This window comes from Copadichromis virginalis, linkage group LG20 (assembly GCF_057382275.1).
Source record: "Copadichromis virginalis isolate Kocher_CV1m ecotype Utaka linkage group LG20, C_Virginalis_male_GT1.1, whole genome shotgun sequence".
NCBI lineage: Eukaryota > Metazoa > Chordata > Actinopteri > Cichliformes > Cichlidae > Copadichromis > Copadichromis virginalis.
Genome location: NC_140637.1, coordinates 28308510 through 28380598, shown reverse-complemented (window position 1 = coordinate 28380598; position 72089 = coordinate 28308510). Strand labels below are relative to the sequence as shown.

Sequence of the window (72089 nt, the reverse complement as noted above, 5' to 3'; positions counted from 1 at the left end):
ACATACAATAGGGGACTTTTATGTTTTGGCAAAAGGACAAAAAGCAAGGCAATGGTAGAGAAAGTCTTTGTTCTGTGCTAAACCAAACTGTTTACCTGTGTGTGTTTACTTCATTTAGAGACACTTGGGGGTAATCTGAAAATGTCACTCAGTCTGTTCACCACTTTGTTCAGACATGGTCCTGAGAGGATGATTTTTGTCCAGCACCACAATGAGGTTGACATTTTTGTTTTGAGTGAAATATCTTGACATCTATTGGATACACTGACATTAAATTTGCTCCATATATTTCAGTTCTATCCATCCATTTTCTTCCATCTATAAAATTCAGGGTTGCAGGAAGGGGTTGGAGCCTATCCCAGTCGTCATAGGACCAGAGGCAGGATACACAACGACAGGTTGCCAGTCTGTCGCACATTGAGACAGACAAGCATTCACGCTCATACCTAAAGTCAATTTAAATATCACCAAATAATCCAAGGTGGGTTCTTTAAAATAGGTGGGTTCCCTATCAGAGAATCTGCAAAGAACCATGCACACTCCACACAGAAAGGCCCCAGGCTAGATCAGTACAGTGTTGCCAACTCCTCAGTAAGGAAAATCACTATTGGTTGTCCTAAAAGTCGCTAAATGACATCATCGTCTAATTTCCATAATTCGTCATGCTAATGTAATTGTAACCTACCTTGTTGGAGAGAGAAATAACATCGTGGAAGAGCCATAAATTGAGTAAAAAATGTCCTAAATGCATTTAGAGTTTATTTAGAACTACAAATTAAATTTCTTTTAGCAATTATTGTTTTTTTTTTAATGTCACAATTCCAACCCTGCTCCTTTACCCGGGCTTGGACCGGCAAAAGTGACCCAAAATAGGCACTCTGGTGGAGTTACTTTGTGTGTGTGTGTGTGTTTATAAGTAGTTTTAAACCTTGTGATCCACAAAACAGCATAAGAGTAAAAGAAGAACTGACTGCGTTACAGTCAGTGCGGGAGCAGCGGCTTCACTCATGCGCGATTCATTTGCAGTTTGGATGCTTAATCATCTTCTGCCCTGATAGCAGCTGGGGGAGGACTATCCTCCGCCCGTGAGCGCTTTGGAACGGGCGAGGTTCCCACAGCAGCACCCGCTGTTTGTTGAGAGTAAAAGCAATAGGCGCTTTCACGTCAAAAAGCCGTCATAAATAAGTCTCCAATAACACCAGAAAAAGTCGCCAGATTTGTCGCTAGTGGCTTTTTAGAAAAAAAAGTCTCTAAGGGGGTCTGAAAACTCGCTAAATATAGTGACAAAGTCGCTAAGTTGGCAACACTGGATCAGTAGCTGGGTGCTAACAGCATACCATTGTGTTACCCCAAATATCTGGTACCAAGTATATTTATTCTAGTTACCCCAATTATTGGCTGAAATATTGGCTAGCATATTTGATGAGTCAAACTTGTCCACTTCTTTGTTTCCTGGCAAAAATCTCAGCAAAAATAATGACATTCTCTAATAAGCTAATGCTAATATGCTAATAGGGTTAGCTTACACTATTAGCTATCTTGCACATTGTCACCTTGTATGCTTCCTATTTTAGAAGCCCCAGGGAGCTCTCGGCATAGCTTTAAGAGAGTTTAGTGTTTATCAAAAATGTGGACCAGGAAACCAAAATAATGACCTCAGAGACATCTTTATAACACAAAGGAGAGCGCTTCAGAATCAGGTGACAGTTCTCACGTTTGTCACAACTTCTTCAAAAGATATTTAAAAAATCTGATCGATTATTGATGAGGAGACACTCATTATAGCAGCTTTAGGTCTACAGACTCCTAAAACCTTTATTAAAAATGTAAATAATTATAATAAAGATAGGCTAATAACAATTAATATTGGAACAAAAAGTTTATTGTTACGCGTCTCATGTGGCGTAGATATCTACCACTGCAGATTCTACAGATGGAGTAGCTTTTCTAATTAACAAAAAACACCGCCTCGCTTACACATCAAAAACTAGTGGTGGGAGTGATATAACAAGCTGTTAGAATCCAGATACTCTCATTTCGTGAGCACATGTTTGACTGTTCAGCAAGTATACTGTTCCATTTTAAAAAAGAGGCTTCCCCCGTTGTTGACAGAGATAATCATTTTTTTATCGTGGTGCTTTGACGTCGGTGAAGTGAGGCTGACAGTCCAGTAACAGGGGCCGTTTGCTAATGATTTTTGAGCAGCCCCCAACTGAGTCCTAAATGTCTGCAATATCCATAAACAACTCTATACTGTCCAATTAGGCAGACAGAGATGTACTGGGCTGTCAGACAGATTTGCATGGCTAAGCACCTGAGATCCAGAGGATGATGAGGGGGATGGTTCACCGGCCAGGGAAAGAATGTGCACAATGGATGACTTTCATTACAGCATTACCGCTTTACATACACACTCATCCAATTACTGCTTGGATTAATTGATCATCGTACTTTTCTTTCCCCAGCACCCTAGTCGGAGCTGGTGTGTTTTTCTCCCTTCTGTACCGACTACACAACCTGCTGCTTTTCTTCCTTTTGCTCTATAGCCCCTGTCCCAGGTTTATAGCCAGGGCTCTTCATAAAAAGTCTGAGGGGACATTTTGAGCAGGGTGGGAGGGTTGAGAGGGGGGGATTGTTAGAGGAAACCGTCACTGGCCACCACTGTGAGGATGGCCATTTGCAGGATCGCATACATTGGGAATAATTAAAATTTATGTGTGCTCGTCAATCCCGCCTCATCCTCTTCCCTGCTGTAGACCCATCAGTGGTCAGAAGGGTTCACCGGAGCATGACTCATCCCTGAGTGCGTTTGATCAGAATGAATTATGCCTTTTAGATTCATTATGGCACTTTATTTCTCCTCTCTGTCCTCCTCCCTTGTCCGTTCAGCACAGGGAATGAAATGTACAAGACAGGGTACATATTTTATTGTATGCATGCTGTCATGCACGCACGGTTAAGGATAAGAAGTAGACAGTGGTGGTTTAAGCTAGCTACCCAGTGCTGCACATTTTACAGAACACTTTTTCCAAAGAGGCAGTGCAGAAAAAGAAAAGCACCAGTATGGACATACTGGAATGTTTATAATATCAGCTCCCAAGCTTGGAACCTTAATGCATGAGAAACATTTGTCAGAGCAAAAAGATTTTCAAAGTGGCATCGCAAAACCACTTTAATATGACAAAAAATCTAATTGAACTCACGCTGTTTAGTGTACAGGACTATGACAAGTGCTAATGGGATCATTTAAGATCATTTAAAATACAAACGAGTCTTTTCTTTCTCTTCATTAATTACTGCTAATTATACGAACAGCTAGCCTTGTCGGGGCAGTGCATTTGGCTGTCTCCGAGTTGTGAACATCAGGTCTGAACAAGAGGATGTCCCATTTCCCTCCTGGATGGCTGGCTGATAATGTGTGGTGATAGTAAGATGAATAAACAACAGCGTGCTAGGATCAGGCTGCATTCATAAGCGAGTCTCGTGTTGTTTTACTGGCCTAACTGTGTTTATCTGAATGATGTTTTTGCTCTTCTTTTGCCTTTTTCTTTTCTTTTTTGTAAAGAATTGTCTAACCTTATTTATCAAAATATGGAGCATGAAGTGCTCCCTTTTTCTTGACTGTGTTCTAGGGAATATTGATAGCACTAAGGGAGAGCACCTGGCTGGTATTCAGTGCAGGAGAAAAGCACTTGTTTCCTAATATGAACATTTTTAGTCCTTGTTTTGAAATGCGCTGCGTGAGATAAGGGTTTGTTTTTAAACACACGTTCTGTGAATTACAGCAAAGAAGTGAGAATTATTGGAGATATTTGAGTGAACTAAATATTTTAAGCTGCTTACGGTAATTTATTTTGAAAATCCTTTCTTTCAGTTATGTGCAAATCACAACTGTCCGTTCTCTGAATACGGTTGATGCAGCGATGCGTTGGAGATTTCAGCAGAATAAGTCTGCAATGTCGTTTAGAGTGAGCAGATTGCATCAACTCATTTTTGCATTTTTAATTGTTTTTTTTCTTCTTTTTTCCCCTGCCATGGTCCCATTCCCCTGCAGGGAAAGAGTCCTGTCGAGCAGAAAGGTTAGTAATCTTTGTTGCAAGCAAGCTGCTGGATTTCAGATCTGTTAGTGGGTTTTTTTTATTTTATCCCTGTTAATAATGTAGTTTTCTATCCTAATTTATGTATGCACATAAGCTTTACATAACCAGATGTTGTTGTTGTTGTTTTTTAAAATTGAAACAGTGATATCTGAAATAATTATTGCTACTGAGTGGTCAATCTTTTTTAAATGTTGTTTTCAGCCTCTGTTCAGAGCTTCATCAGTAATCAAGGGTTAATTTCACACCTCAGTGGATTGCCTGCCTTAATCTCTATTCAGTGTAATTAAATCTGTCCAATAAAGTGAGCTCTTTTCCTCTTTGTTCTCTCACATCTCCGCTCTCTTTTTTTTTTTATTGTTTTACACCCATCACATCTCATCATCTGAACTACAGGCCATCCAGCCTCGCTTGACAGGCAGAATCTATCCCTAAAATTAAAACATTCCTGACCGAGATTGTAAGGGGGAAAGCGAGGGAGGCAGGAAAAATGAGCGAAAGGGAGGGAGAGAACAGGGGAGTTTGCTGAGCTTGGGAGAGGAAAAGAAAAGGAAGGGAAAGGGAAGGGAAGCTGACACATCCAGTGTCTATTTTACTTTCTTTTTTCTCATTTCAGCAGAATGGAATGTGAAGATTTGACCCTGTCAATCAGGCCTCTTGACAAGTTTAATCACGATGTGCCCTCTGCAAAATCACGGCTAAATAGGAATGCAAATAATAGAGCGCTGGGGCCTCTTATAAATGGTAATCAAGAGGACTAATCAACTGACAGGTCCACAGATCTGGCTTGCTCAAAGAGTCACTCAGATTTCTTTTCCTTTTTTTCAATTTTAAGTGCTTGCACACTTTTAAACGACATTAATAAAGGGAGGAGGGAAAGGGAGAATTAACACCTCCATCTGTCCTATTCTTGTTTTCTTTGTACGCGTATGTACGTAACACCTTATTTATGATTGCTTTATATGCCGCCAACTACTTTTTTTCGTTCAAACTTTTTCCCCCGGTGGAGTAAAAGACAAAAGGTTACATTTAAGCCATGTAAAGGGTATATTTCTTTTCAAGACAGACCAGCCACACATTTCTGAACAATGTAAATGAGCCTTGCCAATCCACTCCTCTGTGATCTGCCACAAAAGTCAAGGGCTCCATGAAGACTTTGAAATGTTGATTCAGTTGAGTATGGTGACTTCCCTTAGCACCTTTAAAAATACAACTGATCTAAGTTTTATGTGCGCTTGAAAGTTGTGAAGGTTGACTCTCTCTCCCCAATTGTCAAAGATGTCAAAGCTAAATATGAAATTCCGTCTTGCCCTGACTGCATCAAAAGTCAGGACTTTTTCTTTTTTTTAAGTCCATATATATGAAAGAGATGGTACAAATCTCACTGCTTTGCTATTTCTACTGGACAAAATAGATCACATGTGAAATCCTCCAAACAAATCACTTATACTGTAGTCTCTTATTTGCATGGCACACGTTAAGATAAAATCCAGTGATATTGTATGTGAAATCCTGCAGATTCTTTATGTTTCTGTATCTGTAAATCATTTATTTAGAGGGAAAAAAACATTCCAAAGGGGGTAAATTGGATTTGCAGCAGTGTAATTATACATGATTTTAGATGGTTTGGTTTGTCACTGGGATTAAAAAGGGTTATATGGCACGTCAGCTGGATCTAACATTTTAAAGACTTACACTCCTCTACTCGCTAATGATGGTTTACAGGCCAATTCTCTGGGGGCAGTCTGAGTGCTTCCAAGATATCACATCTTCACAGGCAATCCACATAACTTAGTCTGGCAATGCCAAAGGGAGGTTTAAAGACGAGCCAAAAGAATGAGTAAGAGACATGTCAGAAAACAACATCATGTATAAATCTCTGAAAACAAAACATTACAATATTAAATCCTCTTTTACCTTCCTTCTCTTCCACTGGCTCATTTCTCTAAATTATGAAATTTAAGCGTTAATGAGAATTTTTCAGGCTGTAAATCCCATGTGTTTGATTTCCCATGTTGCATTCATCCACCGAGGCGCGGCCATATGTGCACCAGAAAGTCGTTTTTAAATGCTTATATTTGCTTCGTGTTGGATTAAGCCCAGGTAAATTCAGTCACCTTCCTCACCTACAGAAGAAGATCAGCATCCAAACAATGGAACAGGCAAGACCAGACATCATTAGGCTTCTTAACACCTCACAAGACACAGACAGATTGACATCCAGCCAATTTGGCCATGAGCTGCGATAGCTACTAGTAGTCTGCAACCTCACCATGGACTAATGATGGTCCAAGCCTGTCTTGGCCCTTCACAGGCCCTTTTGATCAGGTAGTAGAAATCCAGTGTTATGTGAAGTTCACTATACATTCAGCAGTATTTACCTGCTTGAATCCTGCCGTGAGTCTGGCAGTTGATCAACATAAGAGTTATTTCCACTGATGTACATCATCTTTACGGTACAGCGCTGGTCACCTGTCATCATCCAATCATTGGAGAATGTGCTAAAATTAACAGAGTGAGAAACAGAGTGATAAACATCCAAACAAGGTGATGGCACATTGCTGATGTGCAATATGCAAACCTTTCCTGCAAAAAATAAATAAATAAATAATGATGTGATGATGCTATCATTAGCAGCCAACTTATCTATACGACCCGTTTTGATTAAAAACAAATGGCACGGATCAATTTGCACAGAACAGACCATCAACTCAGGACTGCAGGCAGCTGCATGGATGGTATGAAGGCAAATATAAGCAGGAATGATGCACAGTATTTATAGCATCCAGATAACACTAGGTTGGAAATTGACAGGCCCACCTAATGATGCTCCTCAAAGTGGCATGGATGCAGACGAGTGGACCTCTTCAAATGGGAGGCCAATCCCTGCTGACACAGGGGATAATAGCCCAGCATTGAGCCCATTGTCTGGGCACCACACACCATGGCATTTGGAACTGAGCAGCCCCTGTTCCTGCGGACAAATGATCCGCACTCTGCCAGGGGATGTCAGCCATCACATCTCTCAGTCAGTCTGTTCGCATGAGAGATGATGGCAGAGGGCACTTTTTCTTAACCCTATTAATTTATGAATAATTAGCATCATTACAGCAGCAAATGGGGAATCTATCTATCTATCTATCTATCTATCTATCTATCTATCTATCTATCTATCTATCTATCTATCTATCTATCTATCTATCTATATTTCTCTTTGGACATTGGCTGCTTTTACACTACTTTTCAGTTTTTGTTTGTTAAGCCACTTTACACTGACCTATGAATTATTCAAGAAAAAAAAAGGCTGATCAACCAGTGTTGTGTCTACATACCAGACAACTTAGCAAAGAACTCCATTTAAATTGTATTCTTAGGCACTTTGTTAGAAGCAGCCTGTCACAAAAACATGTAATTTGTTCCCATTTATTTAGCCGAATCTATGAAAAATGTCAAAGAAAAGACAGTTGACATAAAATAGCATTTTTTGGACCAACAAGGTGATTGCCAAAGAGCTGTTAGTTGAGAACTTGCCATATCTTGGCACAGTGTGCTTGTGTCCTTAAAAAAAATTGAGGAAACAGGACAAGTGGAGGACAAAAGAAGAAATGACAGTCCTAAAAACGAACTACACCCGAGGAACAGTATCTGAAAGTCACGTCTTTCAGAAATCGGGAAAAAAAAGATCCAAAGACCTGGCACAGGACCTGAGAGATGCATCTGGTCCTTCATTTGATCTACTGTTCTCTAAAGCCTCATCAGAAATTGCCTCACTGGAAGTGTGGCTGTCAAGAAGCCAATCATAGGGAAACAGGAAGAAAAGGTATGTCTAGTCACACAAGTACTGGACTGAAATTCCAGCAGTAGGTCAAACGGAGTGATGGATTTAAATTTTTCATTCAAATTGTCATCAACGTGTATGGATGAGACATACAGCGACTGTAAAAAACAGTGGAGATTCCAACACCACTACCTAAATTTCAATATGACGAAGATCCCAATTACAGTGCCATAAAAGCACACATGGATGGAAAAACACACAGTCATAGATTCTATCAGTCATAGATTGGACTCCCCAGAGTTCGGACCTCAACTTTATTGATGCAGTGAGGGATCATCTTGACAGAGAACGGAAGAAAAGGCAGCCAACATCCAAAGAATAGCTTTAAAATGTCCTTCAACAAGTCTGGAGAACTATTCCTGAAGAAATGACAAGAAAAGCTCGCCTAAGAGAGTTCAGGCTGTGTTGAAGCACATTTTGTAAATTGTAAAATCCACATTAGAGCTGAAAAAGGTGATAAAAGCAGGGTATGCTTTAGGGTGGGCCTACCTTGTGATTCTTAAGTCACAACCAAATGGCTTTTCAGTCAGATTCACTTTGTTCCAGTTTCAAAGAACCAAGATGCCACCAGCAAAAACACCCAGTTTAAGATTTTACAATGAGGCCTCACTAATAGGTGACATCCTTTTTTCTATACAGTCTATGCTACCAACCAATCTGGGAACAGATCCCCTTATATTTCATGTGTAGCAAGCAGATATCTGCTCCACAACCTGGTCATTGCTCACCAATGACGTCTAAAATTACAAAAAACAGGTGACTGCAATCCTCTCGAGGTCATGTTTTTTCTGTTTTTCCAGAAAATACATTAAAAATACAATTTCATTTTTGATTTATAGGGGATTTTGTTTGTTGTAAAATACCATGCTGTGAGTATTAGGTGTGTTACAGCACCACGACTCACCTTACGGCATTCGCCATTTTGATTTCACACATCAAACAAGAAGCAGCAGGGAGTGACGAACAGCAGCCACAACAGTCACCCAGCTGCTTCTTGTACACACATGCAAGTTTCTCGTTTTATTTAACTAACATCTGCTGCAGTTATAGCTGGGAACAGGTGCCACTGACGCAGTAGGTCATGTTGAACAAAAAGGGTTTCCCTATAACAAAAACAACGGTATGAGTATGATATTGTTTCATGCTAAATTTGCAAAAAGTATGATAAAAACTTGGGCTTTTTGTGTAGAAGCAGGTGTAGCCAAAATCATTTTTTATTTTTATTAGCCATTATTAGACTATTAGTAGCCAATAGCCATTTATCTCCATTCACTAGTATTCATTGAGGACAAATTTGACGACTCCTGTTCACTTCCAGCCAATTTCAGTACAATGGTGCTAATAAAAAGTACACTCGGTGTAGACAGGCGCCAGTGAAACCAAAACCTGCTCAAGTGTGATTTATCAGCAGAACTCCAACTACAAACAGTACAAGAAGAAATCAAAAAACGTAGGTATCAAAAATCATTGTCATTACATACAGATTCCCCATATTTATAATTGACCACCCAACCAAACAACTCCATTGCTTACCTGTTTCACCTTGGATTGCTTTTATAACTGCAAGCAAACAAAACAAATGTTTAACCTTTGACTTTTAAGGACATTAAATATGTACATAATCAAATGTCTGCTATCTATCTGGAGTAAAAACAAGATAATTTGATAATAACTAGTATTTTATATAGCTTATATATTCTGTGTTATTAGAAATATATATATTGTTGTCAATAAGGAAGTTGGATATATATTAACTGACAACTAATAGAAAAGCAGTGGGATTAAATAAGTGTGCACTTTTCCCATGTTTAATGTATACTTTAGTTTTTTCTCTTTTATTCCTAAACAACTTTCTATATATTGTTTATAAATAAACAATTCTGTGTATTTGTGAATTACAATTATGAAATACATTGAAAAATACAGAATCTATCTATCTATCTATCTATCTATCTATCTATCTATCTATCTATCTATCTATCTATCTATCTATCTATCTATCTATCTATCTATCTATCTATCTATCTATCTATGTCTGGATTTGTGTTATAATTGCAAGTAAACAAAAGAAACACTCAACAGTCATTATAAACCCACCCACAGCTGCCACTGGGACCTCCATTAAGCCCAGTGTTCCTGAGATGCTCTGGTCTTATCTGATTCATCAACAAGACGTTGGCTGGCATGATTTATCTATGCCACTTACTTGTTTTCATTTTGCCCGAGGGCTGCTGCCAGCATCAGGGGCTTCTTTTTACAATGTGACAGCTCCATCTCAAGAGAAAAGACTCCCCATGCAAAAACAGTGCATCAAAACAAATAAGGCCCGAGCCACTTAAGAGAAGTGGCTGCGTTCGGGCCCCATTTTCGCTGCATGTCAACCAAATGATGCAACGGCACGCACAAATCTGCATTACTTCTGTGCTTGTGCCTTTTGTCTGGAAATTACACGTAGGAGCCTAAACACAGAGTTTGAATAGTGTTTCCACTTGAATCTGAAAAGAATTTACCCCAAAATGATTTAAATTGATTTCATTATTGATTATCTGTATTTTTCCACTGTGGGGCTCGATTTACCCACACCCTGTGAATTCTGTACCTCCTAGTTTACATCTCCCTTCCCTTTGCTACTCCCCAAATCTACAGGCAACGGGACGCTCTTGTACATTAAATAAGAACTGTCACCCTGGGCAACTTGCAGCAATGAAGCATTTATTCTGCCTCACATTTCCTGGCACTTGGAATTATTTCCTTCATGCCTGATAACCAAATTACAATATGGCAGGTCTCCCTGGAGCCACAGGATTGTTAGTGCCAGCTCACAACATACTTTCAACTGATGTGGCATTTCATGTACAGCTGCCAATCAAAGCCAGCAGAAGGCTGAGATGTAAATGAGGGCGGGCCCGACGGTGTTCAATTACTGCTCTGAGCTCTGCATAATCCCCCTTCCCACTGACTGACTGACTGACAGCTCCACATTCCTCCTCATCCCCAGCTTTCTCCCCTAATTTCACCACCTTGGTTTTTTCTCACACTGGGACACGGAACCAGACGTTGGAGGGAATTTCTGTCGTTTCCATTTCCATTTAGAATAGCGCCTAAAAATGTATTATCTGACATCTGTAAGGAAAAGGCGTCCGTATTCCGAAAGTAAATTATCGCTAACAACAATTTCCCTAAAATTTGTGACCCAGAGCTCCAAGCTAAGCAAAGTCTCCTATATGTTATGTCAGTGTCTTTCCCTCTGTTGAATATAATTTTCCTTTTCCCATTACAAAACAATGGGAATTTCAACAGCCGAGTGGGCCGAGATACTCTCAGCTGCCTACTCAGCATCAACCTTTGGTAAATACTCAGATTAAAAAGATCCATGAATAGCGGCGGTATCTTTTGCTCTTTCTGTCATAAAGACGCCTTTAGATTCCTCTTAATCCTCGTGTTAAAGGTACGCCAGCCGAATGGCTTAAGCAATGTTCTGCTTGAGACTGAGAAATGATGCCATTAGACCTGCAGGATTCAAAATGCTATGTTTTGTGCAGGAGCGCTTTAATACCGCAATGTATCATCGGACATAATTCCATATAGCTCGCCTGGCTTCATTTAATTTTAAAATATCAAATTGTTTTCCTCCACAGTCACCTGATTTCGCCTGCCATCGTCTTCGTCATTTTCCCCTCTCGTCTGTCTAAAACTGGCACTTTTGTTGCATTCCGAGAGGTTGATAAATCAATCCATCAAAAAATTCTTTGCGGTGAAACTCAATCAAGAAAGGTCATGTCGGCGGGAAAAGAACAGATTAAATTAGCATTGAATTAGACATGGAAAGTGAGCTCTGTCAAAACCATCACTGTGCTCAGCACAATTAGAATATGTTAATTATGCATTTCATTAAGGGGCCTCAGCGCTCTTTGAATGTGAGATGAAATGTCACTGGTGTAGGCAGCCGAAAAATGGAAGATTGCCAGGCACAACTTTCTTTGTGCAATGTGTGACACCTTCATTAACATCAGGGATTGCTAGTCTGATTAGATTTTTTGTATTAGTTTAAGCCTTTAGGCTTTCAAATGCTATGCTGCGTTTTTTTTTTCTCCATTTTGATGTGGCAGCTAAGACCCTTCTCTATTTCCAAGCAGATATTGTCTGTGGTTCAATTCTTTGTTGAAATTCTCCAACATAATGCCGTGACATTGGACGTAACATCTCATTGTCTTTGTGTGGATGACGCCATTTACCGCGTCTTTGTTTCACGTAATCTCGGGTCACTTTCAGCAATGCGAAACTTGAAGAGCCAAATTCCCACACAGCGAGCCCATAATTAGGACATTCAGGGAAGCCTTTGAATTAAAGCACTCACGATGTTGACATTAAATTGCGTAGCTGCAGTCCCAATATAAACACTGTGTACGGTTTTAGTTTATATCATCCTGTATGGTCACGCTTTATTCTTTTGATTAACGTAGGTACATGGACGCGGTATTATTTTTAATAAATAGAAAGAAGAGGTGGGCACTTACAGCCCGATACCAATATGGCTCTTCATCATAGCAAAGAAACTCCAGGACAGACTTATTTCTCCGCACTAGTGATTAACTTCTGAGTGAACTCAGGAATATCCCACACACAGTGTAATGGTTGACAGGTCATCATATTGTATTCTGTGGCAATCACGCGGAGTACAGATGATAGGTAAGTGAGAGTTGGATCGTAGCAGCAGCTTACATTACAGATCAGCCAAGTTTTAAAACTTCATTAAAACAAAATGAAAGCACTTCCCGGCACACTTAAATTAAATCGAAATGCTTTGGGAAGAGATGATGAAAGCCAGAAGTGGGAGCTGTCTGACAATTTCAGCGCTCACATACTTTCATCACATAAGATGATTCTTGTGTGTTGGAAGTGAATCGTAGGAATGATTGTCTCTGGAAGACCCTATCTCGCAGATGTAATATAGATGTCTTGAATGAGTGACTACCTGCTGGTCTATCTTTGTACCCATAACTGAGAATATACAATACCTGTAGAATACAGCTCCCACCTGACTAACTACACCACAAGATTACCTTCCTTTGCCCACCACTGGAGGGTTAAGGAGGGGTGGAGGGGATCCATTTCTTTACGTCTTTATGGGTTGCTGTATAAGAGTCATTAATATAAAATCAATCACTGGTTTGATATTGTAGTTTAATATCAAGATTTCATTTTCCATCAAGGACTTTAACAAGTAGAGCATCTTCTTCAGAGTCCTTTATCTTTGCCTGAAAGGATGTATTACACTGCAAGGCTGTTCATATTTTCTGTGGCTACTTTTCACTTTATCCACCTCGCACGGTCAGCATTACGTTCCAGATGAGAGATGGTTCGGAGAAATCCACAAGGATGAGGGTCCTGTAAACGATGAAGTCCGATCATTCACTGTCTCAGCTCGGTTTCAGGTTTTGGTTTATGGGGATCCTGCGGTTGCACTGAAGGCTCTGACATGTGCGGGACTGACTGCTCAGGTGGGAGAAATTTAGTTTGTTCACAACTTTGCCACAGGTGTGTCATTTGCCTTTCTTGTCTCGCTGTCAACCGTTCGTCACGTTAAAACCTCGGCAGCTCTGACGGTTGCGCTCCTAAGAGAAGTGGAGTAATTAAAATGTATCAATCACTTGTTTTAGCTCGCCGAGCTATTTTTCACGAGTTTGATCCGATATAGGCAGCAATAACAAAACGAACAATGAAAGCGTCATGTTGGAAAATAATCTACTTACGGGTCCAGCACTGGAGGGAAGCACTCAATCAAACGTGAAAAATGGAGGACTGTGTCCAAGGCCTAAATGTATTCCATGGCCGGAGAATGAACTTGCTGCCCATGTGACACATGATTTACACAGGAAAAGGCCTGTGACTCTCTACAATGATAGATCTATGCCTAAGCCTGCCTGGGCTTACTCTATGACATATAATCCTTCTCTTTTAAGTTGTAAGATAGAGATAGATAACAAAATGCTGTATTGATTTCCCTGTCTGCACAGCGGCTGGGTTTTTAAGACTGCACATGTGCATGTCTGAATCTGGACTACAGTGACAGCTGTCTGTCTGCACCTCATTGTATCCCTGCTTCTTACATTTGCATTGTTAGATTTAAGTTAATCTCAGTGCATCTTCCACATAAAAATAAAAAGATCTTTCATAGAACTGTTTATTCACACATGACTCTAGCATATTTGATATGTTGCAGGCTGTTTGAGACATATATCTTGCAGTGTTTTCAACTGATCATCACAGTGCATGCTATTCACGCTTGGTAAGGCGTCTTCTTCATTGATTCAGAAACTGTTATGATATTAGTTAGCAGCGGGATTAGTTTGCATACTTCAACAATGCAGAGAAAGGAGGATATTCTTAAAACCGCTGACTTGTTTAAATAAATGTAAAGTAAGATTATTTAAATACTTTATTTGATGCACTACTGCTGTGTGTCCACAACCAAATCTAAGGTGGTTTTTATGCCAGTGAAAGCAACAAAGTGTGTTGCACGTTCACAGTTTTTCTTGCAAAAATATTCACTTCACTTGTAAACACTATGAAGTGTCACACAATGTGTGACCTGCCAACCAATGTTCCATCATATACGTGATATTTTTGACAATCTGATTTTCTTACATTAGACAGTAAAAAAAAAAGGTTTACAGCAATGACCAGTGTGAGAATGTTGGTTAGGTCAACAAAAAAAAAAAAAGACCAGCAGCTAGGAAATAATAAACCCACATTGGATTTCAGAGATACCTAGAAATACGCTGCACTGTTAGTAATTTGCAGAGTACCGATTTTTTATATAGCGATGGGAAATTTACTCTGAAAGCATAGTTTTGCAACCTACTAATGTCCTGACCTTGATTATTGAGCATGCATCATGACAAGCTACCAATTATTCCTTACTTTGAGGATGAGAATTACAACGAGAGTACTGTGATAGGAACTCTAATTTGATTAACTGACACTACTTGGAAAAGCTGGCTTCTTGCAAAATGAATGAATTGACAATGTGCATATGAAAACACACAAAAATACACACATACACAAAACCTATTAGAATATCATATACCTGCAGACAAAATGAAAAACAGAAAACCAGTCAGATAAGCTTGTTCAAAAAGTGACCAGTTGCTGACAGGTTACATAAAACAAACAGTAATAATGATCAAGTCAAATAAATAATAACTGGGTGTTTGAACCAAATCAATAGCATGCTACTACTTCCTTAGCTTTTCTTAATAAATAGCCAAAATCAATACTGACTAAAGCTAGTCAGGTTTACATTCAGATACATTCACTGGTGGGCTGACATACAATTTACTGAAAGACCCCTAACGCTTAAACCTGTCCCAAACAAAACAACCCCACTCTTTGCAAGAAATGTTACATTATGACTGAAAGAAATCTGGATTTTGTATTATGTGAACCGTAAAAGTGTCAGTTATATCAGACAGGCAGCAGTTATCTAAACCAGCTGTCCCCAACCTCTTTTACACCACGGACCGGTTTATGTCCAACAATATTTTCACGGACCAGCCTATAAGGTGTCGCGGATAAATACAACAAAATAAAACCAGTACTGATACCAAAAAAATATTTATTCATAACCAGTGATGGGAATAACGGCGTTACTTTTTTCAGTAACAAGTGTGAATGTGTGTGTGAATGTGTGGATGACTGGATATGTAAAGCGCTTTGGGGTCCTTAGGGACTAGTAAAGCGCTATATAAATACAGGCCATTTACCATTTTAATCTAACTAATTACTATTCCTATCGTTACAACGCCGTTACAGTTACTAACAAGAAAATGCGGTCCGTTACTGTTTTTCAACAAACAGATGGTTGAAGCTGTGTTCAGCTTACAGCATCTTATATCAGTTGCACGGAAGTAGCTGACTACGTAAGTAATCTGAGCGCTACAGCTTTAAGCAGCTGCGCGCGCTCCCGCGGACGGTAATCACGATCACTTTCTAGCACAACACCTGGAGCGAAGGGGCAAAACAATCACATGAGTGCTGCTGTTTGACTGAGGAAGAATAAAGTAGGCGTGGTAAGCCAATCACATGGCCACTTAAAGACGAAGCAACAAGGTGATATATACCAGTTTATAAATTGTGTTGATAGGCAACGTAAAACCAGAGTCATGATAAACAATATATACGCGGCGTTTTTCCTCAATAGTTTCGTCACGTTTACTGTCTAAGGACAGCGCTAGCAAGCACTCTCTGCTTATGAGCAAAAACACACAAACAAACAAACAAAAAAACAGGGGAAGTTTTAGGAGTGACGGCAAGAGAGAGAGAGAAAGACAGCAGAAAAAGAGAGAGAGCGAGTTTTGAGATGTGAGAGATTTGTGACGTTTAACGTGTTTGGAGTGTGTAGTTAGTGTGGAGTGTTGTGGATAGTTTTGTGTTGTGTGTCAGAACAATGAGGCGACTGCTGTCTCCAGGTAGAAACCTGCTGCTGTCAGATCTGCAGGTATCAGGCTGTGATGTTCTCCTTTATAGTGGACAGAAATATTTGGAGTGGCACAAATAATTTGTGTGTCTTATTGAATGCAGAACAGCTGATTGTTCTGTAAATAGTTTGAAATGGTTATTTAAAAAATCAAGGTAAAAGGTAAATGGATGCAAATAAATTTGCTGTTTGCAAAACTTGTGCATAGGATTTTAAAATTGACAATTTATATTTGCATTTAAAGTTATGAAATATGATTCATTAAACATGTTTGTGGTTGTTACAGTAAAAAATATAACTTTTTCTACTCGGAGTTTATGTTTTTTGTCTGATTTTAGATCAACTGTGTTAATACTGTATGTCAAAATGAAAACATAACTGTAAATTCAGACACGTGAGGTTGTGCTGAAAAGGATGATCCCAAACAAGGCAAATAAACTGTTTTTAAAGGTGAAATGTGGAGGGAAAATCAAAAGTAGTTAAAAATGGCCAATTATACTCTGGAACCCAGAGGGTTAAACGTTTTTTAAAGTAACGCAATAGTTACTTTTCAAGTAATTAATTACTTTTAGAATATTGTAACTCAGTTACTTTTTTGAAGAAGTAACTAGTAACTATAACTAATTACTTTTTCAAAGTAACTTGCCCAACACTGTTCATAACGCGTGGGAAAAGACCCAGGGAAACCGAGCTAACAATAAAAAATAACTATAAAAACCCTGAAAACCATAAATTTCACACCCGAGTCTCAACTCTGACAGCCCAGTACTAAATGGTTGGGACCACTGATCTAGACAATAATCATCCACAAAAATCACTGAACTATTTACAGATCAATAAAGTCAAACTGACTTGTTTTATTAGTGTTAGAATTGTAAGACTTAAGTTATATCAATAGATTATACTACATTATAATGTTTTAGACGAGCACAAATGTCATAAATGTAGCTACTATCATGGTCATATACAGTGGGGCAAAAAAGTATTTAGTCAGCCACCGATTGTGCAAGTTCCCCCACTTAAAATGATGACAGAGGTCAGTAATTTGCACCAGAGGTACACTTCAACTGTGAGAGACAGAATGTGAAAAAAAAATCCATGAATCCACATGGTAGGATTTGTAAAGAATTTATTCGTAAATCAGGGTGGAAAATAAGTATTTGGTCAATAACAAAAATACAACTCAATACTTTGTAACATAACCTTTGTTGGCAATAACAGAGGTCAAACGTTTACTATAGGTCTTTACCAGGTTTGCACACACAGTAGCTGGTATTTTGGCCCATTCCTCCATGCAGATCTTCTCGAGAGCAGTGATGTTTTGGGGCTGTCGCCGAGCAACACGGACTTTCAACTCCCGCCACAGATTTTCTATGGGGTTGAGGTCTGGAGACTGGCTAGGCCACTCCAGGACTTCCAAATGCTTCTTACGGAGCCACTCCTTTGTTGCCCGGGCGGTGTGTTTTGGATCATTGTCATGTTGGAAGACCCAGCCTCGTTTCATCTTCAAAGTTCTCACTGATGGAAGGAGGTTTTGGCTCAAAATCTCACGATACATGGCCCCATTCATTCTGTCCTTAACACGGATCAGTCGTCCTGTCCCCTTGGCAGAAAAACAGCCCCATAGCATGATGTTTCCACCCCCATGCTTCACAGTAGGTATGGTGTTCTTGGGATGCAACTCAGTATTCTTCTTCCTCCAAACACGACGAGTTGAGTTTATACCAAAAAGTTCTACTTTGGTTTCATCTGACCACATGACATTCTCCCAATCCTCTGCTGTATCATCCATGTGCTCTCTGGCAAACTTCAGACGGGCCTGGACATGCACTGGCTTCAGCAGCGGAACACGTCTGGCACTGCGGGATTTGATTCCCTGCCGTTGTAGTGTGTTACTGATGGTGACCTTTGTTACTTTGGTCCCAGCTCTCTGCAGGTCATTCACCAGGTCCCCCCGTGTGGTTCTGGGATCTTTGCTCACCATTCTCATGATCATTTTGACCCCACGGGATGAGATCTTGCGTGGAGCCCCAGATGGAGGGAGATTATCAGTGGTCTTGTATGTCTTCCATTTTCTGATGATTGCTCCCACAGTTGATTTTTTCACACCAAGCTGCTTGCCTATTGTAGATTCACTCTTCCCAGTCTGGTGCAGGTCTACAATACTTTTCCTGGTGTCCATCGAAAGCTCTTTGGTCTTGGCCATGGCGGAGTTTGGAGTCTGACTGTTTGAGGCTGTGGACAGGTGTCTTTTATACAGATGATGAGTTCAAACAGGTGCCATTCATACAGGTAACGAGTGGGGGACAGAAAAGCTTCTTACAGAAGACGTTACAGGTGTGTGAGAGCCAGAGATTTTCCTTGTTTGAGGTGACCAAATACTTATTTTCCACCCTAATTTACGAATAAATTCTTTACAAATCCTACCATGTGAATTCATGGATTTTTTTTTCACATTCTGTCTCTCACAGTTGAAGTGTACCTCTGGTGCAAATTACTGACCTCTGTCATCATTTTAAGTGGGGGAACTTGCACAATCGGTGGCTGACTAAATACTTTTTTGCCCCACTGTATACACTCACCACCGCTTAATTAGGTGCATCTGTGTTGGACCGCGCTTTGCCTTCAGAGCTGCCTTATTTCTTCAGGTCATAGATTCAACAAGGTGTCTGTATTGACTAAGAGTGTCACACAGTTGCTGCAAATTGGTTGGCTGCACATCCATGATATGACTCTCCTGTTCCACCACATCCCAAAGGTGTTCGACTGGATTAAAATCTACTGGCTGTGGTTTATTTGACTACACTGATCTCGTTGTCATGTTAAAAAAACAGCTTGAGATGATGTGAGATTTATGGCACGGCACATTATCCTGCCAGAAGAACCCATAAGTCTCTGTGCAGAAGTCTCTTTATTTTCCTCCTCTGACCAGCATTAACAAGGTATTTTTATCCAAAGAACTGCCGGTCACTAGGTAATTTCTGTCTTTCGGACCATTTTCTGGAAACTTCACAAATACTTATTACGAAAAAACTCGTCGTAGACTGTTTATTTGTTTATTATTTTATTCATTTATTGTGTTATTTGTTTACAGGGTCATTTAATTTCATGGCCGTAATCTCCATTGTTTTAAAAAACTAAAATCAGAGAAGCATTAACATGTGCTTTACATCTGACTCAGTATCTCAAAAGAAACTCACTAAAAACATTTCATTTTGAAGAAATCTGCCATACATTATCAAACCGCAGCGTGTCGGGTTGATGGGAGATTTACTGCTACAACAATGTGTTTTCTCAGTCTAAAACTGTGCCCTAATCTGGGCCAGGAAAAGTGAGTTGCAGCAGCACATCACGTCACATTAACACAACCTGATTGTCACATCATATTTAATTCGAGTTATATGACAGAAAAAAAAAAAACATGTCTAACCATATTCTTATGCATGCTCTCTCATGCTCTTATGGGTCATTAGACAACATTCAGTAGTTTTTGGATAGGTGGTGAAGGGTGTTTTATTTATTATTTTCAAACTTTGCTTGAGGCCCATGAACCCAGGCTGTGTTTACAGGCTGAGAGAAATAGCTTAAATCTGCTGGCGTCAATGCTGATTCATGTCAAATTGAGTGGCAGGTGACCCGAGAGCCGGCAGCCAGACAGTGAGACGGATTACAAGTGAGCAAAACGCCAACAACCTCTGGCCTGCTGTGGGGCAACAGATGACAGCAGAGGAGGGCAAGAGGTGGAGAGCTCTGTGTGCAACCCCCCCCCAGCTCTCCATCTATCCATCAACCCATCCCCCTCTTGGCCACTATCCATTCAAGCTTACTGATAGACAAGGGGAAATGAGAGCATTCACTTGTTAAAATAATACAGCTATGTCAGATGTTGAAGTAACTTGTTACAGATTCGTTGTTTTACTTTTTAAGTGTCACTTCTACCAAGACTATAGTGCATCTGGGTAGAGTTAGACTCCGTAATGTTACAGCACACGTACAAATCACCAGATTTTAAAATTGCTTGTCAATCAAAAAGGTCATTGTAGTTACATTATGCGGTCGTAGCAGCAGAAATTACATTGTAGCCAAATACAAGTGAGGAATAAGTGTTTGTGGCTTCAGGACTAACAAGGCTGCAAGTCAGGAAGCGGTCCATTAATAGAAAGGTGTGAACACTATATGCTCCTAGTGAAAAATGTGGACAAGAAGAGAGAGGGAATGAAAATGCTCCTGCTCGCCTACAAATGTGCAGTGGCAAAACGTAAGCATGCATGTGCCCTTGTTGACGGCTGGTTGCAGCAGAGCCAACAAACCCCGAATTCTCCTGACAGCGTCTGAGGGGCCCGAATCCAATCCCCTCCAATTCCGGTTGTTAGTTTACAGCGAGGACGACCTTGCACGGTGCTGACAGTCAAATTCTTTCCAGGCTGTTTCCTTGGATTTTATAAATGTTATATCTCGCTGTGCCACGATGTTACAAAAAACTGCATTAAATCGTTTGCAGCTGAAAGTCGATAAACTGAAACGATTAAAAGCATCAATATTCTATAATGTCTGATTAAAAAAATCAGCTTTCGAAAAATTTATATTAGTAAAAATAAGTAATAGTAATTTCGCACCCAAAATGTCCCCATCTGGACCAATCAGCAACAAATGTGTCACTTTGTTTTGAAATGTAATTTCCCCTCGGACCAATCAGTGTAATTCTGATTGCCGAAAAGCAGCGGCGATATGAATCATTTTCCACATTTTGTCAAAGTGAGATCAGTCATGTCTGATGTTTTGTGTCTGACACATAAATGAGCAAACAGATGTTGCGCTGTTTCTATTGGGCTCATATGTGTAATTCGGAAAATCTAAAAACACAGCTGTTAGTTTCATCATTTTCAAGATTTAGCTCGATATGAAAAGAAGTGGCTTCACGACTCTTATGTTGCATTAAACTTACCTTTAACATATTTAAAAGAGCATCTTCACCCTGGCCCCATGTTACTGTCAGGCCAGCAGAGCATTTTAGTGTCCATCAGCTCATTGTGCTTTCTGTTTTGGTTTTCTCTGACCGTTTCCATCAAATTTATTTAAAGCTGCAAGCAGTTGCTTATAAACCCAGGCTGTAGCTCTTATCAGCAACAAACTGGTGAACCTTGGCATCTAAAGATCCTGATAACTTATTCCCACAAGCTTATAACCTTGAACAAATGCAGCTGTCGTCTCCTGGATGTGCAAATAGGCAACTGCTTGTTCACAAATGCGCCTTATCAACTTTATAGGGAAATGATAACAAGGTGTGATCCTAAAGTCCTGCACCTCCAACTATAAAATAATAAAAATAAATGAACTACCTGGCCCCTCCAAAGTTATGTCTTTGTGGACGTTTGGACCACCTCCAGCCTAGCTTCTGTTTTTAGAGCTCTCCTTGGAAACGCAGCTCTGACCTCTCGCATGTGCTCGGCTGCAGTTTCGCTACACGCGTCAAATATGAGCAGAGAGCAAACATCGACTTCTGTGTGAAATGGGTTCGACTTTCAGGTTGAGAATCATCCCTGGTGGATGAGCTCCGGCTATCATCCAGAGCCCAAACAGGAGTTTTGGGCTTTAGGTGGAGCATCAGGTCAAGAGTATAACCAGGAGAACGGCTGTGCACTGTGAATTCATCTCCCACAGTCAGACTGTCAGTGCAGAGTGTTGCTGTCATTCAGTAAAAATTCAGTAGAAGCAACTTCATCTGTAAGGCACACGGCGACTTCATCACAGCGCAAGACGTTGTTCAACTATCAGCTGACCGCCTTTTCTCAAAGTTTAGTCTTGTTAAAAGTGAACTCAATTTGTTTGGATTTTTAGCAAGATGACATCTGTGTACAAGAACGGTTTTATTGTATCCTTTTATTTCTTAGAAGATAATTAAATCAACAAAACAACAAATGGAGAGAAGAAAAATGTAAATTTGGCCACCCACAGTCAGTCTTTTTAACCAATAAGATAAATAATCTGTATGCTACTTCACTCACACCATTGGTAATGCTGATATTAGATGGTAGTAAGTTCACCAGGCAAAAAATGAGACATAATTAACTGATAGATAAGAATAAGTATCATAGATATGTTGTAAATAATTATAACAGGAGGTCCAATAATACTGCTGGCCACTACATGGCTGTCGGTGCAGCACCGTTTATTAACCAAATAAGCTGTCAATCAATTTCTGTGGTTCTGGTTTTGCTTTAGATCAATTTAGACTGAAGTAAAATTGTCATTTCAACCATGTTTGCTTGATGGCCACGCCAACATAACCTTTTCTTATTGTCCACCATGCTCACCTGATTTAAATCCTTGCTGAAAGGCCACCATGACATAGTGGACGTGATACTGCACGCATCAGGGATGCACAAGTCCACAAGACCTCCAAGTGGCAATCTAAAAATAGCAGCTAAAGTGGGGCAGAGCTGCCCAAAGAGCCTTCAAGTGAAGACCAGCCAAATTTATCTCAGGTATGTTTATTGCACCAAGTTTAAGACTTTTTGCATCGTCCCTAAGCAGACAAATCAGTGAAGTCTCGACTTTCCTCTCGGTTTTTCAAGTCCTCACGTGACCACAACAGCTAGCGCAACAAACTAGCCAATTTTCTTCCAAAGGAGCTGCTTTATTTTCTGAATACTTTTACCATATCATTACAAATATGTCACGTATTGATGGGTAAGTTACAGTAAAAGTCAAAGTCTGCCCGGTTGACAGCAGGCTCTGGGCTGTTTACAGGTGTGAGTCGTCATATAAGCTGCTGTTTTTTCACTGTAGCTAACATCAAGCTGGAAATTACTGCAACAATACATCTGTGGGTGCTTAGTGCTACAGGAAGCTGTAGTCATTTGTAATCTTTCTCCTTCTGGCACTGACTGTTTAGTTCAGTTTATCTTTGAAATCCCCTTGTCACACACACTAGCACTCTCTGGTATCAGAGCCTTACAAAAAAAAGAAAAGGTTTCTGTTGGCTGGAATGTGACAAAAAGTGACTGAATTTCTGCTTGCTCCCAGCGAAATCTTCATATCTCCTGCTAGGATATGTTTTGTTCTTAACCCGAGTGTCTGTTATCGGCATTAAAGCTCAGGATGTACTTGGGAAGCTCAGTTTCACATCTCTGGACCCGGTAACCATTTATCTTCATTAACTTGTAGTTTCATGCATTTTTATTTGACAACATTAAGATTTGATCTGAATAAGCTTAAAACTTTGCTTCACAGTTTAAGCACTGCACTTAATGCACATGAATTTAAGAAATGGGTTGGGCAGTTTTAAGTTTTAAGACCACAGCTGATGCAACACAATAGAGATAAACTGTACCAAGCAGTTCATTACTGTTGTTATATAAATGGCTGCCTATATTGCCTACAATTCCTAAGCAGACATGAGGACCTGCTATAAATATCTGATAAGCTGACTTCTTCTGTATCTACACTCAGAGGTGTTCTAGCTTGCAGTCCGATTTTAAGCTGATTTAAGTGACAGAATCAATGGGCACAACTCCACCTCTCTCTCAGGTCACACCAAAGACTGTAAATAGAAGATAGAAGCTGCCACCAACTTACTATGTTGATTTAAGAAAATTTAAGCCTCGTGTTTTTAACATTGTAGCCACAGTCATTGTTTTTTATGGATCCAGGTGGGACTATATTTAGACAAGATGGAGAGTTCAGTTATCAGCTAATGCTAGCAAGCTTGGTTAGTAAGGTACAAAGTTATGGTTCAATAACCTCAGTTAGTTAATGCAACACCTACCAGCGGGCTTGTCAGCACCCGCCTGTCACTTAAAGTGCCCATTCCCCTGGGTGAATAAGAAAGAAATTCACTCCCTGTACAGCCTCAGAAATCAAAAAGTTACATTTGTTTCTGCTGCAAAAGTGGACTTTTTAAAATGGGAGCTGACAAGTCTATGTGGACTTGAGCTATGACATTTGTACAGTGAACACTGTTCAATTTGTGTATAGTCTCAGTTGCTAGTTTCATATTGTGTTGATTACTATATGACAGCAGTCCCCAACCCCCGGGCCATGGGTCGGTACTGGTCCATGAGTCGTTTGATACTGGGCCACGACAGTTGAGACTCAGGTGTGAAATTTAAGGTTTTCAGGGTTTTCAATTGGCTTTTATCTTTTTCTTTTTTTTAGCGTTAACTCAGTTTCCCTGGGTCTTTTCCCGTGTGTTATGAATAAATCTTTTTATTGGTACCAGTACTGGTTTTATTTTGTTGTATTTATCTGCGATACCTTAAAGGCCGGTCCGTGAAAATATTGTCGGACATAAGCCGGCCCGTTGCGCAAAAAAGGTTGGGGACCGCTGGAATATGATATTTATTTTGTAAACTGAGGTCCTTGTTAGAGTGAAAAAGGCCCTGCTTTAGGGCGGGGCCAAAGCAGACAAATGAGCATGTAGTCTTTTCAAAACTCCAAGATGGCGGCATTCAAAATAAATGGTTGTAGCCATCATTTATGTACAGTCTATGCAGTGTTCAAATGAGGAACCTTCAAAGTCCATTCACAAATGTCTTTGCATGGTGTAAATCATTAATGAGGTTACACTGAAGTGAAAAACAAACAAACACAAAAACATTTGGGATTCATAGTCTTAAAAGAGTGCATCAGACCTGTTTCTGTATCATTATTAACAGAAAGAAACACTTTTTTCATCATCAACATCTGGATTTTTATATTGCTTTCAGTTACACTTTTATGTGGGTTCAGAAAAAGGCACCTGCTGTTAAAATTCCAGACTAGACAATTTTTGCCTCCAAAAATTTTGCTGCATTGACATTAATTTTATTACCAGTGCCCTGGTTTTACTTCCAGTCATCCTTTTTTTTTTTTTTTTAAATTGTAGTTGCATTCCCTGTAACCATTTTTTTTTTTTTTACACAACTGAATAATCCACTGAGTCAAATTTGGAAATTCCCTTTTCATTTGTCACAAGAATCAATATGACGTGTTTCCAGATATAATTTCTATTTACAGCTGAACCACAGATTACTCAAAGCACAATCCTGTTAGATGAGTTGCACACATTCCTACCGCCATATTAAAGCCTCCTAATAAGCCTAGGTGTCACCCCTGTCTCTGGTGTCTGGCCACTTTCTTCCTTTACTCTGCGAGTCCAGAGATGCTTGGGAGGCACAAGCAGCCAGTCGGCAAGAATTAGAGCAGCGTCCGTGATTGTGCTGACGTCTGCAAGGGGCTAGGCTGGAGATTAAGCCCAATAAAAATGTGTGATTTGTTGCTTTCATATTTGGAAGATGTCAGCTTCAATTTGAGCTAGCACGCTGCCTTGAGGCAGGCTGGGTGAAAAATATGAAGGATGCGCTGATGAACTGCTGGCAATCAAGTGTTAGTTCTCTCATCCACTATATGATGGCAGTGAAAACCTCCACACATTGTTACACAGCGGCTTGGCAAAATACTGATGGCATCATTTTGTTTATTATAATACATTTCAGTTTAAAATGAAGGGGATTTAATGTATTTAATAATCTTTTGTTCAGTCATCCATTTACACTTTTGCCAAAGGCTTCTCGTGCTCCCACAACTACCCCAATTTGGCAACTTTAAGCCACCCTGTTCAGCGTTCGCAAGCAACATGCAAACATTTGCTGGTTCGTTTTTGCCATTTTTGTCGTCCACATTTATATTATTATGACTATCCCCGCTCTTATACATTTCTGTAAACATCTATTAAATGTTTACTTCTTATAAATTCTAATTGTGTTTTTAGGTAAAGTACTACTTAAATTTGACATTTATATTGGAATACAAATGTAAAAACTAATGAATTATTTACATGCTAAAGTACAGCCCTAAATATCCTGAATGAAGCCCGTCTCACTGACAATGACTCAAACATAACAACGTTAGTCACCCATCCTTTTTGGAGCACTGGCAGTAGTGGTGTCTAAAAGACAGAGGGGGGGGGGGGGGAGAAATAATTAAAAAGCCAAATGTGCAAAGATTTAAGATCGCTTGAGCATTATCAGGAGCGTGGCTGGACCGACTGTTTAAGATTCTGAAAGTTTCAGAATATCTCATGCATTATAACTGAAGCACCACCCTGAGTTCCCTGAGTTTAATCCTTTTTGCAAGTGCTTCATCAACCTTCAGCTTTTTTGACAAGACAGAAGTTTCAGCATGTATGATTAATAAGATACAAATGTGCAACTGATATTTGATAAATGACTTTGGTTTCATATTCATGATGTACAATGAATATGCAGCACCAGGGGCTTAGGCCTACTTGATTGATCAAATGTATTCCATTCATCACTTATTTTTGCTTAATTAGCATATTTGAAGCAACACCATTAACAGTGGAGGACTATGGGCTATTTGGAAGATATGATGTATGTAAGGGAGCAGACATACGTGCATAACTCTTTGTCTTGCAGTGCTCATATTCTCAGGAGGTAGAATTCATTAGAAGGCAGATTTTAGAGCTTATTATTAACCACAAAAAGGAGGAAATAAAGATGGAAGGCAGGGGTGTAGCATTAGGATACGTTGTTTTTATCCCTCTACTACTTTTATATTTAGAGTATGTTCTTCGCCATATTTAAAACTAATATCATGTCACCGTGTCTTCAATAGTACATTGTAGGGCAATAAAATGTTCTGATATGTAATATGTGATAGGAATAGAGCAATGCGACGCTCTTTGTTGGAGATTTCTCCGAGGGACGTAATAACCTGAGGACTTTGGGGAGAATAAATGGGAGTAAAGGGAGTTAGGATGTGGGTCATTATAGCTATAAGTTCTAAAGCCCTTCATTAAACACATGAGCTCGTCATTACGCTGCTGCTGCTGCTGCTGCTGCTGCTGTGTGATGAACATTTTGAACCCTCCTCCCTCCCCGCCACCTCCGGTTTACAGGCCAGATGATGCAAGTGAATCCATGCTTGTCTGGCACGGGGCGAAGCAAAGTCAAGCACAGTGTAAATGTTTTGTGTGTATCCAAGCAGGCAAATTCTGATGCACATTTGCCCTATTACAGCACATCAGCATCAGAGAGACGCACGCCAGTGCAAGCAAGGAGCGCACACTTATCATTATTTGATAGCATGTTTAATGACAGATTGACAAAGGATTCGTAGATGCGAGCTGGCGTCAATTTTGCTAAGGTCGCTTATCACTGCATCTGCGACGCAAGTATACTTATGTGCATAATTTGATTTTTCAGCCAAGCCATTAGGACTATTTTAGAAAGTATCTTCAAGGAGGGAATAATAGAAGCACTTTTGGTATTTGGACACTGAGACATTTGCAAAGCCTTAAAACATTTCAAAACAATTTCACAGCTGAACTTTTGTAAAAATCAATGTTATTAATAGTGAAAATAACATAATAAATTGGCTTCATTCCATTTAGGGCGAGGTGTGACCGCATCCACTGTTCACTACATGTTTTCTTAATTCTATTTCTTTTTTCATTAAGAGCAACATGAACGGAGTCATGCTTCATCACTGGGCCATCTACCCAGCGCTAATGTGGAACTGCAACAAATAAAAGCTTATATTGTGTTTATATTAGGTCCACGTATGAGCGCGTTAGCGTCACTGATACGTATGACAACCAGGTTTTTTGTTTTTTTTTCCACCGTGCATGTGTCTGTGGGTGTGTCTGTGTTCAGTAATTAGCCATGACATGTTGCATGTAGAATGCAATTAACAGCGTTAATGTATGCAAACACTCAAAATGAATATAAAGCACCCAAAGAATAATGGGGTTATTTCACCTAATTATGATGATTATGGTACCTAAAGAATGTAGGTATTTAATAAATCACGCATTAGAAAAAATAATGTGTATTTGAAAACAGCGGATATGTATTTTGATTTGCACCTTTAAATTATTTCACGATAAGAATCTTATTAACCTTAAAAAATGCACATCCATACGAGCTTTTTGTGTACCAACAATAAATCCCACATTGACTTTGACTTATTAGGGCAAATTATAGCCAGAGACAACTAATTTCCTTCTGTGGCTGCACTGATGACAGCATTTTTCTTTAGTTAGCCTTGGGTAAGTCTCTACTAGGTTGTGCTGATTCTTCAAAATGCACTTGTAGACTAAATATGCTCTGAATAACTGCTGTGGATAGAATTACGGCAAATCAACGTGCATTTGAGATAAAAATGGAAAAAGTATGTGCTGCAAAATGCACAGCCTCGCTTTAATGAACAAAAAAACCCCCAATAGTATTCTCATTGTTTCTCTGCAGAGCATTCTGCTGCAGCTTAAGGACAATGCTTGCTTCAAAAAAAAAAAAAAGAAGTAAGTTGCTCCTTTAAAACATAATGGCCCCACAGACAAATCAGAGATCCATCGGCGAAGAAAGGCACTAAATAATTTATAGCTTTAATCTGCTCACTGAGGTGTGTGGTCTTTGACAGTAATTATAAATGCAGGGAGAAATTATAGCTGAATACTTTAACTGCATTAGGAGTCATCTGATGAACAACGTGATTGCCTGCTCATTTCCAACAATAGGGGGCAAGTTGGTGTCACAGCATTCAAATCACCACAGTGCCCATGTGCTTTTTCCCATTTACCATCAAATGTCAGTTGCCTGTTATAAAATAGAGATTTGATGGGTGGAGGTAATTGAGGACTTGATTGCTTGAAAAAAAAAGATGAATTGCATAAAATGTTTATGAATTTAGGAGGCAATTATTTTTAATAGCCTTGAAATAATAGAGCTGGAGGAAATATGTTTAATTGTTATGATACCATCTTGCGGCAGCATTCACAGGAAAGCAATAAAGTCTGACAACAAGATCTTTGAAGTGTATCTAAAAGTCATAAGGTAACAAATGAGTGTGGCGTGCTCTATAGTGTCGTGATGTTGTTCTTTGTCGTGTATAGGTTCTGTGTGGCCTGCGAAGATTTCAATGAATGTTTCACAGTATTTTACAGGTCCACACATTCAGCTGATACAGTATGAATAACCGGAAAGGCTTTATTGTGTGAATTATATTATTATTGTGAATCATATCAGCTGATTATTATGTGTAAAAGTAGGAAAATAATCAAATTAAGGGAGCCAAAAAATACAAGGCAATCAAATGTTAACTCTTTATTTGAATAAGTAAAAAAAGGTGCAGGTATCACAGGTATCATCTGCCTTTTTGTTATCCTTGTTGCATGAAACACGTTTTCTTTTTCCTTCTAAAATATATTTACATGTGAAAGAGCCTTATTTTGAAACTGTCTAATTTATTTTTGAGTCATGTACAGGATCCGAGTCTAAACTGGTGATTAAATTTTTATTAAAGTGCTTTTCCCCCCCTCGTCTATCGTTGCAACACGAAACATCTTTACATAGCAATACACTGTACAGGTCTGCATGAGTGTGATCGCGTTATCAGGCTACCTGCTTCAACAACTGCACGTCTGTGCGGCTGCACTGTATCACAGAGGTTGTAAAGTACAGTTAGTCATTATTTTGTCTTTGAAATACAATTGAAACTTGACATATCATACAAATAAATAGTAGTCATAGCCAGGGCTATTGCATGCAAACATCAGCAATAATGTTTCTTCAAGCAGTAATACATTTCATTACTGGTGATGCATTTGAGCAGGGTGCAAAAGTATCTCTTAGTGTTTCCTTACACAAATTCTAACCAGTGTGTCTTTGCTGTAATCCATTAATTTTTTTTTAAGTCGTTACAATGCACACTACACAATGATAATTGAAAAATGGTTGAAATATCTGACCCGTGTATTGAAATAAAAAGGCAAGAAAAAGGAAAAAAAAAAGGTGATGGTAATATGAAAAACTACTCCTTGTCCATTTCCACATATTGTGAATGGTTGTCAGGGGATTTGCTGTGAGTTTTACTCAAATGGAGTTTGACTGCATGATTACTTGCAAATGTCCGACAGCAGAGCTTGCATTTGAATTTTGAGTCAATGTCCTCCTCCGCGACTAGAGCCTCTGTGGCTCTGACGCTGAGGGCCTTTGACAGTTCTGGCTCCTCTACCTTCGTCTGATGCTCTACCGGCATTTTGCACATGTCTTTGATTTGGAACCCGAGATGGGATTCCAGATGGGAAATGAATGTGGTGGGTGACCTAAACTGGGAAGCGCAGTCATTGCAGTAGAAGACTGGGTGGCCCGTGTCCATGTTCTTCAGGAATTTGGTCCCTCCCGTTTTCCGCAGCTGGTACTTTACATTTGCTAACCAATGGCTTATGGTAGTCATGGACAGGCCAGTGAATTTGGAGATGTGCATCCGCTCCTGAGGGCCGAGGTCCGAGAGCAAATACTTTCCTTCAGAGGTCTGGAAGAGGCTGGAGGCAAACTGAGCTTGCAGGATGAGAAGATGGCGCGGATTCCAGTTTGACTGTCTACCTTTACGCTTGTGGACGGAGTACACCTCCGCTGAGACATCTTCGAAGCGCCTGACATCCGATTCCAGTTTCATAGATGGAATCCTTGATGGTATTGATGGTTTTGGAGTGGTGGCTTTCGGAAGCACTTTAACCATATCGGCGATATCAGACAGAGCATATTTCTGTGGCATCGGTGCGGAGGGCTGCATTAGCAGGGAGCTCGCCTTGTTGTGTTTAGATTTCGTCAGATCTATTGGCTGGTCATCGTTAACAAAGAGAAAGGGGTTATCAGGCTTATTTCTTACAGGATTTCTGAGCATTAAAGCCGACTTCTCGCTGCTACGATTAATGTCTGCAAACATAGACTGTGTGTGAGCCGATAGTTTATCTACTCTTGAGTTATTGGGCTTATTTGCTTTCCCCAGATGATTGTTCAGAACTGACTGCAGTGCACTAAGAGGGTTTATGCCAAGTATATCCGGAGTGTCACAGAGAGGCTCTGAAGTAGTGCTGCGTCCATTGCTGGCAGTGGGGCTCGGTGTCTTGCCTCTGTCGGAGAAATCTGGGCTCAACTTTCCTTTGATCGCTTCACTCCCTTCATTCACACAGTCTGTATCAAGCTTTGAAGAGGAAGAGGAATCGTCCTGACAATCGCTGTCATCATTCTCCACCAGATCAAACTTAATATTCTGACTTTCTTTACCATCGCTAATGCCAACCTTTTCTTTTTTGATGTCCACAGTTTGATGCTGTCCCTGGGGAGCCTCAACTCCCACAGCACTGTGGTATAACTTCCCCTTTGGGGCAATCGGTCTCAGCTTGTGGTTGAACGTCTGCTTTAGCTGAGTAGGTGGAGATGCTGAGAGAGGGGCGCTTTTGATGATGCCAGAGAGCTGATAGGCAGCATGAATGCTTGGGTAGGCACTCCAGCTCGGTGTCCCTGTTTGAGCTTTATTTATGGCAGAGGCCACTGTGTTGGCTAAAGATTTAAGAATGTCCCCTCCTCCACCTGAGTCCTGTTCAAGATCCTCCTCACGTAGATAAGGGTACTTAAAAGTCCCATTGCCGGCCTTTTGATCCTCACTCTCTTGCTTGTCATCTTTAGTATCACTTTCTTCCATTTTGTCTGAAGTACCTTCCCCCTGGCTATCCTTCTCACAGTTCCCTGGGGAAGGATTTTTTGGAGACGCTTTTTCTCCTTCAGTGTCACTGACAGCAGGCTCAGCCAAACCCTGGATCTTCTCTATGGCCAAGGGGTCAAGGGCTAACTGTTTGCCCTTTTTAGAAGCTGAGTTTGTAACTTTGATGAAGTGTCCAGTAACCATCATATGTGTGGTCAGTTGCTGAAGGGTGTCATGGGAGCTTCCACACTCCATGCATTTCAGAATCTGAGATTTGCACGTCTCAAACTGCCAGGTGTAACTCGCTCCATTCTGATATCCATATCGATTGTTGTTGGCGTTTGCAATGCTGGCAGCTCGTTGTGCCTCAGTGTAGCCAGACACACCAGTCGTGGAGTCAGGGGAGCAGGGCCTCGTTTCGAAAGCCCGTTTCTTTGCTGGTGGCAGTAATTTGGGTGTGATTACTGGGATCGGCTCTTTTAAAGGCACTTTTTGGTAATGCTTAGTTTTAATCATATGGACGCTCAAATCCTGGAGCGAGTCAAAAGAATGGCCACAAAACATGCACTTCAAAACTTTCTGCGCATCCTCCTTCCCTTCCATGTCTTGCAAATTTCGTTTCCTAGATTTGGAGGACGAGGCAGAGGAATTACTCTGTTTGCTGTGGTTGTTGTCTTGGTAGTGCCCGCTCTTGTTCATGTGAACTGTCAGCTCAACCAGAGTGTCATAAGCAGCGCTGCAGTCCTTGCAGCGAAATCGGCTGGCTCCCGTGAACACCGAGCCACAAGGTTTGGTGGTTTGCCTGTAGAGGTGCACAGAGCTAAAGAGGTTGGGTTTGGTTGCAGGCTTTGGGGAGAGTGTCTGCTGCAAGGTCTTAGAGAGCGCGTCCTGGTGCCAGTCGAACTCACTCTTGGTGCTTCCATTGGTGCTGTCACAGTTGGCTTTGCTGGTGTTTTTGCCAATTTTCAAGTCCATTCCTATCCCCGTCCAATAAGAATCCGCGAGAAAGTTTGCATAGGCCGCCCTCATTTTCTCTAAGCTGCTGCCCGTCTCTTCTTTATGCTTGGAGGTGCTGCTTTCTTCGTCTCGCTGGCTCTCAGGTGGCGATGAGGTTTTGAAGTCTGAGAGCCTGTCACTGCTGTCGCTAAGGCGCGATTCCAACTCTGCCTCTTGATTGGAAAGGACACTAATGGGAGAGTTCTGGTTGCTGTAAGTGTTAGTGCTCTTGTTGTCGAGCTCTCTGTCCTCAGACACTTTGGGGCTGGTCTTCTCCGAGCATTCCTCTTCAGTCTGAGTGTCGTTATCTCCGTCTTCTTCAGCGATGGAATCCTGAAGAGCGGCATCTTCATCGGGCACGTACACTAAAAAAGCAAGAGAGATATAACATTAAAAACACACTGTGAAACAACAGTTTCGTTAATTTATAATTTCTAAACAATCTATACAGTGAAAGCAAAAGTTATTCCAGAAAGCATAATGGCGATTGCCTTGTGCCTTGGGAGGCGGCTGAGTATAGGTGGACATAATGTTTCTGCTAACAGACTGCTGCTGGTGTAACAGCACCATTTGATTCACGACAGGCCATTGACTTAGCGCTGTGTCCAAGCTTTCCCTGGCCTCAAGTTGAGATGTTTACAACAATCATTGGCCACTGAGTGACAAAAGGAAATTGATTCTTCTGGGGCTTGTTGAGTGTTATTGCAAATGACCTATTCCACGGTGATTATAGATGCCTCAAAACTGCAATGAAAATGTAAGCCTGCTGTTCTGGATAACATCTTAGACTCCCTGAAGCCACTTGTGAGGAATGGCTTAACATAAACTGAGATATTATAACATCCCTCAGTGATTTAGAAATAAATTAAAAGCCATAGCTGAGAAAAATGAGACTATTCGGAATATTCTTTCAGCATTCTGTAATTTGACATCGGGCAACTGATTTTGTTGATAGCAAAAATAAAAGTATATTGTAAATACGGACACTGGTCCCGATGCAAATGTTGATCACGCTGGTGGAAAAAGTGATTCAATTATCAGTGCTAAAACCAGACAATTATACAAAATTTCAAAAGATTACTGGCAATCTGTCAAGTCATTATATTTTCCCTGACAGTCTCATAAACAGCAATTACTTCTTTCATTATTCACCTGTTCATTCTCTCAACTCATAGAGCACAAACATTATTGCTTCAATTAACAGATAATTAAACAACAGTATTTCTAATTGACACATTTCCCATCATCCAATTAGTGGAAACTCTGACTCAGCACAGAGCCGTGGCTGCAGGGTCTGCGTGGCATATGAAGACGGCTACAGAAGATTATTACAACCTTTCTGACAATAACTGTTTCTGATTATTTTAAATCTAACTACCCGGCAACCCACGCCAACAATATCGCAAACAAAGTAAATGCAGTTTGTCAGAGTTGTCACACATCTGAGATATTTTCCACCTCGTAGTCGTGCTGGAAAATGTGCATTTTGGGAGAGACGCGGCAGATGTGCTCCGAGTTAAATATGAATAGGACATAACAGCCCTGTCCAGGCACTTATGCATTTCATGTGGTTAATATTTCTGTTCTGAATAAAGGGGCACTCCATGAGGGGATGACTGAAGCCGAGCACTCAGAAGTCCCACACTGGGCAGCCCATAGAATGTCTTCGTCTTCTCTGCCTTCTGAAAGTACGACTTTTTTATTATCAATATTTCACAAGTGCCTCAAGAGAAACCCGGGAGATGAACTGCTTGATAGCTAATGGATGGAGATGGAGATGGGATTCGGACTTTCAAAACAAACATCGAGCACAGGGCCTGGCGAACAAGAGCCTGTACACACACACACACACACACAGACTCAAGAGCCCCTATGTGCTGTGACCTTGATCTACCGCAAGAGAAATGTTTTGATTGGCCAGCCGAGGTCTGTGATGGCCTCCGAAACACCCTTGATGCTAAGGGAGAGAGTTGTCAAGAGCACAGAGGTATTTTTTATTTATAGTCTTATATATAGTATTCACAGTGAAGGAGAACACCAATGGCTTTGACAAGCAGCCAGTTGATGTCATCTCTCTTCAAAGTCATCACTAAAGCTGAAAGTATAGCAAGAATGTTCACCAAAGTGGGGAGAACAGTATTTTCCGGTCTGGTGGTGGTTAAAGGAAAATTGTTCACTCCTTGATCAGACCATAATTTACAGTGCAGGCCATTTTCTGCACATCTCCTGTGCCTAGAAATTTACTGCCCTCTTAGTAAAATAATTGTGCATTTGACAAAGAAGGGATAAACACTGGGTTCCTGGAAATACGACAAAGCTATACCGACTTTAATGTGAATGTTTGTCCTCATCTTAGTATTTGAGGATGAAATTGACAGAGATTAACAGCTGCCCTTCCTGCTGTTGTATGCCTTTCTATCAGATGCCCCCAGTAGCAGACATCCTGAGGCACCAATTAACCTTCTAGAGGGGATCATTCCAAGATACCCACATGTCTAACTCCGCTTCTCACACCATTTGTAACTGTGCTTTGCCAGCTCTTGATCTACCACAGAACTGCTGCCATGCCAAGCTGCATTACTCTTTAATCCAAGAGCACACTCAAGGACAATGTGAAAACAACCAAACACCTACAAGAGTGATCATTGTATTGTGACATGTTTGTCAAGTGATACGCTTCATAAAGCAGCACTGTTCAAAGCATAAGCACTAAGTTGTGTATCATCTTGTAAAACAATAGTGAACAGCTATTTCTAGTTCTTGGGCACAGTTCTTGTTTTTTCATAAATCAGAAAGAATAAGAAATGCTGGCTTTGAAAATGTTGTCTCGGAGTCCGAACGAGGCAACTCGTAGCCCAGCTAGCCTTAGAAAACAAGAGGCTGGCATGCCTTGCTTGAGATTTAGCATGTCATAAACTGCTGTAAAGCCTCCAATCTGTGTCACTACAAATTTATATCTTCAGACAGAGATATGCAAAGGTCAAAAAACCTGAGGTGTCCATCATAAATCAGACGGTTGAAGTGTTTATAACCTTTATCCGTTAGAACAGACTCTTGGCATAGCGAGGCTGGGATTTACAGAAGCGGCAGCCTGTTTCTGAGCCAAAAGCTTTTTCCCCATACATCCAGAGAAAAACAGCTAACTGCACAGAAAATAATAGATTATATTTACTGCTACCTTCATGGTGGCATGCTGTCCAACAGGGCCGGTGTTAAAAGCGTACATGAGATTATATTTACAACTCAACTTTTCAGCATTAGTATCTTCATCGAGCGAAATCCCCTCTCCCAGAGGAAGTGAGTCTATTCAAAATGCGTCAGTCATTGTAGAAATGTATGTGACAGCTGTAAAAGGGCATTCTGTTTCCGATATTAACATGCCAGGAGAAACTTTTGTAATGGTGAGAACATCAACATTTATCCCTTGGAAGGTCAACATTTCCTTCATTAATCTGACAAGCCACAGAGAGTTAGCAGCCCGAGGAGCTTAGCTAATGGACAGCTGCAATACCCATCGCAGGACTTTGTGAGTATCCGAGGTAACACTATCTTCAGAGAAGATTGGGTAATTCATAGGTGCCAGTGACAGGTCTGCACGTCTGCGCCACTTTCCCCAGTGCTCCCCGGTTGTCTCAAGCTACAGTTTTTGCTGCTCGCAAATCAATATCTCTTTTTACTTCTCATTGATTGCATAGCGGTGGGACCAACCTAAGCAGGACTGTTATGACATTTCTAGATTTCCCCCTGTCCTTGGAACAATCAATTACACGCGCATGGCAATCAAAACCTCTTTGCAAAATGAACCTGCTCCATGACATTTTCATCTCCCGGATTTATGCCACGTGAAGAGAAAAAAAAAGGGAAGAGAGAGAAGGAGATAGAGAGAGGCCTGCTGGATCGGCAGAGCACACAGTAACAACGCAGGTCAGGACTGAAGCTTCTCTCCGGGTCGTCTGTAAATGTAGTACTATGTATCTGTTTCCACTTTGTGCTTTCACTCACATCTAAGCAATGTACCCAGTTAACTGTAGCTTTACGTGGCGCAGCACTTAGTCACCGTCTGCTCATCTGTTGTTATAAATAGGTGGGAAATGTCACTCAGAAAGTACTTGCTGTACAAAACATAATTGCAAACAAAGTTGTGAAGTTTTTTCCTCTTTGTCAATGTTGGAAACAGCATGATGTGTTTATAAAAGTCACCACGATGTGATTTCTTCAGTGAGCTATCATTAGAATGAGACGCGCACATGCCACAAGGTTTAATATTTGACAGTGATATCTGACAAACTCAGTGAGAAGTGCACGTCAAGATCAAACAGATACATTGTCAGACATCCTGATGATAGTCCTGATGACACATCTGAAGTTAATTCTGAACTGAATCACATGAGAAACGGCGAAGACCTAATTCTGAGCCCCGAAGCCATCTGTAAAGATCTGTAAACACCTCTCTCTTCATTGTTCCCTGTCAGGAAACAGTCTCCCCGAGCCCAAGGACACTGCAGAGTAAAGAGAGAACAATCACACGCAGCCTGCTCCCTTTGACAAAATTTGTCTGGAGGTTAATTGATATCACAGAATGAAACAGTTTTTGAGTTGCTTTTAAATCAGAATGTGTCATTAGATCCTGTCTGACCTATTATTTAGTTTGAGCACTTTTGTGTTAAATGATTCCAACGATGCAGTTAACAGACTTGGAAACTCTGCAGACAGACTGAGTCTTTATCGTGTTGTATTTAGCTGCAAACAGTTATTAAGAATACTGCAAAAAATATATATAAAAGACTAGATAATGTGAAGTGGCTTTAAAAGCAGCCACGAGTCCCTGCAAAGTAGTTTTGCTGGATCTTTCTCAGGCTTTGTCTAGAAATCCATGAGACAGAAACACTGTTGTTAATTTTTGTATGCATGAAGGAGATGTAACTTAAAGCGCATTACGTACTTGACTAAACACAAGCTATTCATGCAGATAAATGCCTTGCTTTCATCCACCCTCAACTTTAATATTTAATAGTCTAATATAATCAAATAAAAACTGGAAGCTCAAAAAAAGACACGGACAACTTGAGGACAGATTGTGAACACAACAAATGGCACAATGTGCTCAGATGGACCCGGAGCCAGATTAATATGATAGGATCGCAAATATGACACCATATCCTGCCATCTGGCTGTTCATTTGGGCAAAAATGATCACAATAATTATGGCAATTAATCAAAAATGTTTTCACAACCAACATTCTGTTAACTAAAAACACAGAGAACTTTGGAATGCACAATCGCTAATAAACACACACACACACACTCACGCGCACAAGTCGCACAGCTTTCGAGCATGTTTAGTTTGAGTTATGGGACATTTTTATGTAATGACACAAATGTGGGAGTTAGTAAAAGTCTGTTCCTGCATGTTGCATGGATGCTAATCATGGTATTTACTGAGCCACATCAGATTGCAATGTCTAACTCCAGGAGCCCCTTCTCAACATGAAGTCACTGCTCCTTTTGATGCCTACTAGAAGCTTCTGCTCTGAGATGCATCAGTCGGCCGGCTGCCTAATTGGAAGTGAGCGGTGGGAGAGCATTGCAATCTGCACTCCAGCACCCAAGTCATCGCTTTGAACGTGCCACAGCCGCCACATTATATGATGCTGCCTGGTGTTGCGTCTCACCAAAGGGTCCCTTGTCAGCACCAGAGGAGACAATTATACATATAATGTTTCCTTCCTGTCTCGTAGGATTTTTTAAACACTGACGGCACAAAGCCAGGTGCTGTATGCGCATATGATAACAACTGGAATTTTGAATGTGTCAGGCAGCCTGAATTTTGGAAATAGTTTTCAGTCTCTTCAATATTACCAGTTCTAATGCACTGCTAATAAGCATTGATCCGAATCTGTTTAACACAGCTTTCCACTGGTCTCTGGTTCAGTATGAGCTGTACTCATACTGTGTATCTAAATGCATTTAAGAATAATCCAAAAACATATAAATCTCTAATGCTGACCTTTCTATTTTTCACATATGTCGTATTTTGTAGCACAGCATCGATACATTTTCTTAAGTAAATTATGTGAACGGTTCTTCCTCCACTAAAACGACTGAATTTCATTAAAACGAGGGGGCAGATTTTTAAAAATCCATAACATTTACTTGGCTAGCTGTAATTAAGAAGAGCTGGAAAAAAAGCGAGTTAATGCTTTAAATTACTGGCTGCTGAATAAACAGTAATGAGGTATTTTGTGTAGCTAGCAGCACAACCAGAATCCGCAGTCTCTCGCTAACAGGTATATATAAAAAATTCAAGAACATGTATAAGCTTACAACTGAAGAGGCTTAAAAGCCTCTGCGTATATTTGCCAGATTATGGATGATCTTTTCTGCCCTAACTGATAAAGTTCCAGTTGGTGGAGCAGAAGCGGGGCTGCTTCAGCTCCAGTGTGTTTTCCACTAGCGGGAGGGGAGCAGCCTCGCGCCGCTCTGTCACTTGGTTTCTGAAGAGCCCGTGACACGGCTCTCCAGGAGCAACATGATGAGGTCTGATGGTTCCTTTCTGCAGAATAGCAGTTTACCCCTCATTCACCCTTATCAGAGAGTGAACCCATCATCTTACAGTACGCCACTCAAACCGCTTCGCATATTGGAGCTGACCAGTCGAGCAAACAGGGCGGTACTAATAAAAGACCATCTTGCTTCGGTTCAAATTTCCCTGATTGAATGTCAGTCAGGAATGTTTGCGTGGCAGCGGGGAGGAAAGTGGGCCATCGTTTAAAGGACCACTGCCTTGAACACATAAGGCCTTTGTTCGAGTTTTATGAGATACTGAGTGAAAGGTATGATGGCCTGCAGTCACCTAACGTGCTGTTTGTTTTTCATGCTCACTAGCCTGACTAAATAAAGAGGGTTTCAATTCCAATTCAATCATTTTCTGATGTTTTAGGAGCATTTTGTTATTTTGCATCTGAGTGGCGACATCCCGGATGCAATTATCCTTATTATTGAATTGAACTTTTATTTCCTTGTGATCGTGTTATTTCATAATATAATACTAGAGCATCAAAAACCAGTGGCAAGTCTTTTTGGACGCTGTTCCATTTAGTTTTCCCTCGAGAGCAGTAGATGCATATACAGCGCATACAGTCCCCGCATCATAAACTTTGCATGAACCCTAAACACTGGCCCTCCCAAACAGCAACAGCCCTCCATCAAGGTCAGGCCTTGATGAATCTGATAGTGCAGCTGGAAGAGACTGTGTGTATTCTATTAAAACAATCTGCATTTCACTAACTCCTCCCGCCCGCTCTGTCCCTGTATAGATCTTTCATTAGATTCTGGATGGGCTCCAGCCAAAGCTTTTCTTGTACAAGCAGTTTTATGCCGTTTTCAGCAAAGGGAGGCATTTTTTTACATTCCAAGTTCATTAATAGTAGATTGCCACTTTTTCCCTTCATTAAATACAATGAGGCTACAGAGTGAATTTGCAGCTGAAGCATGGTACTGTCAGTTTCTAGTGGGACCAAAGGCTGCTTCATGGCAAGCATAAAGGGAGAGAAGCAAGGCAGCCAAACCTGGAGCTCCGTGGGACAAGACAAGCAGCAGTAAGAGAGGCAGAAATGCTTCAAAACAGCCCGCTCCCTCCTATTCAGATTCATTTTAATGGCAAATTTGTTGTCAAGTGTCCTCCACAAAATGATTAGGGCCCGCTGTTTTCTGAAAAGTGCAAACTTCTGGATTTGCCTGGTGCGCATTGTCACTTTGACAGCCCATTCGGAGAACAATGGCTGCCCAAATAGTGAAATGTGTTGGCACCCAATAGTTGAAAGTTTCCCCTCAAAACAGGCTTTCTGCTGTTTGTGGGTATTCTGCTGTGTTGATATCTAGATGTTGATTAGAATGAAAAAAGAAGCCAGTGAATTGGGCTCCCCAGAGCAGGCACATCAACCATTGTAAGAGATTGACAGTCACTCCATTGAGCCAATTATTTCTGTTCATAAGACCTGTTTCTATAAAAACTGGTTAAAGACTACAGTCATTGTGAGAGTGTCTGAATTAAGCTACTGGTAGAATTTACAGAAAACCAACAGCATTTTAATAGCTGGACTAAGGGTGCTTTTACTGCACGAAATAATTACAGACATAATATTGTTTCCATTAACTGTTAGACTTTTCCGAATGAAAGCATAAATGGCAAATTCATCCACAATGAAGGAAACATAATAAAGCCAGGCGCAGCGCCCTATACGTGCGCGAAATACGTTCATTGATAAAACACTCCAAACATATCAAAGCTGTTCAAATATTGCCACTGGAAAAGTCGGTGCAACAAAAATATTTTCTCTGCGCTATATCCTCATTTAGCCTACGAGTCAGCGGCATGACATTTCTAAGGTGTTCGGCTGTAATGGAGGAGGAGTAGGTGCCGACTGCAAGACGAGTGCAGAGCCTTTTTATTCATTGCATGGGAGAAAGTGGTTAATTTATTGAAAAGAAGGTAGGCGGACGAAGCAGCGGCACGGAACTGATACCCTGCGTGGCTGTAGGTTGTGCACCGAGGGGGGAGGAGAAAGGAGTGGGAAAAGGGGGAGAAAAAAAAGGAGGTTGAGGGAGGCGGAGACCAGAGCGACAGAGGAACGGTTAATGGAAATGAGTGACAGGCTTTCAGAATGATTTACAACGGGTGGCGCTGCGGCAGAGCCAGCGCTTGATGGATGATCCTGAAAGACGGAGACGAACCATAAATCATGTCTTTGAATCATTGACAGAGATAAAGGAGGGGGAGAAAAAGCAATGGCATTGACGTTCATTCTTCCAATAATGTACATTGACGAGTTACACTACGGAGCCTTAATTAAAAAGTGAACACGGGTCTTCTCCCTCTCTCAGCTCCCCCTCACCCAGCCTCCCCCCGGCTATGCTCCTCTACCCCTCTTTTCTCTATTGCGATATCAATGGTAATTAAAGATGCAGCATCCCCGGCCCCCGTCCCATAGCCACTTCCTCCAGCTTCCCACAGCAGCCAGATTAGATAAGTGCTCTGCTAAAAGATAATGTCACCCCTCAACAAATATCAATATGTGTCTGGCCCATTTGTTTCTACATCTGTAAACACACACTGAGATGAGGGGGATGTGGGGGAGAAAGAGGGTTCTTATCCGGCGCCCCCACCAAACAGCCGTGTTTCTTAAAAGACAAAAATGAACAAAAGCTAACCACCAGTAATTGCATACACTGCTACTGTGTCGGTTTTAGCGTATAAAAGTCTTATTACCCAAAAACACTGAATCCATCTTCCCAGCATCCCACTCTTAAACATTGTGTAGCTCTGTCTTGAGTGCAGATGGCACTTTGATAAGCAGGAGGAGCCCTGTAAGAGCAGAGAGCCTGAATGAGTGGCATTCCACATCAGCTGAGCTCCCTTAAAGTGCACACAATAGAGCAATGAGGTGAAAGTAATCCTAAACATCTGTCTTATGTGTTCTACACGCACTGGCTGTTTGTTCAAGTTCTAGGAAAGACATTAGCGAGGGGGGCAGAGAGAGAGCGAGAGACGGAGAGAGAGGAGGATATATCAATTCATGCACTAGTTCTCCAAAGGGATTAAGCCGGGCCCCTGTTGTCTGTCCTCTCGCTGCTCTGGCAAACAAAATGGAGAAGACTGCCCCACTAATGCAAATACCCTCTTTCGTGACATACTGTAGCGAGCATGTGCCTGCTACAAATTAATACTTACAACTACACCATAACGCCGCGATCGTCGTTAATTATTCAGGCTTATTATAACCCAGTTTAGGTTAGCGCATTGTAAAGCTGCTAATAATCACGAGTGTTTCTGAGGCAGTGTGAGAAGAGACGGCGCGGCTGGCCTAGTCCGCTGTCCCCAGATCAGGGGGCAGCCGGTCAGCCCAGTGCATATAGGGATATTCAGCAGCAAACACTGAAAGACACACAAAGCTGTCACTCTCTCCCTCTCTATCCCCGTCCTGCTGTGAGAAGACATTTTGGCAAGCCAAAATGGAAATGAATACACAATGGTCATCTAACATTGAAAAGCTGTGGCAATAATATTGGTCCAGCAGAAAAGGGTGCCCTGCCCAGTGCGCTCGAGTGCGCGTGTTCATGTATATGCGCACATTTATGAATGATTCATGCAGCGGCTCAACACAAAAGCTCGCGCTCCGGCTTCGCACGATTTGAGAATCATTTTCATTTGAAGGCTTGAGATTGTTCATATCATGTTTGATCGCATCCCTGCATCAAAACACAGTTTGATGGACAAGAGAAATAATTACTTGTCATTCACGTGTCGGGGGTTTCTCTTCTCTCCTCTTTTGTTGCTGTTAAACATGTTCCTCTGTTAAACACTTTTTCCTCCACCAAACTCCAAAACAGTCTGACTCAACTTTCAAGTTGCGCTCCGAAATGGAAATGAAACAATTTCATTACATTTACAAAAGAAGAAAATAAATCTCCACTTTTCTGAAAACTGACTGTTCGGCTGAATGAATCAAATGGATTGAGCATAATGAACTTCTTGGAGTCTGTGTCATTAATGGCCGATAGCTCTCTCTGATCTTAAACGGTCTTAAAAGATGATCCATACAGTAATGAAGCCAGCTCTGCTGCTGGCCTGCTGCCTAAAATGGGACATAATCAAAGTCGCAGGGGATAAGCTGGGGCTACTGTTACCACATAACATCCCTCCTCGTCCCCATTGTATGTTTTTTTAAAGACTGAGATCTGTTTGTCATTACACTGTAAATTCTGAATAGTAAATATTCAAATTCATTGCATGTGTTTCAAGGCCGGCAGCTGGGACTAGAGAGCAGCAGGAAGGCTTATAACCTACTGGGTCTTTTGGAAAAGCAGCATGCACTGTCCAAGGCCCAGCCTCCTCCTGACTCTTCTGCCTGGACCACCCTGCTCGCTGCGTTACACTACATGACAGGACGATGCTGCTAGTCCTTGGACCCATCGCATTGTTTTTCTTGGACCATAGTGAAAGCAAATAGCAGCTAAAGGGCCCCGGCGCTCGCAGTAAAAACCAAAAACCCATGCAGTCATTCATCAAAGCCCAGACAACTCGCTGCTCCCCCACCAACTACCAACCCCCCCAAGGCACGACCATCTCCCCCCACTCTGGGTTTTAACTAGGACTCCAAATAATTCCAGAAATGACAAATGATACTTATATCTCTGGCCTGTGCCGAATCAATAAGCATGCAGAACAACTATCCATCTTGAGAGGTATCGACATACGCGGCTCGACATTGGCTGAGAAGCGCTTGGTGGCTTTATCCGGGATTGGAATGGGAGGGACGGAGGAAAGCGGCACGCTCATTTTTAAATTACAATAAACCACCCACCACTGTTAACAATCAAAAATCTATTAGAGGAAGCGCAGCATCTCTTCGAAAATCACCAAGAAGGAGGATACGTCCTAACGGTGACCGTTTGTGAAAATATGCATGACCTTGTGAACTGGGACGAGGGTTATTCTGACAGGCACACCTGCACATGTTTACATGGCGCTTGTGTGCTGGGTATGAGCTGATGGGTGGCGATACGGCCCCTTTCTGGTCCCCCGGCTGGATCGGAGCAGCTGACAGATAGCACTTCAGAGCAGCTTTAGCTGCAGCTCCCCTTGAGGGGCTGTGATTGATGACTCGCACTGCCACCTAGATCCATTTTCTCCTCCAATCTGACTCCTCACAGGTAAAGTGGAGGCCTGCTTCTCTCTCACTCAGTCTCCCTCTCCTTCTCTCTCGAGATGAGTGGGCTCATTTTCGCAAAGGAGTTTACCAACAGAGCGATTAGAAAACATCTACTTTGAAGAAATTAAAAACAGAATTGTACAGAGGAAATAATTTGAGCTAAATGCCTCGCAAAGTCATTTTGATCCTGCACATTAGAGATCAGAAAAGTTAAGGGGAAAAAAAGATGTTTGCAGGCATAATGTCATTAGCAGGGGAAATGTTAAGACCCAGGACCCCTGCAGGTCTGAAGGCATTTAAGAACAGTTAGCTTAGCCATCTGGTAGACAATTACACAGGAACAAACACACCGCCTCAGCAAATAAAGCTTGGCTCATCAATCACAAGAATGGCCAGAACTTGGCCTGTTATTCCCTCTGATTTAATAACCCGGTGAACTGCAGTGCTATCCAGCACCAGTCTTCAAGTCAACTGAACAACATTTCAACATGAACCAACAGCAGTAGGTCGTGAAAAAGCTTCAATTGGAAGTGCGAGCAACCTCGCAGAGGTGGCAAATTATTAATTTCATTTTAAATTTGCAATTAAAAATGTAGAAATATTTCAGAGCTTGGAATGTAAGGAAACTAAAAAAAAAATGAAATTGTGTCTCATTTCTAATTTGCACCGGGCTCTGAATATAAACGGGAGTGAAAAAGAAGTACAAGGTTAAAAGTAAAAACATTTAAAACTGTCGCTGTTTCCAGTTTGAAGTAGTTTACTTAATTAACATTTGCCCCATGCTTTTAATTGCAATCACGCTCCCCCGTGGGACCTGCATGTGGATTGTGTGGTAATTGCAGTTGTTGATATGAGATGGTGACACAATGTCAAGTCTATTTCTGAAAATTACCGAACAAAAAGGAGGATGATGCACAGCCACTAAATAAACCTCTAAATTCACTAACGAGGGGATTTTATCAACTTGAGACACAACGGTGAGGAACTACTGACCCAGAAGAAGGATTCAAAAACAGACGAGCGCTGTGCTGGTCTGTGCTCCACTGTGGTGAATGAAAGAGATCCCCAAGCATAAAAAGGCTAAGAATGCGCCTGAATTTCACCTGGATGCGGGTCAGTCTTTGTCAGTTTCACCAGGGTGTTTTCTGAGCCAAGAACATATTCATCTGTGTTTCTGGGTTGTGGCCTAGACGGCCTGTGTGGGAGAAAAGAAGTAGGCCACCGCTGCGGTCTCCGATTCTCCTCAGTACACGCGTCACCTGCCAGCTCATGTGGCCCAGCTGAGATGTGAACAGGTCTGGCAAGAACCAAATGTTTTCATTTACCTCAGGGGCATCTACACTCTTCTTTAGCAGGCGGTGGCAGGCTAACATGTCAAGATATTGGCCCGGGACTCAGGGCCTCTGGGAGGGGTCATGCACTCAGAGCTTGGGTTCAGAAAACATCAAAATATTACCCTCCGCAAGGCGGAAGGCAGTCCAGACCTCTGCATTGAATAAAGCTGCAGCTTTAAAGGTAAAGATTACAAAATAGCATCGATATCAGAGGTGTTTTTCAATGGAGTTTATCTTTATCTACACAAAGACAGACCAAAGGCAGCTTTGAATCGTTTTGTTTTATAGCAGATACAAACACCTCGAAACCTGAAAATGTACTTCATTACACCTCTACACTCAGATTTGATATGTGTTCACGTTGTTTGATGGATCCACATTCTACTGGGCAGCAGGGGGTGGCGGTGCTTCTCAGGCTAACCTCAACACGTCTATTTCTAGCTGAGGACTTGCTGACAGCACATTTAAACTTTGTGATCTGCACATGAGAGACAGCTAACAGTTGCTGACAGCTGAAACACACCAAGAACCATTTCCCTATACAATACCTTATTGACACTTTTCATGTGATGAGGACTTCAACTAACTTTCAGAACAAAAAAAAAAACCCCAAGAATGGTGGGTGCAAAAATATCATAAAGGAGAGGTTGATTTCTGGGCAGCTTATGGAAACCAGTAGCTCCTTTGGGGAGGGATGGGGGCAGCGGCTGTCTATAGAAGCCTGATTTATGATCTGCTCAGTTTTGCATGTGTGTTCACAGGTTTCTGGGAGTTACACTCAATTAGAGCAGCAGGGGTTGGGAGTATGTTTTTCAGAGGATAAGTTAAAGCTTGACACGTTTATTTCTGCCAGTGCAGCTGAAGAGCTGGTGACAGCCTTATCAAAAGTCGTTTTCTTTGATCACCCAGCTCAAAATGTGGGAAATAGTAACCGTCCCTGACAAGTGAAGAGAAAAATCCAAAGGAACACAAAATGTTTATAAAGCACAATCTTAAATACCAGTCAACAGAACCTGAAGGAGGAAGAAAATAACTGTATGGTGAAGATGAAAATGTCATCACTTAGCAGGACAACAAGAAGCTGACAAATGCAGTGCTAATCAAATTTGTAAATTCAAATTAGCTTAAATATAATTCTTGCAAAGTGGGAGCACGAAGCTGCATCAAACCAAAGACTGAAGAGTGACTTAATGGATTCAGCAGGACAAAATCCCCAATTACAAGTTAAATGCCATGTCCCTTCACAATTTATATAAAACCAGTAAATCTTATTTTTGAGACTTTTAATGACTGAGCCAGCCAGTGAAACAGGGGAACAAAGTAGCTGTGCAAAGGAGTTACTCATATCCCTGTTGAAAAACTCCTCCGTTTAATGATTCACCGCTAAGGAGAGTCCACACACTTCCAGAAGAATTCAAATCCCTTTTCCCACAGCCTCTTTCAGTCCGTATGATAAATGACACCCGTCATTCCGCCGTTGCCAAACAGCACAGAGGGGAATTGTACTGATATATGATTCACAAGAACAGGAAATAAACTCTGCCTTTCTCTGTAGCTCTCCCTCTTGCCAAGTAGGACGGACCTGGACAGTGTCAAGGATCTCATGGTGGAGGCAGTGGGAAGGCTGACGGCACTGAAACCCAAAAAGGGAATAGACAGTGGGTTTCCAAAATGAACTCTCCCCTCTCTCAAAAACGCTGGAGCTTCTGATGACTGATGAAAGGCACATGAGCCACGGCATTGAAATAACAGCGGCATCTATGGGAACCAGCTTCCATATATGTGTACATATATAGAAATTAAACAGAGGGCACATTAAAGTCTGCAATTACCAAAGAGGGGAAAAATATAGACTGAGCAACCTCCTTCTGCCCCCAATTACAATACAGCAAGTGAGGCTAATTACTGCGCCTTGATTATTTCAGATTTCTGAGTGAGCGAGGATGACAACGGCTTAGAGAGATGGGGTGCAAGTTCAGATAAGGCTGCTGTACATGTATATATAAATATAAGATACATCATATAGATAGCTTACTTTAAAACTAAAAACATTAGGCTAATTAAATACTTTCCACTGCCTGTTCCGGTAATAACGAATGAAGCTGTTACACCAAGTTGGTGTTCTTCTGTCAGAGACAGAAGGAGAGGCACATCCTGCTGCTGTGCGGCTGCTCGCCTTCAGGCTAGTCCCTTCAGGCCAGCGCTCAGCAGTAGGCCTCCCACTTGGGCTCAGAGCGCAGGGATGTGCCCAGGGCCAGGACCAGCAGCACTCAATCACCCAGACAGCGACATCCTTTCGCCATCACCATCAGAGAGGCCCCATTGGGGTGGGTTGAGGGGGGGGGGGCTGGGGTTGGGGGAGATATTTATGGGCAGAGCGTTCACACATACACACCCATGCAGCTGCGATTCCGCTGATATACTGTCGGCTGGACTGCGGGACGGAGCCATATAGTTCATCTCCTCCTCATTTTTAGCCCCTAACCAGACCCCTGTAAGTGCTCCTCTGAGCTTTACAGGTTAGGCCTGATGCACGAAGCAGACAACGGCCGCTACACTCTATGTAAATCAAGCCCTCCAATGTGCAACCGGAGTTAGAAGCCAGTTATCGGATCTCATTATAAGGCATTGCTTTGTTTTGAAAATGTGAACCAAATGACCGAAATAAGTTGCAGCAGGGAGGCAAAGCTATGCCCAAGCTGCAGGATTTTGGAACTATTTGTTACTGAAGACACTTTTGAGTGAAGCCCTATATGATGAGCAGCATATGTTTACCTAGGAGGTGCATTTTAATGCCTCTTTACCTTTGATTTCAGAGCAGAATAATTACAGAGGAAGCCATGTAAAACCGTGTGGCAGATTAGGGAAGTGAGTTGGAAATGGGTTCAAATTGTCGTTCCGAAGTAAAGAGGCTACTTTGCACCACAAGGGGTTCCTTTCCTCAGGCAGGCCAGGGGATTAAAAGAAGCCATAAAAGGTCTCTGTAATGGCATCAGTAATGTCTTGCTGCCATTAAAAACGGTGAGAAAAACATCTGCTTTGCATTTTTCACTCCCCTGCTACTCATTTGTCTTTCAAACTATCTGAGAGAGTGCCTCGGTTTCACCGTGCTCATATTTCTTCAGAATAAGGTTATTTTACTGACTTCATCCGACGAGTGTTTGCCTTAAATCAGGGCTCTATTTTCAAATGCCAAAACAACGGCAAACTGGCAGAGGTCACATGTTGTGAAAGATTGTGTTTTCTATACCATAAATTTGCAATCTGGCATCCCCAGATTGTGTCAATTTGATCGCAAACAGCAAGATTTTTAGCGCTGTAATGTTTGCTTTGTCTTCAACTTCAACCAAAAGACACATTTCAACACCGTCTTTATTCACACCCACATAATAGATCACATAATAGGAGCCAGATTATAGTAAACACCTTGATTGCTTTACGGCTAGCCCCTAACCATTAGCGATGCACTGTATCCTCCTTCACTGGGCTTCTGGGAAGCCTGGGCCCTGCAGTAATCTTTTCTCTGCTAACCCTTTAATAAACCATAGCCTGCTTCATTAGCTTCCCCTCACAGAGTGATTGATCGGTGCCAGTCACAGAAACCCCATCCCTGCTCTGCCTACCTCTCCCCAACCAACTAAATAAGGCACTTTTTTCAGTCAGCTACCACCCATCACACTATTAAAGGAGAGTATTCAGCGTGAGCCAAAGAGGGAGTGGCATCAGCCGCGGATGGCAATGCAACAGTGTTCCTTTTGTTCAAAGGCTGGGTCAAAATCAATTTATGGGATGCACTATACTGGGCTCAGTATATTAGATTCTTATGGGTTCAGGTTCTGTCTCCACACGTGAAACGAAAAAAGGAAGAAGGAAGAAAAGAGATTCGGTGAATTTTCAACAATGAGCTGTTCACATTACACTGACAAAATACATTAAGAATGCAGCCTGATGGAGGGGGAAAAAATTAAATGGGATTAAAGGTGCAGTTTATAGACAGAATGACTCATTATTTTGTCTATTGCTTAACAAGTCTCACATTATTTAATTACATTCAGTGTGATTCTATTTCACTCACTTCAAGAAGTCATTTTTAGGATAAATATAGAGACGGAACACTGAAAATCACATCTATCAGACAAGTTTGAACAAAATTTGATCACGTCCTTAAATTACACATTAGATCACATATTATATCACTTGAGAAGGAAATCAGTAAAGTGAGCCCTTAATGGCAACATAAGAAACTGCACTTGAATACTAATTCAAAGCAAATTGTCCATCTGATAAAATGCACCACACACCACATGCTTATCCAGATAGCCACTGAGCAAGATCCATTTGCAAGAAGACAAACAATGCAACATTTATTGAGTTAGGATACAACTAAAGTAAATGTAAAACCCAACCAGAGGGAAGAAAAAACATGTAAGTGTATGATAAGAGCGGATAATAGAGCATTACTGTTATAATGACATATCATTTCCCTGCCCCCCCATTAGGAGCTGGACTCTGTTTTTTTCTTTTTGCTTTAGTAATACAGACAATGTATGTGCTTTGTGATCCCTCACCGCTCTACAGCGGAGGGATAGAGAGATACCGAGGTGCTAGATGCTGCTCAGCTGCAGTGATAAAGTCAGTAATATCACTATCTCGCCCTCCTCTCTCAAGAATTGCTATAAACCTATTTCGAAAATTGCACCCATATATTCAGCGAAGACAGTGAGCTCATCCCGGTGACAGTGCAAACTTTTAGGCTGAATTATGCCCGTGTCATTCAGAGGGGTTTATCAACGAGGGTCAATAACTCAGAGACCCAAATCTGAGATAGGCCAGCCCAGTGCCTCTTCCCCTAAACTACAGGCAGCTGGTGTGCTGCCACGGAACAGCCTGCTGCTATTGCTCAGGACACAAGATGGTGCCCAGTAGCACTACTACAGCACTTGAAGCTCTACAACTCCAGCACAAACAGACACGGGAACACAATGTGAAATACGGGGAGTCATTACAGCTGAGACAAAAAAAAACTGTAACAGACTAAGGCTGCACGACGGTGAATCTATTTGTTAAACTGCTTTGGTTAAGTGATCAATTATTCAAAATTCAAATAGCATTAGAGTAACAGCTGAAAATCACAGCAGGGGGATTTTTTTTAAATGTTTTGCTTAACGAATCTATTAATATAATTATAGTTTATTTCTGATCATCAAATAATCAACTAATTGCAAAAAAAAACCGTTTTTTTTTCCAACTAATTCCAAGTAGAGTTAATAAGGTCTGTAATTTATTTAAATAAACAACAAACATATTGACTTTTTACATCCAATTTTCACATCTATATATAATTATTCACTAAGCGTAGCCTACACTCAGATAATGTTTAACTGGATTAACCAATTAAAGTATTTTGGTGAAGTTTTGGAAGATGTGACACATACTTACATATATATGAGTTAATGAGCTGCTATTGTAGCTGGCAGCAGCAAAATTAAAAAAAGCACCGAACAGACTCGTGTGCAGACAATCAACGATCACACCAGGCTCACATGAAGTGTATGGATGTGTAATGTCACTTGACAGTTGACACATAAAAAATTTTTAACTAACTCTGTTGCCTTTAGGCAAGAGAAAAAGAAATCAAGATCTTGGTAAATAAAATTTAAAAATTTTAACAAGTTCTGAGGCCTTTTTAAGGGAAATGAATAAATTGTTTCATAACCTGCAGACACCCTAATTCATAATGCACCGAATGTGTAAGGAAAATAAATCCAGGACTTGTTTTCTTGTTACAAACAGTCTGTGCAGTATGTGCCTTTCTTTTTATTTTCACAAGAAATGCAGATGTCGGTCATGAGACATGAGAAGCGTTTAACTTTGCTCTTTCTTAAATGACCTTAACAACCACAATGACTCAACGCTGACAAACACTGAAGATGCAGACAAACGTTTCTGCTTTTCTAAAGGAAATCTCGTGGCACATTTGCTCCAAACCTCGGCTTTATCACTACTATACTAAAACAGAAATACACAACGCCATTTTGCACCATCCTAGGCTCAAAACACATTTCACCCTGACACTTATCTGCAATTAGCCATGTTAGATGTTTGTCATGTGCAAACACTTAGCAGAATTTGACATTCATTTGATTCTAATGGGCTTTTCAGTAGGGGTTTCTGCCTGTAGGATGTTGCAGTGCAAAAGCCTGAATGTTTGCAAAAAAACATTTGTCACTTGAGGACAGAGTAAATTGGTAACATTTATTGTTAAAACAGACACTTTATATTTTCCTCAGTAGGATAGAGTGGATTGCAGTGTTCTTTTAAATTGAGAGCTTTTCAGTAGGACTTTTTACCCCTGCTTTGTCTGTAGTCTGAAGGGTGATATCACCTGCAGCTGTTTACAATTAGCTGAATTGTGTCCCTTTGCAGCGCTTAAGTTTTACTCACCCTCTTTAAAAGCTGTATTTTCCAGATGGCCTAACATTAAGTTCCTTTATAGATATATATATATGTGTGTGTAATCCTGGAGCAACTTGACCTGCACAGCCTAGAGTAAGAATTTTATTAATGTAAAGAAATGTGGAAAAAGTTAACCCATTTAAAACAGTTTAATTGGCTCTGACCGCTCAAACACTCTAACAAAAGCGCAGCCTCCGCAGCCACACAAAGTGTATTAACTTTCTGAAAAGGCATTATATAAATGCACAGGTGACACCACGTCCACCAAAATATAACCTGCACTCATGGTGAAAGAGGCACCGGCTGCAATACACAAACTACTTTGCTGCACCAGTCAGCATTAAAAGTGTGTTTGGGTCAGAGTGATACATGCCCACACTCTCTCTGCGTAGAGTTGAAGCTGCACCATAAAAGAAACCGAGGTCTATCAGACACCCACAGCCACAAGCTATTTTGCATCTTGCAGACCTCAGATGACAGACCATTGCATGAGTTTCCACACGCTTACTGTAGAGAGGGATAATTCTGTTATCATATGTGGCCCAGATTTGAAGCCAAACAATACGGATGAAGTTCTGAGCGCTCTAAATTCACTAGTGAAAACCATCAAGTGCCATCTTTGAGAGTGAGCTGTCGCGGTGACGACACGAGACAAAACGGCAAGTCTTCAGATTCAATTTTGTAATAATAATTCTTTTTTTTCTTTTTTTTAAATGTCTGAAAACAGCTTTTCGTGATTAATAATTTATTACGGTCGACTTCCTGTGTTTGGTACAAATCTCAGATTTGTTATTAGGAGCTAGAATCTCACCTCGTATTTCAAGCAAAACACAGTGCTGTTTTTCTTTGCTGTTAAATACAGGGAAACACAAACACAGCATTCTGGGTATAAGTATAAACTCCATGAATGGTGTGTGGGATGCTTGCGAACTGCATATACACACTGCTGCATACGCCTGTAGGGCAGGAGTGCATTCCAGTGTGTGGAGCGCTCTTTATCCAGCCAGAGGTGGAGATGATCCTCTCTCACAGTGGGACCTTTCCTTTGTGTACATGTGTGTTTAGGGTTGTCTCGGCAACTGAAAGCCCGCTCCTTCATTGGGCAAGGCCTCCCCACCCTGAGCACTGTTGTGCATAGCGGAGGGCAGGATCCTGCTAGTGGAGCTAATAGTCTACCTGAGGTTTAGTTAAGTAGGCGCATGTGTGTGTTGAGTATATATGGCATCATCAAAGCATGCCAATAATTACAGAGTTGGGTTATTACTGTACGCGACTGTTATTTTCATTAACATTCATTTCCTGTCTCCGGTAAGAGTAAATACCCACCCACCAGCTTAATCACAGGTTTATTTCAAACCAGTGCAGTTATCTCCATGATAGCATCCAGCACTCATAACTTAGGAGTGAATGAAATGTTCATTTTATGAGAAACAGACCTATGGAAAAGACAGGTAAATACAGCTTACAGTGAAATTGGAGTAATTGAGCCTAACTACGAGCTAGATTTATAACAAAATGGATTATCGTACTGATGCACACTAAAGTTTTAAGGAATCGTATTACAATAACATTAACAACCCTGGGACTTCCTTTTTTTTTGATATGGCATGATACTAATAACATGGAACTGGCCATGTCCAAATGGGAGCATGTTTGCAGGTCTTTGCAGATTTACGTCGCATTAAAATGCAGGCAACCTTGGCAGGAAATAAGAGATGGGAAAAAAGCCAGCCTTTCATCATTTTCCCCAAATCAGAGGAGGAAATGAATATGGATGCCCTCAGGCGTGAGGGGAAGGAAATTCAGGGGCTGATGAGGTCCCTAAAGGATGCGTCTGGACAGTACCGGAACTTTTCAGCTGGGTCGCTGCCAGGGTGTGAGGGCTGCCATGAAGCATGTAAGAAACACATGCAAACACAACTGTAACACATGCAAAAACCCAGGAACAACTCAAAGAAAGAAAGCATACATACAAAAAGGTTGCGCGCTCAGAGGCTGATGAGTTAAAGACCCTTGCAACATCTCTCTCTTAGCGAGCTAAATTTCAATGAGTAGAAATCCGACTGATACAAAGAGTGTTTTTTAAAGACACAAAGATGTCAATAAGCTCCAACTAAAACAGTCCCGTGTGGCACCTCAGGTTAATTCTCATATTTCAGCGGGACAATCTGAAAGTAGCTGTGTAAACACTACAAAGTCACCCTCAGTCACAAGTCTCAGAATGAAGAGATACATTTCGTTATCACACTCTGTAAATAGTCATATAGCACAAACGAGTGCTATTCGCCTCGCTGTGCCATGTGAGGATGTGGCAGGCGAGGCTTTAGAGAAATAGAAGTGTTTAGACACACTGAGGCAGCAGCCGAAGATCAGTCTCAGCCTCAGTGAGGCTGGAGAGTCAGGACGCCCCCTGGAAGTTGGGTAAAACTGATCCGCCACATCAACAGCTAATTCACTGAGGGAGACGGGAATTCCTGGTTAGGGATTAGAACAGATTTCAAGGCGGTAAAGTACATGCAGCATGTAAAAGGACTGAGCTAAACTACATTTCATAAGATGAAATTACAAAATAAGATATGGATGAAGTGTAATGTAACAACTTTTCATAATGATGAGGTTACTTATGGGATGTTTAATGCCATTTAAGCATGCAAGGTCATTTGCGCCATCTTCCTGTTGCTAACAGCTAGAAGTACTTACTTAACTACTTTCCAGTTTTCTCTTATTGTTATATCCATTTTCCGTCGCTGCTTGTTTAGGTTTAGGAAATATTCATGGCGTGAGATAAAATGGGCCCTGTCTGCACTCTGTGTGGTCACAATGGCAGTTAGGCAAGAACGAGATTACGGTGCGCTGACGTAAGAGCCAAACGTACATGAAAGAAGACGAGTGATTAACAAACTTCGAAAGGACTTGCGTAGGTTTTTGGCTCACATGGACAGATGGTGTCACATCCAGGAGGCGAGGGAATATGTGGACGGAGTTTGCAGAAAGCAAGGGAGTATGAGAGGCGAGGCTATGCAGAAAGGAGGTGCAGAAGGCTCAAAACAACTTCTTCAAAGAAGTTTTGAAGCAGATGTCTCTTTTCACTGCTTTCGCCTCCACTACAGCACCATCTACACACACACACACTGATTAGACAGCAACAAGGGCAGGGTGATGTTGACCCCACTCAAACCGCAAGCCAGTGCTGTACCAAAGATTATAGATTACTCGAAGATCTCGCACATATGGAAAATACCGGCTGGCTTTCTTCGGTGACTGTTACGGGCATGTCGAAATTAAAGTGGGAGGAAAAGTTATGTGAAATTAAAAAATGCTTGAAACATATATTTCTGTCACTTCAATAGACCGAGGAAGACTGCATCAGGTCTGAAAAACCCAAACCTATGAAAACAAGCAGAAGTCACAATACTACTGCTTTTCTGAAAAGTTTGGAGAATTTCCCAAGATTTTAACCACGTAAGCATCAGCCGGACGGACCACCTTAAACAATTAACCTGCGTATTTGGGGGTTTTTAATCAATGTTTAAAATTAATCAGTCCCGTCTCAATATTTCACAGAGAGTGCATCATTTTCATGTTTGAGAAGACTACAAAAAAATCTCATGGGAGCTTACTGTGTATTTTTAGTATTTAAACAACAGTCGATGACATTCTTAAATAGATATAAACCTAAAAATTTAATTTTTTAATCTGGATCTCCACACATGTAATGCTGAGCCTTCGTTTAACATCTCAATCTGTGCAGTTACAACGTTAACTAATGTTAGCTCTTTAGCTATAGTGCAGATGGGGAGCTGTCAAAAGGATCACTTAGATGACAACTGATATCTTCAGCTTTAATTAGTTAATTAATCAGACATGGCTTACTTAGTGTGCCATTAGTACCATGAGCAACTGCAACTACAAAGCGGTCACCTTTAAATACTTTTGGACAGAATCAGGGTAATATAACTATTTTAAGTCAACGTGGTTTGTACTATACAGAAGATTTTTTGTAGTTACTCATAGTTTAAGCAAATAAATATTCACTAGTAGGTGACCAAATCTTGTCTTATTTATTTTTTAATATTTCTTTGATATCAAAATAATATTATATTAATGTTAGTATTTCATCTATTGGATTGCTTTTCACTCTCATCCAGGTCAGGTTTCCACACAATCAAACTCTCTATAATACTGATGATGGAGCAGGTTTCCAGATTCATCACTGACCAGCTGCTGTACCGCTGTGTCCTGTGCAGGTCACTCTGTATTAAAGTCAGGGCCTTTGGCTAAAGCAATGATCTGTGTGTGACCTCTGTTACATTTTAGGGATGAGTGAGTGGGCCCCAGGCGACAGTTACCAGGGATACAGTACGCAGCACAGAGAGGACATGTCAGTCACCAACACAGGGAGCTGCAAGGACAGGTAGGTATTCAGATTGAATAGGAGCTGGGTATAACAAGAAGTAGTTTTGACACAAGGACAAATGACCACACAGACGGAGTAAAGCCGTGCAAATGGAAATATTCGACAAGATTCATATATGCCAGTTTAATAAGCAGGTTTAAAATTGACAGCTGGGTAGTCTTAGGTGTCAAGAATAAAAGTTTGGAGCTCTGGAAGCAATCCAACAAATGCTTCGAGCTCTTTTAGACTTTCTACGAGCACAAGGAGTACAAAGCGACAGGCGTGAAGACACACAGTGAGAGGCGACTACACCGGACAAAATGTCTTTAAGGTTCCCAACAGACTCTGTTTCACCAGACCGAATAGCTTTCCTGACTGCCACAGCACTGACCTCCCACTGACACAGAGAAAATGACCACTTTCTACAACTTTAAAATGGCCTGGGGGTGGGTGGGGAGGGGGGGGGGAGGGGGGGTGGCATGAGAGTACTGAAAATACAACAGACAATTGCTGACTCAATGTTTGTCAGGATATGGGAGGGAGGAAAACGTGTCCTTGACACCTTAAGCAGTTTTGGATTGAACACAACTTATTTTGACAGTTAGTTCTATATCATTGACTTTTTTGACGTCACACGTGATGTCCACTTGTGACGATGACCAGGTGCGGCCAGGTTTCCTGCGCTGTGCACGTGTTATCATTATCAACCTAATGATAAACAGCAGTAACACAGCACCATTATTTTCTACACTCCCCGAGGTGCAATGCAGGCCTATTAGATCCTTAAGCTGATCTGTCTGCACACACGCACATGCACGACCTCACACACTAAAAGCCATAAAATATGACTGTAACATATCATACTATTATAGTTTGCTTTTAGAGGCCTCCCTGTCACTCTGTTAATCTAAAGAATGCTGTTCTGGTTTACAAGTAACAGCTGAAAATCAGGCAGAGAAACACGGTGCCGTCCTGATGGACAGGAAGACTTATGGCTGGCCTGGCTAGCAACCTCTTGAATGTCTGGGCTGAGATATATGATGAACAGGCAAACGTGGGAGGACATGGAGTCCCTGGAATTCTTGCAGAGGGGGCGAGCGTGATGAATCTGCATCTGCTCCTAACAGTACGGCGAATGTAGACATACTGTAGTTATCATCAGTGAGGTCATAAGTGGTGAGGTTATGTGTTTGGTGGAAATGCGTAACCTTGAAAACATGAAAAAGAAGGAAATGCACGTCACCGGCGGCCGTGGGTTTTATTGAAGCTAAACCCATATGCCCACAGAGTTTCTAGGAGGCAGTCGCCAGCTGGACGTAGTATACTGAAAGCCAGACTTCTGCCGTTGCTCAATCAGTTGTGGGCTTAGCATCATGAAATCTGGGTGACGATGACATCACCCTGCACCCGCATGAACCGTTTGTGTGACGTGTCAGTGCAGTTCCTCTTTGTTTGCTCTCAGTCAAGACACAGTTGGACCATAATTAGACATGCTGCTTCCTGTACAAAGACTTCCCTGTGTAATATTAATCATGTGAGGATAAAGTTGTAAATCCATCCTCTGCGGAAATTCCCCCTCTTTCATCTACTCTCAAAATGGAGAAAAGGCTTCTTTTCTCTTATGAGAACAGAACGTCGGTTTAATCAGATGTCAGCAATTTGAGAAGCTGTGCAGGCCCCGAAATCTGAAAATGATAAGGATTTTAATGTAGCTTTTTTTTTTTATTCATCCAAGGCTGTCAAAGAAAGCAAACAAACAAAACCCTAGAAGGGTACTTAGAGAGCACAGACCGATACCAAAGCCAGTGCCTAGTCTCCCAGTTTAAAAGAAATGATGCGGATCCAACCCAAAATGTAATAGGCTGTTTCTTCTCCCATAATCCACCTCTCCCCCAGGTTTCATCGAATTCGGGCGGGTAGTTTTTGCGTAAAGCAGCTGACAGAAAGACAAACAGACAGCGCTAAAAATCAAATCACACTAACTTGAGAATCTGCCTCAATCTGAATCTGCCCCGGTGACCTGATCCTCACTGTTTTATGATACTGTAGAAAAATATTATGAGTAGATTTTATGTGGTATTTAGTGAAATTAGTTCATCTTCATGGAATATCACAGCATATAAAATGCTGCAGAATAATATTTTTGGTTCCCTAGCATTCATTTTCTTCTCTAAATTATACCATTCGTCATGCACTCATTACAAAGACAGTCAATTTTGAACCAATTCCAATTGCCTTTAATTTCTAACAGAAATAATACAAGATGCACATTTTTCATCTGCCTGACATCCATTGACTTTATTATTGTATGAAAATGCCAGACTGTGGCTGAATAAACACAAAGAAAAGTCAACATTATTCACATTTATAGATGAAGTATATTGGTTGGTGTTGCACTCTCTGCAAAATCTATCACAATCAAAGTCAAATGAAGTAAAAACTATTTTTAATCCTCGTGCGAAATTCTAATACTTGTTTATGTAGTGCTTGAAAACGTGTTTATTTCAGGCACACACACACAAACGCTTGAGATTAACTTAAAGGCAGACTGCAGGTAGCAATAAGAAATCATTGCTGGTAAGTGCACACAGACCAAGCCATAGGCTACAACACTGACATGTTGTGTGCTTCTCCTTAATCAAGTTGTAAGTACAACAGAATTATTCAACATTCATCATGGATACCTAAGCTGTCACTGCTGTTTAATGAGTATCAATTAAGCTGTTTCAACAGACTAGCTCAGCACATACTGTAGACACAAACAGGCAGGCACAGCCCTAAGGAGAAGGTTCTTAACACGATGCCGTGCAAGTCTCAGGCACCGTTTAGGTACAGCAGTAAAGCTAAAACAAAGAAAATGTTTGGTATTTTTACCAAGCAATGTCTCTTAGTTTTATGGCAAACAGGTAAACAGTATCTGCTTCCAAGGTTTTTTTTTAAACACTTGTGTTTTTCTGATTTTTTCCACTTTTGGAGTCTCCCATGATGATGACGGTGATGCTTTCAAGAAGGAAATTCTTTCTTAGCGCTCTGTAAAGATCTACAGGATGCTTAGGTTGTGGCTAATATTACTCAGTCGACAAAAATAGACAAATTTTATGTATGTGGAGAAAAATGAAGCACTTTACTGATTGATTTTTATTTGACAATATTTTTGGGGACCGTTTTAATAACGCAAAATAGAAATATCACCATAATAATTTAAAAAAAACACACGAAATATTAGTTACACAGTAAAGTGGAAACTTTACTGTCATTCTTTATTCACGACCACGTTTAGGTTTCAGCCAATCTGCACCTCAAAGTGTCACGGGGCCGAATGGTAATGTGTTTAATAGAGTGCATGATCCACTGGACCCCCCGCCACGAAGAAAAAACAAACTCTTTATTCCTGTCACTTTACATTCAGTTTGACATTAAAACGTGTCTACTGCTAACAAAAATTGTCAAATGAGCCTTTCAGCATTTGAAAGCTGTGCTAATTAGCAAGCTGAAGTTTCTACTCCCCTAAATCAGTGTTTCTAGTGCGAGAAGAGTTTGTTAGATAACGTCACTGAAAGCACTAAGAACACAGAATCATGAGAGTGCTGTCTGGTTTCTAATTCAGTGTTAAACCGTCTGATAGTCTAACCAGTGTGTGGTTACTCAAATATAAAACAGTTTGACTGCAGCAGATTTTTTGGGATGTTTTGATAGTTTATAAAATCCACAAAAATTCAAATTATATTATTCCATCTTAACTGTGGCCAGGTCTTTTATTGCTTTTTGGGCATTCAATCCCTGCGGTCATGCCACTGAAACACATCGGTATAAATTAGACAATTTAAAGTGTTTAAATGCAGTTAATTATAGAATGAAGATTACAAAATACCTCCAAATGACATTTCAGCTTGTTTTCCACAACCGAGTCTATATAATGTGTATTAAAACGAAAAAGATCAGAAACACAGGAATCATTTTGCATTCCAATACGATGGAATACAAAATAGGCTAATTAACTGATTCATTTGAAAGTTTACCAAAGACATTTAAAACAAGGCAAGAAAATTTCTCATTACAAATCTTGATTGGCAATAATAAGAAGTGTGAGTTAATTCTATTTTTCTTTGTCTGCCTAACTGTAACCGAATAGTACAAAATGCGAAAGCCTCTGCATGACCCCCGAAGAGAGACGGACGATCACAGGCCACCAAGGTCAACAGAGCCGGCAGAACATTGACTTGATTCATCAAATTAGCTCCTATGTAATTGTGCTGCATGACGACTCATAAAACACGTAGGCTATAAAGCTGTCAGGAAGCCATCAGCCTCGTGGTAAATGAAGTTACACAAGGTGCAAGGTTCACAACTTCATGCAGTGCTAGAGTAAAGTGTCCAGCAGCAATTCCTCTGGTCATAACCTCAAAGGCTGTGGCACAGGTGTGGATTTCAGTCGGGGGGAGGCACAAAAGATGCATCCTCCTTAATATTTAGAAGAAATGCGTTTGCACAGACTTTTACTTTGAAAACAAAACAAAGATATATATGTGCCACATGTTTTCATCGTGCAGAGATTTTTAACATGAGCAGAAATTTTGCTCATGAATAGATAATCATGAAATATGAATAGGTGCCACATGCACGTTAAAACTATTTGATTCCCCCAACAAAATACACCAAAAAGGCAAGAAGAGTGAATCAGGCCTGTATTTGGAGTGTCTTAGGATTCAGGATTATTTAAACGATGACAAATATTTGCAATTTATTTGGTATAGTTGTTAAAATATGTATTTTGTTTATATAAATAAAGAAAAATTCCCTTTACATGAATGCAGAAAATGGAAAATTTTGTACATAAAGATTTGCTGGAATGCATGAAACGGACTGTTTGAAATTTCCTGTGGCAGGACCACCAGGACCTTGACTAATGTGTCCCATCCAGAGTTCAAATGAAACCCATGCCCACTGAGCCTGGCTGTGTGCCAGCATTTTGAATTTTGCTTGTAATGTGTAGCTCAGTAAAGGTGAAGGTAAACCCAGCCACTCAAAGTAATTAAATAAAAATGAAATGAAAACAAACAAACAAAAAACCCAACTAACATAAATATGTAGAGTTTCTTGTGACATTTTCTTCTTTTTTGAGTTAATGAGGTAATTACCACTTAGAAGTGTACATCACTGTGCTTATTTGGTGCGTGTTTGTGGGTGGTATGCTCTATACTGTGGATAATACTGCAGGGTCCAGAGCGGGCCTCTTGATAAGGTTCTGGGTTTGCAGAGCAGATTATGGACATTAACGATGTTCTGTCATTCCGAGCTCTTTGTTTTTCTCCCCACGGGATATTTAGTGTCTAGCTTACGATTTGATTATCTTTGAGTCAGAACAGCTAACTTGTAAAAGCACGAGTGAAGTTGCTGAGTTGATGACCAGCACGTGTACATTTTGACATTCGTTTCAATGTGAAAAGAAAGCAAGAGCAAAAAGTAATGAATATTAATTCCACTAATTAACTTGATGAGATAATTAGACACATTACCTGTCCAGGCCTTAAGTGTTGGAATAACAATGCCGCACGTTTATTTTTGTGTTTAAGAGGCGGAGAGAGAGAAATATTCACTGAAATAGTCTCAGTTAATGAGCATTTGATTTTAGCTGGAATCAAACAGCTGAATATTTTTTTTATTTTGAAAATATTTCATTTTTAATAAATACAGCTGGCTGCCTATTTTTTAAACTCTGTCAACTTATTTTGGTTTACAGTCTCAGATTTCCTTTACCCTTTGCCTTCCTTTGTTTAAGTTTAGCTAAATAAATACATATACTGGCAAACACTTTATAAAAAAACAAGCAGCTATAAGCAGCAGCAATGCTTGTGAACACATCGCATATCAGGGAAACAATCACATCTCTATCTACTGCTATCTAAAAGACTAATTGATAAAGACTTGATAAACAATTTTCCAAACCTCCAGAACACCTGAACGCATATTTAGTGGTCTGACCTCGCAGAGGCTCGTGGAGCATGCACTGTGAAGGCAGCTTACCTTTGTAATTGTTACAGATCACACCATTAGCACAATATTGTCATAGCTCCTGCTCCTGCAGTCAGTAGCAGCCGAGGGTTAATTTGCATAATAAATCTTAATTGAAGCTCATTAAGGATTTGATAAGAAGCAAATCAGGTACACCGCGGATAACTTAAGATGAATGCTTTCTCTTTTTTTTGGTGCTTGCATATTGAAGCGAAATGTCATATTCATTCATTACTGGGCATCTTACATCACTGTAAGATATATGATATAAGTTAAAGTAAACTTTTAACACAGGAACCGGTGAAAAACATCTAAATGGGGATCTTTCTCTACTTGAAACTATCAGCCACGTTGCTGCTGAGCTAAAGCAGCGCAGGAACCCCAGATGGTCCCCACCCCTGAAACCTGAGCAGATGTGATTTTTAAATCTGGAGAGGACCTCTTTTTAAGAAACATAATATGTTAAGAGCTTTGAAAAGCCTCTCAGGTTAGGTTAACCTGATCCGGCTGTGATTGTATATAAAAACCTCCTAACCATATGGCCGACACGTATGCTCTCTGACTGACTACACATGTAGGTCAACAACTACAAGATGGATTTCTTCACTTACATCTTCTCGACTCTGCGTGGACACAGATGATGTCCTGACAAAGCGGCATAAACTATGGTAGGAATGTATATCATTACAATAATACGAAGCATATGAGCTGCAGTCCGCTTTACCATAAACCATATAAGACACACCATACCTCTTCTGTGTAATCAATACCAGGTCCTCAGTGCTACTGTATTAACTGCAAACTCGCCTTGCATTCTTATCCTCTAAATCCACATAAATGAACAACCAAAGCTATAAAGTCTCCTCCCTATTTTCCTCTGTAAATCATTACATCTTTAGGGACCTGGACAAAATACCATAACATAATTTCTTTTGTACTTGGAATGTCTAGCAGAAATAATGAGTTTTAGCCTCCTTGCAATAAACTCTCCCAATATTCCAGTTATTGTCAGACTTAATGAGGAAAAAAAAAAAAACATAACAAGAAATAGTCTCTTTTCTGCAGTGATGATCACATGGAAACATTATCCACATGAATCACCCCAACGGCATATCAAATTGTGTCATTTGCCTGGAAACTAGTGCAGGTCTCTGAGGGAAGGCAAGGTGAATGAGCAGTTGCTGTAGAGAGGTGCAACACTGCACAGGCACTTGCCTTGAGACCAATCATAACAGGCTGTTTTTTCCACACAGGAGAGCGCAGCGCGGAGGAGAGAGATCACTGTGCTGGAGGGCACAGGAGTCTTGGTTCTTATCACCTAGACAGTGCACCACACTGTCTGCCTCTCACGCAAACAAAAACCTTCCCAAACTATTAGCCATCTACACCTGTCAACTAACTAGCACGCAGGAGAAAATGCAACGAGATCACGCTGGAACCACCTGACTTGATCCCACCCCCCCTCCCTTTTTTCCCCCCACCGTGGCGAGAATATACAGCAAGAAAACTAGCTGATGAGGAGAAAGTTATTAAAGGATATCTCTATGGGGAGCGGCTGCAAGTTAGAGAATTGCAAGCTTTGCAACAAAGTGTGCACATAGAGTCGGGTTTGCTCATAAGAAAACAAAATTTCAAGGCTGGATTTGATCAAAACAAAATATTTGCCCTGCTGAAATAAATTCACAGAGATATGGTGCATAAAAATACACTGATTTAATGAGTGCTAATGATAATATCCTTTGGTAACTATTCAAACAAGAGTTTTGCACTCAGAATGAGCACTGTTACAAAATGACTACTACATATTTTTTATTGTAAGGGGAGGTTTTTCATCTTATTCTGCAAAAACTTTCATTATCTCCTGTATCAAAATGGCAAAAAAGGCACATGGAGGCTTTTTTTTTAGCAGTAACAATCACATGCTTTCCAAGGCCAAGAAGATGGTTTGCCTCATTGTTGTCATGCACTGTGTCTTTTCTCTGGAAAACCATGTAAGATTATGGGGTGTACTCTGTAAAAGGGTCGGGCAGTCACCATATGTTGTGCCATGCATGGATTCCTAACTTGTAGCCTGATGATGCAACCGTATCAAGTATGGGGAGAAGCTCAGTATGTCAAAAAGCTGTACTCTAGAGTCAGAGTCACAGGATAAATATAAAAAAACAGACATACACGAGATCAGTTAAATTATCGAAAAAAGTTCAATCTAGCAAGACCATCATTCCTTTTAAATCTTAATTAGTCAAATAAATGTAAGAAAAATCACAGAAAAAAGTCGGTACAAAGGCTTTAGACAAAAGCGAGTGAATACAGAGGAATGAGAGCAGTAATGGGATTTTAAAAAAATACAATAAGACTCTCTTGTACTTGCTGCCATTTTCCTCGCAGTTTTTGTCATACAAAATGGACTTCCTTTTTCTACCTAAACTGGATAAACAACATCTGCCTTGATCGTAGGATGTTTTCTGAACAAACCACTTAGGAGGAATTTCTGCTAGCCAATTCCCACAAGCTGCTGTCAGTCACTAGCTGGCACTGCAACACTTAATGCCTTTGTCTGTTCTCCAATTTATCTTGTTAACAGCAAATTGGGCTAACAGTTTGAGGCAGAGAGCTATTGTAAAAAACAGAAAGAGGAATACTCCCACGGCCGCAAAATAACATATGGCTCCCTTCACTCAAAAATGCATCCCGTGCACTTATAGGGCTTTACGTTTACACCATATATAAAGCCGATACACAAATTTCATCCTGGAATCTGCAGCCTGATAGCCTCGGCCTTAGTGATGTTTTCTCAGTAATAAAGTAAAAGTTTAGTGCATCCTATCCCGGACTGGTGAGTAATTGGCGTTTTAAATTACCACACAAACCCTGTATGTAAAGGAAGTAAATCAGATACAACTGTGGTCTCACATTTACAAATACGCCTATTAATAATACAATACCCAGTAGAGAATGCAAGAGCCCTGAGTGCGGCATGTCCTTTGAATAAATGCTCGAGCTGGAAATTGCGATTTTTTTTACCCCCTCACAACACCTTGCAAAACACTATTTCCTACCAAGGGGGGGATACTGCATCTTTAAGAGCCCTACAAAAATGAAACCTATTCCTTTGCATCTTCCATGCTCTTATTTCAATACTCCTCTCTCCTTGTTCCCCCTCCACACATCATTAAACATATTATTATAACATGACTGTCAGCCTGCGCCTCTCTTCGCTCCATTCTTGCTCTGCCAGGTAATCAATTTGTCGTCACTCTCTGTAACCCCAGTAAAGTCATCAAGTGAAATGAGTTACAGCTGCAAAGAGCCTTCAAGAATACAGGAGGAAAAAAAAAAGAATGCGAGAAAAATGACAACACAGCCCAGGAATATTCCACCGCTTGATAGCACATCCCAGGTCTTGAAGATGAAATATTAATGCACAATTTGTTTATCTGCAGGCCCACATCTCTCCAGTGCCGAGCTGTTAATTTTCTATCGGCACAGACAACGGATCAGTCAGTCATGAACTCTTCACAGCCATTACCGGGAGACATTTTGATTAAGTATTCCTAATGTAGTGGATAGGAAAGAATGAAAACACTCTGCCTGCCAACTTTTGATTGACCATTAAGCCACTGATGAATGTGCCTGTCAAAGAGGAGACAATTACCTCAACAATGAAGAAACTCTTCTGGAAGGCTTATTTCTCTATAGGGCTGACACATTTACCAGAGTACAGGCGAGGCAGCTGAGAGCGTGTAAAGGGATCACTTAGGCATCTACTCAAAAGTTCTCTGAATAAAACTGGGGGCATTGTTTTTAAGAAAAGAGGGCTTTTGGCGACTGAAATGTGGGAAAAATATTTAGTGTGTGACTGTATGGCACCGAGTGTCTATGTGTGTGTGTGTGTGTAAACTGAGAGTGTGCCGGGCAGATAAGGGTCTCAGTATCTTAAGCGGGTATAAAGAGACGCTATTATTGGCAGCGAACAATCACCATCTGGTTGCTACATCCGCAACCATAATAAAGACTGATAACTTCTCAGCACACCACAACCAAGTAATTGCATCCTCAAACGCTGAAATACCCTTGATCAATCTAGTTTTAATGCACCGGCTCGATCGTAATGAGGCAGCCTTTTTGGGAACATTATAATTTACATTAAATAGCACAATTGCTAACGCTGCTTAAAAAGTGGTCAAAGGTAATTTGTGACCTTTTTGTGTAGTTTAGATTTTTTTTTTAAATATTATAAGCAAAAATTAAGTTTAGTGGTATTTTTTGAGGGGGTCCTTTGGGATAGAAACGCTGAGATTCAGCTTCCCTACAGTGCTGCATTAAAAAAGAGAAGCTGTAAACACAAACATTTACAAAACCGTTTTACAACTAACATGCTGGCCTCCAGCACACACTGCACGGGCCTCCATATAGCGTCGTTTGTGTGCTTTAACAAAACAGCAGAATGTACATAAGCATTTGACTAGATTACCCCGCTTCACAAAAAGTAAAAATGTGTGTGTTGTGGAAGTGTGCACATCCTGTTTTGCCTGCCAGCAGCAAGGATGGAGTGTATATGGGTGCCTCTGTGTGTGTGTGTGTGTGTGTGTAAGAGAGAGAGAGAGAGTGTGTGTGAGTGAGTGTAACCCATTCTCCATTTGTCCATAAGATTATGAAGAGTTCATACAGAGTTCATCTGCTACGGATCCAGCAGCTCCACATCTTTCAGCCCCTCTCCACACTTCATGCGGGTCAAATCAAATGCAGTGAGAGAGGGTTAAAAAAAAAGTATGGGCAAAGAAAGTTTCTGATCAATGAATGAATAAATGCCCCTTGACATGGTATGAGTATTTTTTTTTTCTTTTTTGGAGGGGTGGGGGGCACCTAGAAGGCTTTATTGTCCTTCCTTTCCCCCTTTCTAGTGTTTTCCATTATTAATCTAATTAATCATCCCAGAAGTGCTCTTAAAGCTGCATGTCTTCCTCTACTGTTTTATAACATTTGACTTTTTACAGTAATTGATACCAAAAACTGGTGTCTGAGGTCCCTGATGAATCCCCCTCACTGGGCTTCTAGAAGGTCCCGAGTGAAATGAGAATTAGTTTCATTTCCGTATTATTAAATTCACTTTATCTGCGTTCACGTTCTTCTCTACAGGACATAGTAACCCATAGCCACATGTACATTTATAGAAAACCTGCTCTGATGGGCTCCTCGGGACAATCTCTTACTAAACGGAAGGATCTGATTCGTATCTCTTCGGGGGTCCCACATGATAAAAGTTTGAAAGGGAAACCCTGTGTTGTAGACACGCTATTCGCAGAATCGTAAAACAAATATCGACAAATCTCACACACAGGTTCTTTTTTGACAAAAAAAAAAATCTCTTACCCGCAGCCCGTTTGGGTGCCTGCTGTTTCCTCCGTGGCATTTTTTTCTGGAGTCGCAGTTCACTACTGTGCCCAGGTGAAAACTGAATGCGGTCTACGATAGTCCATGCATAGACAGAGAGTGTGTGTGAGTCTTTATTGTGGCTCTCCGACTACTTCAGTCTCTCTCACTATATAAAGAAAAATCCAGTTAGGAATCGTTTTTAGAGAGAGCGGTGGGGGGGAAACAGATGTTAAATCGGGATCGTTCTTTCACCTTCTTCTTCCTCCTACGGGCTGCGAATCTTCTTCTTTCACGATCCGTTTGTGTCCATCAGTGCCACATATGTTGATCGACGCGTGTCAGTCAGTTCCGCAGGCTGTTTTCGGTGGCTAAAATGTGTTAGGAATGCGCGTAAAAAGCGTTTGGTAATGGTACAGTATATTACGCACGGTGCAGGCGAGGGGAGAGGCGATGCCAGCAGACATCGATCCATAGAACAAACTGAACATTAAAAACTCCTCCCTCCTCGCCTGGACTTGATGATGGCAGCGAGACATTTGTTACACTAGATAACCATGAGTTTATTAAAGGAACAGAGGCCAGAGAAAAGAGACGGGAGCACAGGCTGTGTGCTGCTGGGCTGCTGCTTTCTATCACTCTGTGCTCGGCGCCTTTTCATGCAGCTTTTCTTGTTTTTAGAGCCTTTCCTGCAGCTTCCGCTTTGCTCGCTGGATGAAAGACAAGTTTGTAAGATCTCCAGCAGATATGAATGAACTGCCGCAGACACACGGTTATTGTGTGGGTTTGACCGAGTAACTCGCTGAATGTTGGAATAAACCTACTTATGTGAACAGGCTGATTCCAAAAAACAGCCCGCTCTTTGCAGGAGTATCAAAATGCACAAAATTGTTTTGTTTTTTTTTTGTTTCGGTTAATACTTTCCAAGCTGAATGCAGTTCTGGAGGCCTGATGTAAAAATGCTTTATATGCGTTGTAAATGCTTCATAAAGTCCCTATGAACGTGTAATTGGTCTGAGATTATGTATGGCCATGTCGATGGCATTGTGGATACTCAAATTACAAAAGGGTCCTGAATCGATAATTACAAAACACAGTAAAAACTGACATTTCAGGACACTGTTTACATAAAGATCACATTAGACTTAGTTCCTTCCTCTTAGTTCTCTAGTCCTTCCTGTATCTCTGATTAATCTTCTCATTATGGCTACAAATAAGAGGCATCAATCCAAGTGAAAACATGACCAACTATTTAATTTAGAATTACAACCTAAGAATATTTTCACTAATCTGCCCATTATTTTCTTGATAAAGTGTACGATGAAAGTAAAAGCAGCAAAGCTACAGTGACACTGACTTTTTTGTTTGAGTGTAGTCTGCAAACTGTGAGGGAAAAGAGTAAAGAAAAAAATGCTCACACTGATGTAATCACATTGCTTTTTTCCCCTGACCAACACTCCAAAATACTACAAACTTTACTTTCTGAATAAAACAAAGAAAATCATCACCACTGCTAACATGACATTTTATTCTACTTCTAATTTGATCCCATTTTCTAAAAGTGACAAAGTGGTAGGAAAAAAATATTAGTAGCTCTGCTCTACTTCCAGGAAGGGGGTTTGTATGTTGCCAGATTTTTCTGAAACAATCTCAGAAGGCATTTTTAACTTTATTCACTTTAAACCGAACATTTCTTTGCCTTAATCCTCTATGACTAAGGAGCATAATAGTAAAGACTCTCTTTCTCTTTAAAAGCAACTCGTGACCTAATCAAATATGAAGTTGAGTTGATGGATGACTTCATTTCAGAGAGACAACACCCCTCTGAGATCCAGGCTCTCCCCGCATTACAAATGGCTTCCTGATAATATTCCATCACCCTATTTTGTGTCTGTCACTCATTTCGCCAATGATACCAGAGACCTCCCGTGAACTCCACCTGAACCTGTGCGATCAATCACGTCTCAGATCAAGCCTGAGCCATACCTGTCTGACAGCTCTTAACACCCTGTGTGTACACAAAGCATGCATGTGCGGTGACAGCCGTTACACCAGCGCCCACCACAAACTCACCTTATCTCTCCCAGAATGGCCTCGCTCCGCTGCCGCCTGCACCTACTGAATCCCGTATCTCCACACCTTCATTCACCGAGCTGTAAAAACAAAAAAGTTTCTGATCAGCGCTTGTATTTACAGCTTTTTACACACCGTCCATGCATGTGGATGTGGTGCTGGAGCATGACTGGCGGGTTAAAAAAAAGTTTCTGATCAGCGCTTGTGTTTACAACTTTTTACCTACCGTTCATGCGTCAGTAGCGCACACATGCAGATGGTTGAATCTGCCATCCTTTAAGTCTTGATGAGCTTTTTTCTTCTTCTCGTGTTTGCAGTTTTTATGCCTGGATACTCGAGGATTTTCCGGGATACAACTTCAACAGATTTCACTTAAGTGTGATCCGCCACTGTAACCGCATCTGACAAACATATATCTTGTTAGTGCTTTTTCACAGCCACCTGTGGCTCTCATTACAGTGAAGTTAATATAGAGCACACATGCTGAGAAACTAGACATCAAAAAACAGGAAAAAAAAAACTTGACTAGTTTTTGACGACAGGCTTATAAACCGTAAGTGGAATTAAAATCATATATCAAATTTACTGCTGAAAAAAAAAAAACAAATCTACAAAACTAATTGAAATTCTTCCCAGTTACACAAGCAGATGTTTCCCAAGCTGGAAATCGGATCTTAATTCAGTAAATCTTTTGCCTCATATCTCATCACGAAGCGAGGCTGCGTCTCCGACAAAGAACAAAAAACAGAGTTTTTGCATTCTTGAAATTTTTGTTTGAGCTTTGACACCCATGTAATCCCGATCAGTCAGCTCTGAAACCAAAAATGTGCCCACATTCCTTGGAAGTCACCCATAGCACTGTTTTTTGGAGTGTCAACAAAATCAGTCTTTTATTTATTGTCAACAAAGAGGCTCAACAAAGTGTCTTTTGACTGCAGCCAAAGTTCTGACCTCTCATAGTTTTTACTTTGAGAGGGTTTGAAGCATCTTCGCAGTCTATTTTGGACCATTCAGAGCTTGTCAAACACCGCTTTTGGAGTGAAGTTTGAGGTTAACCTTGAACGGTGTGCCTCACATACAGTCGGTGTTGTAAACTGAAATAAAACTGCATAACAGACAGCTGTTAGGAGTTTCACATGTTTGATATCGGTGTCTGAAAAACCAGTTCTCATTTTTTTCAAAAAGAACATTATACGATAACCGTGACTCCCGATATGGATCTAAACAGCTAAAATAGATTAAAGTCAGTAATACTTCACAAGATACTAATTTAAGCAAAATATATAGCTTGAAGTGCATTTTCAGTTTCTCCTAGCCAACTGGAACACTTTCGCATCTTTCAGCGTGTTATTTTGGTCTCACCTCATCATATGCATCTCAATAAACAAACTGTACAAAGGAAGCAAATAGCAGAGACAAAGTAACTGCTTGGACAGCACAGTAAAGCCCTGAAAGCTAAAAAGGCACATATTTCCCACAGGAGATGATATAGGCCAGACAAGGGCTTAAAGGATAGCGAATACACAACGTTAATGCTACATCGTTTATCCTGATCGCGTAAAGACGCAACTGTTTCCTAAATCTTATAATATACATATGTTGATTGTGTTTTTACAGCTTGTTTTGCTGACCCAAAGTGACCCTATTTGTTATGTTTAATATACCCAGAAAATGAATGGATGTCTTTCAAATTCCCTGATTTGTTTCTTTGTGAAACTAATGGCCTTTAAAGAAAATGAATCACAACTCTTTGGTTTGAGCCAGTGCAGCGAGATAGAGGACAATACTGCAATTAAGACATTTTATTTCTTTTTTCCCCCATCTTTGACATTTGT

General features: G+C 40.8%; 1 protein-coding gene across 1 annotated transcript; it reads right to left on the bottom strand.

Moving 5' to 3' along the window:
* Positions 1-29507: 29507 nt before the first annotated feature.
* On the bottom strand, positions 29508-68809 carry tshz2 (teashirt zinc finger homeobox 2). Its single transcript, XM_085443913.1, has 3 exons — positions 68437-68809; positions 68182-68350; positions 29508-33264 (listed from the first exon to the last, which is right to left on the bottom strand). The coding sequence occupies exons 2-3, from the start codon at positions 68219-68221 to the stop codon at positions 30227-30229; spliced, it is 3078 nt and encodes a 1025-aa protein (XP_085300039.1). The 5' UTR covers positions 68222-68350; positions 68437-68809; the 3' UTR covers positions 29508-30226.
* Between the last annotated feature and the right edge of the window lie 3280 nt (positions 68810-72089).

Coding starts and splice junctions, on each gene's coding strand:
- tshz2 (XM_085443913.1), bottom strand. CDS start 68,221: ATGCCACGGAGGAAACAGCAGGCACCCAAACGGGCTGCGG. Junction 33,265..68,181: donor GGCACCCAAACGGGCTGCGG/GTAAGAGATTTT, acceptor TTGCTTTTTTAG/TGTACGTGCCCGATGAAGAT.